At 50.3% G+C, this 70,117-nt stretch overlaps 1 protein-coding gene across 1 annotated transcript; it reads left to right on the top strand.

Moving 5' to 3' along the window:
* The first annotated feature begins 13,698 nt into the window (after window positions 1–13,698).
* Window positions 13,699–53,836, top strand: TBX5 (T-box transcription factor 5). The gene is made up of 9 exons (XM_075434756.1): window positions 13,699–13,738; window positions 16,116–16,291; window positions 17,722–17,816; window positions 20,387–20,506; window positions 21,236–21,383; window positions 23,587–23,739; window positions 33,335–33,426; window positions 44,647–44,873; window positions 53,253–53,836. Exons 1-9 carry the CDS (start codon window positions 13,699–13,701, stop codon window positions 53,834–53,836), a joined length of 1,635 nt encoding a protein of 544 aa, XP_075290871.1.
* The last annotated feature ends 16,281 nt before the right edge of the window (window positions 53,837–70,117 follow it).

Raw genomic sequence — 70,117 nt, 5'->3', positions numbered from 1 at the left:
GAAGTTGGGGCAGGGAGGACCCCAGCTAGGGACTTCCTCAGGGTCAGGTCTTAGCCCTTCAACTGCCGCGTGTGCCGTCGGTGGATCCGTCTTCCCTGCTCCGTCCCGGTGACCTTGTCTCTGCTCTGGCTGGGTGAGGAGCCTCGCCGGCCCCAGGAGGGTGGCTCGCAGGCAGCCTGGGCAGCGGCTGCTGTGTGGAAACCTGGGCTGCTCCGCTGAAAGCTGGAGGTAGAAAAACTTTGGCAAAGGGAGCGCTGCGAGCAACAGCCGTGATTCCAGCACGCCTGGCTGACCGGCAGTGATGATCCAAGGCAGGACAACTGGTTCAAGGATCCACGACTTCATGCTTCTTCCCAGTCCTGAATCTGCTCAGGGTGGACGTCCACTCTCAGGAAGCTCAGGTTGGTTTCTGAGCACGCCCAGCTCTCTGGCAGCTTGGGGATAGTGGGAGCCTTACTGCAGGCTCCCTTCTCACCCCTGGTGAGGGGGGGGAGTGCGGTCTGTGCTCAGAGCTGGGGACCAGCCCTCCCACCCGCCAGACCCCTGCCCAGCTCCTACTGGTGTGACCCACGTGAGCTCTCGCTCGTGCAGTTGTTGTTGCAAAACAGAAAACAAAATTTAGTGACAGCTCACCTGTTAAGGTTGAAGAGTCAAGTGTTGCTGAGAGAGTGTTGGTATCTAATTTTTTTTTTTAATAGGAGGGGTTTATTTTATACGTATTTGGAAGGAGCAGGTTAAAAGCTACAGTCAAAGTGAAGTTAAAATGTGCATGAAAGAAATGAAAATAGCCCAGGTTGGACCAGGTGGGGAGAAGAGGGAGTTGCACTATTTCCATTAAAAATGACATTTAAATGGAGAGCGGGATTGAAACTTCGACAGGACTGTGTACATCCCCTTCGGAGGCTGCTCCTGCAGAGCCAGGGCTACAGGGCTTTCCCTCCCGATGAGCGCTCACTAACTCCTGTCCCTTTGGGTGTGGGAAAAGTTCACTGAAAAGAGGGATCACGGGATATTTTCTGAATACTCATATCAGAATCAGCTCCTACAGACCAGCCAAACTCCTGCTGGGGATCTGATTTGGGAACTAGCTGATCCGCTCCTCTTTGCTCCTCTCTGCGAGGAAACAAACTGTTAAAGGATGTGCTCGGGTGCCGCTCCTGTTTCTGAAGATCCACGAACAGAGCGCGGAGCATTTGTCCCGACTTCCGTAAAGCTCAGTTTCTCTGTGCTTCAGCACCTACTGAGCCTCGAGGCCAGGTCTGGAGGACATTTGCTGGGATGTGGGTCCCAAATCGCTGCCTGGCGGGGCTGGGACTTTGCCTGGTCCTATGGGACCTTGCCCCACAGTCCGATGGGAAGTGAAGGAGGGTCCAATGGGATGTGAACAGCTGCTTCTCCTTCCAAAACCATTCCAGGGAAACCATACCAAAAAAAGTCATGGAAAGGCAAAAGGTATGAGCACAAGGTGAAAAATAAAAAGCCAAACTAAAAAAAATCAACACACCAAACAAACCACAAACTAAAAAACTCATCCAAAACCCCACTGACCCTCCTTTTCTCCATGATTTTGGGTGGACCCAAAGCGGATTTAAAGCGGAGACCTGTTTTGACTCGGTGGAGCGGGGCCATCTTTCCGGAGTTGCCATAGTGGGGCAGAGCCGGGTCCATCCCCGCATCCCAGGGTGGCTGAGGTGGTTGTAACCCCAACCCGTAGGACTCGGCCAGGTGGGCAGAGCCCTGGGCAGGCATTAATAACCTGGGGGAAGGTTTCTGCTGCTCTGGCCAGAACAGGCCTCGCGGTGCACCGAGCCCTGAGCCAGTCATCGGGGTCAAGCTAATGCTGACACTGAAGCCTTTGATTGTGTTTGATTCATGTGCGTACACCACTGGTAGGTCAGATGGGCCGTTAATTCCCGAGTCCCTTCCCCCTTCCCCAGGAAAAAAAAAGAAGGAAAATGAGAAATAAGTTTAGCAGGCGAATTCCCGGCTCGCTTAGAGGCGTGCGATGCGAGCTGGCTGCGAGGTCTGGGTGTTCAGAAGCGCGTTTGCTCTGTGCTTCGGTGCGGTTTTTCGGTAGCCTGGCAGCAGGAACGCGTTGGAGGGAAACAAAAATCTCAGCTGATGGGTGGAGCAGGGCTGGGGCTGGTGGCAAGATGGTCATAGCACGTTTTGGGGTGACCTGGACTTCCAGGAAAGAGAAAGGGGGTGACTCCACTGCGTTTAATCCGAGGGGCTGAATTTTTATTTAATCTCCACACTGGGTGGGTTGGAGGAGGCAGGATCGGTGCAAAACTGAGTGCATTTCCACCCGTTGCCCATCGATAGGAGAGAGCTTTCGTCCTGCTTGAAGTCATATTTGTACATGATGGGGAGGGTTTTTTCCCAGCTGATGGTGTCGCAAAAACACTTTGTTTGTGGGTGCTCTCAACCAAGACGCGGAGGGTGGTTACCAGGACTGAGCTCTGGGGACAAGACCCCTTGGTGGGCGACCCCGAGGGATGATTCCTGCAGGGGAGATGGGCAGGGAAACCTCCCCCCGAGGCCCGACCCACCCGGTGGCTGCCCTGGACGGTCCCCGGGGGCGTGCGGGGGGCCGAGCCGGCAGCTTCACCCGGGTCCGGGGATGCGGGGCTTCCCCCTCTGCCCCAGTCTGTGCGGGAGGGTGGGAGGGGGGGAAGAGATCGCGGAGGATTTGGGAACAGCCCGGCGAGCAGCAGCCGAGCGGGGTCCCGGGGCGGGGGGGGGGAGGCGACCACCCCCTTTGGAGGCTGAAAATAGCGTCCGCCGGGCCCCGGGGCTGGGAGGCTGCCGTGGGCAAATGACCAATTAGGGAATCTTTGTCAGATTCGGGAAAGCCGAGATAAGTCTCTTTTTATCAGCCTATAAAAATACCACTTTCACTTATCTGGAGCTACCTACGCCGCCCAGCTGCGGGAGCCGGGAGGGGGGAGCGGGGCCGCTCCGCAGGCAGAGGAGGGGTCAGGGATGGGCTTGACAGCGAGGGGTCTTTGGAAAACCATTTTCTGCTGCAGAAGGAGCCCTGTTCTCCCCCCCCCCCCCCCCCCCCGCTGAGCCCACCCGCTCCCCTTCCCACAGCCCGCCCGGGGCCCCTCTCCTTCCCAAAATCTTGCTTTCCCCCTCTTATTTTCCACCTTTTTTTTTTCCTGGGGATGAGCTCTTAGGGCAGCGCCGACGGCCTGAGCGGGGAAGGAAGACCCACGGGCACGGGTGGGTGCTGTGCCCAGGGGTCTGCTAGCACGGACCCACGCGGTGCAGACAAATACACCGACGTGAGTGGGTAGAAATTGGCTATTTATGCCTGTATCTTCCCGGCGTTGTATCGAAACGCTCGGATCCACGCAGCTATCCTCACCTGGAGCTGCGGCCACAGGCCTTGGGCTCCCACGTCCGTGGGGCCGGGGGTTTTCTGGACACCCGCGAGGCATCTGCGCGTCCGCAGCCGCAGGCACCTCCGCATGGACCCCCGCACGCAGAGAGGGGAGCGAGACGCGGAGGGAGTGCGAACACGCGTTCCCACCGGGGGAAGACATGCCGCACTTTGATTGTTTTCTCTGTGGTTTCCAGCCTGTTTGGGCTGTAGGAAAACGAGCAGATAGGGTGTGGAGGGGAGAGAGAAAAAAATCCCAACGCGTTAGGCAACCCAACCCGAACCAATGCTTTCTAGGTTTTTTAGGACGGTTTCAGCAGAGAGAGAAATGCGGGGAAAACTACTTTTTTTTTTTTGTTAAAATACCCCAAGCAGGTTTGCTCAGGTGGGACCTCGGGGTGGGGATGGAGTGGAAAGGCTCTCCCTCGCCCCCCCCCCAAGGTCCAGGCCCGTGGGACCCCCTCCCTGCTATTTTTTTTTTTTTAAGGCAGAACAAGCAAATTTGGCTGGCGCAGAGTTAGAGCCTTTCCGCGAAGCCCTAACCCACGGGGGGGGGGGGGGGGGGGGGGGGGAAGGGGGGTGCTAAACCTAGGCCGAAGGGGGTGGGTTTAGACCGGGGTGAAGCTGCTCCTCTTCGGCTTTGGGCAGGGGAAGGTTTGCACCAGGGTTTCTCTCGCGTCTTTTCTCTTTCGAGGAATAAACGCGCGAGTGGGGAGCAGGACTCTGCCACCGGGGCAGCCCCGGGGTGTCTGGGTGAGGGGGGGGTTAGGGCAAGGGGGACCCCCCGGGGCAGTCTCTCCGGTCGGGCCGCTGCCTTTCGCGCAGAGTCACTGGAAGGGTTTCCAAATTCTTTTCCAAATATAGCCCCGGGGCTGCCTCCTGCCTCCCCCGTCTGCCCTTCACCGCGGCCGAGGGGCAACCGCGACCCCCCCCCCCCAGCCGTGCCCGGCAGCCGAGAGGAAACCCGCCGGGGGGGGATCCCACGAAAAACACGCATGGAAGGTGCAGGTCCGAGCCCAGGTGCCTTTCACTTTCCCTGCTTTTCAAGCAGGCTTTTTGGGGAGGGAAAGGGGTATTTTGGACCCTTCCTCAAAGAGGGGACCTTCCCCGCTGCCCTGGCCCGGAGGCAGCGAGGAGAGCCAAGGATTTCTCCCCCTACCCACGCAGCCTAACCGAAACCTAGGCATTTCCACCCAAAACGCCTTGGTGGAAAGCGGGACAGGACGGGGGGGCACTGATGGGTCGGGAAGTGCCTGAAAGAAGCTCTCAGCTCCCGTGGATGGGGGACACGCAGCTTTCGGGAGACACCCTCCCCACGCCAGCATTCCCGTCCCGAGTGGAACCTGGGCTGGGGGAAGGGGGCAGAGGCCGGGGGGCTGGAAACCCCGACGGGCAGCTGGGGTGGGGGGACCCCTCCCCAACGGGCCTTCAAAGATCACTTTAACGGCGATAAATCTGATTCCCCTCCCCCCCCTTCTATTATAAAAGGCTCTGCCTGGGATGTTTTCTCCCCATCACGTTTTTATAGCAAGATCAAGGACAAACTTGTTGCCTTGTGGTGGCAGGTCCTAGGGGGGTTCTTTTTTCCCTTTTTTTTTTTTTAATTCATTTTTTTTTCTTTCTTTCCAAATGCTCTTCGGGGTAAAGCTCGGAGAAGTTTGCAGTTCCCCCGCCGCAATTAAGAGGGAAAGGGAGCGAGATCTTGATTGCTTCTGCTCGCTTCGGAGGTGGGGAAGGGGGGGGGGGAACGGGCGGGAATTGATTTTAGATTTCTCTTTTATGTCGGGTCTGGTTTCTGGTGATTAAATTTCTCTCTTATGTGGACTGAACCTAGGGATAACTGATTAATAACATGCCACTTGGCGCCAACACGGGGTCCCGAGGCCTTTAATCGGCAAGATGCACAAGAGAACAGAGAGAAACACAGAGCAGGACAAAAACCCCACCAACTATTTCAGCCTGCTGGTCTCTGCCTCGCCGGATTTCTTTTCTTTTTTTTTTTTTTTTTCTTCATCTTTTCAGTATTTCCTGCTAAACTCGTAAACTTTATTTGATTTACAGCTATTTCATGAACCTGCTTAAACTAACATGTGTTCCGTCTTGTCCGACTGAATCATAAAAAGCAATCTTGGATCCAAACGAGATTTAAAAAAAAGAAAAGAAAAGAAACGAGTTATTAATGATAGAAAAATAGGCATTGTCTTGAACGGCGGTTACTCCGGCCCCCGGAGCGGGGAGGTCGGGGGGTCCTGAGGTCGGGGAGAGGGGGGGGACACCGGGCTCGGCTCCGCAGGTACCGCCCGGGCTGTGGGCTCCGCCGAGGGAGGGTTTTGCGCCGAGATTTGATCGCTCCTTTCCCCTAAAACTAAATTATTCGTTGGAAACGAAGGATTTCCAAGCGTGCGGTACCCCAAGGTTGCTCTCTGAGGCGTTAACCCAGCGCAGGCCAACACGTCTCTCTCAAAAAAAAACCCGGTCAGGCCGGGTATAATAGATATTTTCTCAAAAATATTTTCTCAAACGCATGAAAGCCAGATTTTCTGTGCCCACGACCACTCCTCCGCCGAGATCGGGCCCGTAGCCAGCAAGAACACTTCGTATAGGTGAGACAGGTTCGAATTTAGAGCGATTTAAATAGGTGGAAACGCACGCAGAAAATCGGCTGCAACGACCCGAGTGCCAGCGCCGGCATCGGTTCGCAGCCGAGTATCCAGCCCCGCTCCTGTCGGCGTGGAAAAGCCCCCCTGGAAAGCCACCTCCAGATCGGAAGCAGCGGGAGGGGGCCGGGGCCCACGGCTCGCGGGTTTCCCCGCACACCCGTGGGTCGCTGTCCCTCCCAATCCCAGTTTTCTTCCGCGCAGGAGCCCGGAGATTCCCAGTTTGCGGCCTCGTCCAGCCCTGGCACAACGGCCGAATCTCTGCAACGTGGAAAAATCTCTTCTTTTTTCCTTTTCTCTTCCTCCTTCGGTTATTTTTTTTTTTGCGCTTAACAATTTCTGAAGACAGAAAAAAAAAAAAAGAAAACAAAAACCCACCCCCAAACCCGTCTCGGGAGCCGTTCAGGTGATCCACACAATCTGCATTTCCCCCTCGATAGCTTTGGGGACACCCGCACGAACCCGGGTTCGCGCCGTGCCCGTCTGTGGAGTGGGGCTGGGGGGGGGGAGGGGGGTGTCGCCCACCCCCACCTCCCTGGGAGCGTCTCCGGCTCCCGAAATTTGAGGGTGCCCTGTGAATAGAAAAGACGAGATGGTGGTAACGGATTTGCCGGGCTCGGCTGCGCTTTCCCTCTGCTTTATTTAGGGGAAAGAAAGGGAACGGGGGCTAGAAAATGGGGGGAAAAAAAGAAAAAAAAAAAGGCAGAAAGAAAGAGAAACGGGTCGGGAAGGAGAGAAAGGAAAATGAGTTGGAAAGAAAGGCAGGAAGAATGTCTGCGGGGACGAGGGAGCTGTGCGGAGGCCCGGGCGGCTCTCTCCCCGCTCGGGGGTCGGGGTCCCCGGGGGGAGCCGTCGAGGTGGGGGGGGGGGAAGGAAGGCACAGTTACAGGTGTCCCTTGTGCCGCCTTTTTTTCTGCGACCGACTCAAAGCCTTTCGGTTCGGGCTCCTCTCCCCACTCCACCCCCCCCCCAGCTCCCCCTTCAAGGTCACTTCAAGATCACTTTCAGGGAAAGGCGCGGGGGGCTGAAGACTTTCCCCCCCTTGCCCCCATTAGCTTTCTTCCCAGGGCGAGAGGGGAGGCCTTATCTGCTTTTATTTTCTCCTTCGGGCCGAGATAACGCCCTGATTGACACCCTGTTTGGCAAGAGCAGATTAGCCCTTCCATTCCGGCATCGATAACGCGCCCCCCCCCCCATCGGGAGCATCCCTCACCGATCGGGGGGTGGGGGGGAATCCGACGGGCACCCGGGGCCAAAAAAAAGCCCCTGAACTGGCTCCCTGAGAGGGGGGGGAGAGAGAAACGCAGCCTAATTCCCCCTCGCCCTGGGCAGCACTGTGGCCACGGGAAAATTTGGGGGGGGGGGGTTAATTCCGGGGGAGATGTCTTCAAACGGGGGAGAGAATAGATCCCTTTTGCTCCCGGGATGCTCCTAATTGGAGTTTGGGACCCTCTCGCCCCCTCCCCGCTAGGCATCTGGGAGGAAAAGGGACCCCCCCGCCCCGGGCACGCGTGGGGGGCTCGGCGGGACGCGGGGCTTTGCAGCCCTGTCGCTGCCCGGCTGCTGGCTTTGCGGTTCTTCGTCACCGTTTTAAAGCCTGGAGTTGGCCTGGGAAATTAACGGGCTGGAGGGAGAGGGGAACGCTTTTTAATTGCGAACTCTTTTTTTTATTTTTTTTTTTTCAATTTTAAATAGCCAGAAGGGCGGGAATAAAGGACCCGAAACCACAAAGTTGAAAAGAAAAATGCTGTTCACCTGTAATTACAAAAAAAAAACAAAACCAAAAACCCAAACAAAACCCAAAACAACACAAAAAGCACCCAATCTCGACCCAGGTATCTGTCCCCGAAGGGTCGTCTAAGCAACAAATTCCGGATTACTAAATGCCGGGTTTTTTAATGGAAATGCCGACACGAGGAGAACTGCGTTGGCGTTGCGCTGAGACAAGCGTCTCGCTGCTCAGCCCTAGAACCAGCGCAGTCCGTCACTGCCCCAGTAATTGAGGGAAAAAAAATAAATAAAACCAAACCCAACAAGTGAATGTACCCGAATGCTTCCAGAGCGGGTGATTATTTTAAATACTTGTTTTCTCCCAGGTGCGTATTTCGCCAAAGCGGGTGAGCCGCCAGCAAAAGGGAGTTAGAAGCAAAAGAAGAAAGAAATGGTCGGAGAAGGGAAGTAAATTACCTAAAAGTAAAAGGGGGGGGGGGGGGGGGGGGGGAATATCCCTGCTGCAGGGGAGCTAAATCTCTGGGGGAAAAAAAAGGGAAAAAAAGAGTTAGAAAGCCAAAAATCTGTTTTCCGGGCCGGGGGCGGCCAGCGGCCGTGGGCAGGGCGGCTGCGAACGCCAAAAGCTTTTTGATTCGGTTCAGGCGCCCCAAAAGGCGATTCTCAAGGGGGTGCGGGGTGGGGGGAGCGGGTTCGCCCTCGGCACTATTTCTTACTGCTGACACCTCGACCCCGCCGCAAGCCAGCACCCCCCCCCCCGCCCTCCACCTCTCCAGGGTAAAACCCGAGAGGAGAAACCTCCAGGACGAGGGACACCATCCAAAAGCAGCAAGAGGGCAGAAGGGCTGCGAGGGGCTCCGGCCATGCCGTCCCCAAAACCGGGCGTGGGGGGGGTGTCTCCCCGCGGCCTGAAGCCCCCGGGACGGGCGGCGGGGCACGGGCTATGCGGGGGCCCGATCCTGAGCTCCTGACCGCGGCGAGGAGCTGAGCGACGGTGATCGAGCCCAGGGTGGGGCGGGGGGGGCCCCGCCCAGCCACGCACCCCCACACCCACGTAGGTAAGTGCCCACGGTGTGGGTATTCGGGTCCGTGGCTGCTGATGGGTGTACAGGGTTGCAGTGCGTGCGGGAGCTTATATATATATATATTTATATATATTTTTTTTAAATAGCTATATGGAGTAGGGTGCATAGGCGGTGTACACGCATCCACCCACCCTCCCAGGTTTTGGGTGTGCGCAGATTTGCGCCCACTCGCGCTGAGCCGTGGGGGGGGGGGGTGCAGATGGAGCCCACCCAACCCCCCCGCGTCAGCCGTAGCTGGAGCGCAAATATTCACGCGTGTGCGTGACGGACGGTGCAAGGGGGGCTCGCTCTTGCGTGGGTGCTGCCGTGCGGGTCTGGGCAACGAGCCCAGCGCTTTGCGGGGTGCGCGCGCGTCTGTGCGCGTGCACGCGCACCTATATAAAGCGGCGTGTGCATTCACGCGCATCTATAGATGCACTCGCGCATTCGGTTTGAAGATACAAAATTCGCTGAAAAACTCAGAGCAAGCAGCAGGCACCGCTTGTGCGTGCGTTTGCAAACTGCGTGTCCAGACTCAGATGTATATGCACAGCTATATTTTTTATATATATTTTTTTATATATATATTTTAAATATATATATATATGTCCGCGTGCTGGTTTTCCCGCTGCTCGTCTCTCCCCGGTACCGGCCCGTGTCTGGGGCCCCGCAGCAGGACCCCGGTACTGGGCTCGGTTCGGGGCCTGGCTCCCGTCCCCCGGCTGCAGCCGCCACGGGGGGACTTCAGGGGGCACTGGGGGGGGTGAGGGGTTGCGTGGGAGAGGCTTTTATTTCTGATTCGGGGTGAGCCTTCGGCGGGAAGGTCCCATCCAGCCTGGCTCCCCGTGGAAGAAGGCGTTGCAAAATCCACCATCATCCTCCGCGGGGTTTTGCCCCCCCCCCATCCCGGTTATATGGGGGGACCCCGAGCTGAGGAGCGCGGCCGGATCCAACGCTGCACTGGGGCAAATCTCGGCAAGGGAGGGGGGTGCCCTCCCTGACCGCCCCCCTTTTTTTCCCCCCCCATCCTTTCTAGCGCTTTTCGATAAGGGCCTGGCTTCACCCGGGTGTCTGCAGAGCTTGGGGGGTGGGGGGGGAGAGCTCAGCCGGGGATAACCGGAGAAATCCAGGCAGGGTTTTGCTCGCCGGGAGGGGGGAAGGCTGCCTGCAGTCCCCTCGGCCGGAGAAGGGCCGGGGTCCCTGCCGGGCAGCACTCACCCTCCGCAGCGTCCGCTCCCGGGAACTCCTCGCTCTTCCTCAGGAGTTGCTCTTTATTTTCTCTCTCCCTTTTTCTCCTCCTCCTCTTCCTCCTCCTCTCTTTTTCTGTTGGAGCAAAACGACGGTTTAGCATCGGGGTTTTATTCTGCGAAATCTCTGCGGAGGCCGGGCAGAGCATCCCCGGATCCCTCCAGGGTGGGGGGGGAGCCGGGATGCGGGGAAGCGCCGGCGGCTCCGCTGCAGCCACTGCCTGCGCTCGGAGGGATTTGGGGGCTTTTGGGGTGGGTGGGTTTTTTTTTCCTTCCCCTGTCAATCTCATTTGGCAAATAATCGCCTCGATTTACTACTTATTTCTTTCTTTTTTTTTTTTTTTTTTTTTTTTTTTTTTTAATCAGAGCAAATAATTGGTTCCCGAAGCACCTTTGAATCTGTGCAAATAACCAGGTTATCATTTGCTATATATAGCCCGGCGTGGTTGCTTCCAGAGCCGCCTGAGCATTCGACAAGTTTCCTGCTCACTTTAATACTGTTATTTAAACAAAAAATAAAAATCGAACTGAATAACGTCCGTACCGTTGGATTAACTGGGCTGCTGCTGGTGAAGTGGGAGTCTTGCTACTGGTTTCCCCTTTTTCAGTTCCAGTGAAAAGAGAGTTTTCCTGGAGTTTCCAGCGACTCCAAGCCTGCTTGGGTGACACACACTCGTACATAACGCACCCTCCCTCACACCCGCATATATATATACACGTTGTACGTCTCGGTGTGTGAATATATGTATTTATGTGTATGTATACACACTACGCGCATCTGTACGCCGAGGCTGCACACACACGGCCTCGCTGTGTTTTGCGTTGCACCGAATGGATTTCTTTAGGGGAAAAAAAAATAACAATACAAAAAAAAAAAAATCCAGGAATCTCACTGATAGGGCTTTAAAAAGCGGAGAATCATACAAATTAACCTTCCCTTACTGCTGCAGTCAACCATGACAGAACAGGCCAGTTGCGTGGCTGGTGACGTCTCCGTGTCCTATAGGAGCAAAGCTCGTGAGATAGCAGCTATCGCCCGCAACTCTCTTTATTTTATTGGAGTATGGCTGGTAATAAACGGTAATATTTAATTTGTCGGAGACCACAAATCGCCTTCTAGCTGGAAGGCTCCTTCGCCTTGACATTGCCGTCCTAGAGAGCCTGGACTCGCCGTCCTTTTCCCAGCCGCTTTTTTTTTTTTTTTTCCCTTCCTTCTTCACCCCCATCCCCCCCCCCAACCTGCAGACGGAAATAAATTCGATTTATTTGCGCCGTTTTCAACTTGTCTTCAAGGTGTTTGAGAGCTAGTTGGGCGCTGGAGAGGTGAGTGCTTCCCCAGGCAGCGGCCGTGCTCGGGTTCGCTCTTCCAAACTTCGGAAATTTTTCGCTTTTGCCTTTCTTTCCGGCGAGGAGAGGGAAGCTCGCGGTTCTCCATCGCCAGCAGCCGCGAGAAACCTTTCCCCTCGCTGCTTTCATTTATTTATTTTGATTTATTTTTAAGAGAAACCCCTCTTCTTTCGGGGGAGCCGAACTCCTCCGGGGATGCTCCCCAGCTCCCGCGCTCGGCGGCCCTTCCCCGGCTTTCCCGCAGCACCGCCATCCCCTGCTTCATTTTTCCTCTCCCCCCATCCTTTTATTTTTCTTTTTGCCCTCCCCCCCCCCCCCCCGGTTTTGCGCCTTGCAGAGCAGCACCCGGGCGAAGGGAAGGGCTTTGACCGGGGCCGGGGTCTCCGCCGCCCGCCTTCCCCCCCTCGTTTGTTTGTGTTTGGAAGGGCTCCACGGCTCCTTTTCCTCTAAAAATAATGAAATATGGGACAAGCTTTGCTCTGTTTGTTTAAGTAGCGTTCTCTGGCTTCTCCTCTGCGGCTACAAGTGCAGTTATTTTATTATCATTTCTTGCGACGGTTTGCTGGTGGCTGCGGCTGCTGGAGGCGCGTGGAGCGGGGTTGGGAGATGCCACCCCCCCCCCCTCCCCGACAGCCTCTCCCCCCCAGACTTTTCCTCACCTCCAACTTTCAGAGGGCTCCGGCGTTACCGAGAGCTGGGGGCGCTGGGGGGTTTGCTGAAAACTCCCCCGAAACGAGAAGTAAATGAGCGAGAAGCAGAAAAGAGCGAGGGTTGGGGGGTTTTTTTTGGGGAGTGGAGCAGGAGGAGGGTAGGCAGAGCGGCTCTAAGCCGTGCCGTTTATTCCCGAGCCTTATCAAAAACCCGCCTCGCCAATCTGGTTCTCTTCAGCCCGCAGAATGCGACAGGGGGGCTGTTTACCCTGCGCTGACCTATTCAACTTTACCCTCCAAATAATACATTAAAAAAAAGGGAGCGAGAGGGAGCGGAGGAAGATGCAGATAAACCCACGCCGCTGACGGTTTGATTATTTGAGCTCTGGGGGGGCTGGAGGGGGGGGCCTGCGGCCCTCGGCCGTGGCGGCCTGGCAGCGCTGCGAGGGGTGAGGAAGAGGATGGCGAAGGGCGAGGGGAAGGATCCGGGATGCCTCCAGAAGGGGGGAGAACCCCGCAAGCACCCCGGGGTCCTCCTTCCCCTGGTTTCAGTCCCTCTCTGCCGCGTTTCACCCCCTTTTTAAATTTTTTTTGAAATTTTTCGGGTTATACCCATTTGGCGAGTTCGTTTGGGGGGGGGTGTTTCTCCCCCAGCCCCCCAATAAAAGGTCTCTGTGAGCACTAGAAAATCTAAAGCTGGGTTTAAATCCACACCTTTGAGGGCAGGGGGGCCGGGGGTGGTGAGGTTAGCGGAGCCAGGGATTTATTTAAGGGAGGGGGGGAATATTCCCAGGCACTGAATTTTCTCTTTGGTAGGGAGAGATGGATGGAGGAGGGAGGGAGGGAGCGGGGAAGGAGGTAAGGGAGAGGGGGGAGGGTTGCCGGGGAGTTTGGCGATTGTCTTTGTGCCTTGTTCTTGTTTGCCGGCCAGAAAAATAGGCTGGAAAAGGAGCTTTGGCGGGGGGGAGGAGGGGGCTGGAGGGAGGGCTGTGAGAGAGTGAGTCTCTCTGGAGCAGGATCCCAGCTGGTTGGGCAGCGGGTCCCGGCACTTGGCGAACGGAGCTGGACGAACCCACGTCACCTCCGCGCTCCTCCGCACTCCCCCGCGCAGCCCCGGCCGCAGCTCCGCGAACCTGCCCGCAGCAGCTGCCGGCCCGCCCGAAACTTTTTTTATTATTATTATTCTTTTTTTTTTTTTTTTTTCCCTCAAGGGCGTGCTGTTTTATTTTTCCTCTCTTTCGTCCTCTCTTTTTTAATTATTATTTTTTTCTTTTTTGTATTTTTAGTTGGGGAGTAGAAAGAGTAGGGTGGGGAAAGCTGCATCTTCCAGCTCAGGCTGAGAAAAGCGGTGGGGGTGGGGGCTTTATCTCGGTCTCAGGATCCTTCCCAGCGCGTCTGACAACCTGGAAGTGTTTGGAGAGAGCAGGGGAGCGAGCGAGCGAGCGAGGGAGAAGCAGGCTCGCAGGCTCGCGTTGGACAGATTTTTGTTCTTCCAGGCTGGGTTTTTCACATGCTGATCCGCAAATAAATAAATAAAAAGAAAGGAAATATGCACACGAGAAGCCTGATCCCACTGTAATTTCCATTGCAAAGGGGGATAAGACACACACACTGTAGATGCGGAGATGCATTGATTGCATGGAGCTCGACGCGCAAGGTAACGGCTCTTCCATTGCCATGTATGTCCGTCGGTGTCTGTCATCTGTGTGTGCCTGGGGGGGGGAAAGTGGCTGGTGGGGGGCATGGTTAGGCGCGAACTGGCTTTGCCGAGGAGCTGCGAGGCCTCGGGAGAGGTGGGGTGCAGGGGAAAGGCGGGGGGGGCCGCTGTCCCCAGGGCTCCCGCGGCTGGGGGGTGACCGGGGCGAAGCTGGAACAAAAGCGGAGGGTGGGTCATTTTTTTTTTTGTTCCCCTCCTTTATTTCCGCCCCCCCCCCCGCAAATGCAGTTGGTGTTACTTTAGCGAGGCGAGCTGTATTTTTCTTACGGCCACCGCGGCCTGGTTCTGTCAAGCTCCATTTCTTCTCAGCAGCTCTTTAAAGGGGAAAAAAAAAAAAAATAGAAGCCACGGATCGCCAGTTGCTCTGAGTTGTTGAGTTATTTTTTGCCGTCATTCCCCCTTCCTTTTTTATTACTATTATTATTTTTCTGTCTGCTTAATCGCGGCTCTTCGGGGAGGTTCGCTGGAGCCGGGCTGCCCTGCGCTGCCAGAGCCGGGTCCCTCTTTGTTTTAATAAAGACGCTTCATTTTTTCTCGCCCTCCCCCTTAACTTTGCCAGCTCAGGGAGGAATAATCGCTGCAAGCTGGAGGGAAATCGATTAAAAAACGGATAACCGGCTCTTCCCAAGCTGCAGCGAGAAAAAAATAACCCAACAGGCCAGAAGAGAAGAGAAAAAAAAAGGAAGAAAAAAAAAAAAAAAAAGGAGGAGGAGGGGAAGAGAAAAGCCTTAAATGGTCCCCGGAGCTGCGGCTCTGCCCCCGCGGGCCGTGCCCGGGCCCGGGGCAGCGGCTCCCGCTCCGCTCCCCTCCGTGCATTTTCCGCGCTGGTTGCGGGTTCGCCTGGTCGCTCGCTGCCCGGTCCCGGGCTGGTGCGCGGAGGGCTGGGGTGGGGGGAGAGGGAGGGAGGAAGGGGGCTTTTGCTGTGCACGATCTTTAGCTCCAGAGGGGTGGACCTGGAGTCCCTTCGCTTTTTGTCCTCTTAAATTCTGTGTACGTGTATGTATATATTACCCACCACTAGCAGGGAAGATCGTTTTCTCCCCCCTCCTCTCCACTGCCAATTTTCCTCTGCATTTAAATGAGAATTGCCTTTCCCCCCCCCCCTCTTTTTTTTTTTAAATAAAAAACGGCTTTTAAATATTGTTGCAGGGAGAAGGAGAGCTCATTTTGAAACGTTCTTGTGCACTTAAAACCGATATTGCCTCCACATGGTTCGCCTTTCAAAAATGAATCCTCTGCTTTGAAACATGGAAGAGATTTTTTTTTTCTCTAAGCTACTAAAACTCTAAACTCCTTAAGAACAAAAAAACTAACAATTAAATTGCTTTTATATATGTATATTTTTTTTAGCTTTGAAACTTTTACCATTCCTGATAGAGCCTTTAAAGCCACGTCAAAATACTGCCTTTAATACTCACCGTGGTTCCTTGCGTCAGATGTAAACGGTCTATTTTTGGGGCTCGTTTTCTCTGCTGGTGCTGTTTTACTCGAGATGTTACGGCTTAGTTCCCTCCAGCCCCCGTTCGCCAGCCTGCCTGCGCGTTACCTTGCACAGCATCTCGACCGACTGATTTATTTGCGCTTCTATATTTTAATTATCTCGCCCATCCTTTCTTTACTTGCAGCTCTCTGGGGTGGGGGGAGAAAAGGATTTGTTTCATTGGTGGGTTGGTTGAGTTTTTCTCTCCATAAGGTGCGAGAAGTTGAATTTTGTTTGAAAATTGGGTTGGGCGAGGGGCCTCACGTGTTGGTGGCGTTTGCGCTGGGAGTGGGGTGAAAGCTCCCACTTCCCCGGGAGGAAAGTGGGGGCTTCCAGCCCCCTCAGCTGCAGTGAGCCTGGGGGCTGGAGGTGTCCAAGGCTTGGGGGAGGCCTTGCCCCCCCCCTCCTTGGATCCCCGGCCTCCAAGAGTCGCTGGCATGATGAGTTGGCCAGCCCACGGCCCCCCAGTACCTCGTTCCCCGCGTCCTGCCAGACAGCCCTAAAACGCGCTGTTTACCTTTTCCGAAAGATGCATTTAATAATACCGCCTCCCCCTTCCCCTCCCTCCCTTCCACCCCACCCCCCAAATCCTATCATCCCTTGCGGGCTGCGATAATAAATAAAAGTCTTTATTTCTCCCTCTCCCAAAGTTAAAGGGCCTGGTTCCCTCCCCGGGCAGCTGGAAGTGAGTTGTGGGCGGCTCGGGTTTGTCAAGCAGCCCTGCGCTCCGGCTCGCTCCCCATTGCCTATATGTACACATATATATATATTTTATTAAACGTCAGCGTTGACTTATGTGTCTCTTATCTCTGCTCTCTCCCTGATGTGTGCCTGCAGTGGGGGATTCAGCGAAGGAAGCTCGTAACATGGCGGATAGCGAGGAAGGCTTCGGGCTCCCGACCACACCGGCGGACTCGGAGGCCAAGGAGCTCCAGGCTGAAGCCAAGCAGGACACTCAGCTGGGGGCCACCAGCAAGTCCCCCACCTCGCCCCAGGCAGCCTTCACCCAGCAGGTAAGCACCCACGCTCCTCATCCTCTCCCCCTCTCTCTTTTTTCCTTCCCCCTCCCCTCATTTCTCTGTGTTTCCACCCCCAATGTCAGCTCGGCTGGGTGGGTGCTGCTGCTCCGGGTGGTGGCAAGACATTTTAGGCCCCACGGGAGTGAAAAGTCTCACCTGATTGTGGGCCTCACCCCGCTTTTTGGTGTTCTTCGGGGTGGCGTTCGAGAGCTAAATCTGTGGCAAAGGGCACGCGTGGGTATTGGGGTGTGGCGAGGGCTGCGCGCGGAAAAGCACCCAAAACCGGCGCCCACGCGTGAGCGTGTAAACGCACACGCGAACACCCACCCATGCAGAGCTGCGTGTGCGTGTTGGCCGTCCCCGTGCTTGTTTGTATACGATGTAAACAGATATATCCAGGCGCAGGACAGCCGCCCTTGCGTGCGCACACGGCTCTGCCCTCGCCCACGCGGTGGGCCCTGCGGTGTCACGCTTGGGCACCCCCGCAGTCACCCAGAGGGCCCGGCACACCCAGGGGTGCCACCCCCCATCAGTCCTCACCCCCCCACCCCGGGTGCAGCGTGTTGCTGGGACACGAGTGGGCTCCCACGTGGGACACACAGATGGGTTGGGGTCCAGCCCCTGGCCCCAGCCGGCTCGGGGCACCCCGGGGTGGGGGGAGAAGGAGGGGAGAGGGGTTTTTCTACCCACGTCACCTTCAGCGGCTGTGGAGCCCCCCCCGGAGCCCCCCGCTTCTCCCCTGGCTGGTAAACCCTTGTGAGGAGTCCTCCCCCCTGCCATGGATGCCGCCCATGGGGGTGCAGGTAGGGGGCACGGGTACCGGGCTTTTTCCGTGGGGCTCGGGCCCACCACCCGCATTTGGATACCAATCCCCCAAAACCTTTGGCGGGGGCTTCGGCTCCATTTTCAGATGGGGGGGCTAGAGGGGAGGTGTCACTGTGTCTCCCACCCCACGGTGGCATCCGCGGTGCCAAGCGTGGGGCTTGCAGGGTCCCTCCGTGAGCAGCCCTTGCGTGGCGTGGGCTTGAGGGGGGGGGGGAGAAGAGGTGACACCCCTACGCCCCCCTCCAGCCTGCAGAAGTGGAGCCGGCGGGTGTAGATCACTCCTGGGAGGGGTGTAAATCAGCAGCGCCGAAGCGTGGAGGTGGGGGGGGGATTTCTCCCTCCCCGGGAGCCACGAGACCCCCAGGATCCTACCCCAGCCCCCCCTCCATGACCGGCACAGCCGGCCTCCGGCCTGAAATCCCATTTTCCCAGCTCACCAAAAGCGCAAGAGGCCGGATTTTCCCGGGATTGCCCCGAGCTCCGGCGCCCATCTCCCGGCCTTTTCCCTCCGAGCTTCCCGGCGGGGGTGCGCCCCCCCGCTCTCGTCACCCTCCCCCCACCCCCCGGGGCTGACGGTCTGTCCCTTCCCCCCCTCGCAGGGCATGGAGGGGATAAAAGTGTTTTTGCACGAACGGGAGCTGTGGCTGAAATTCCATGAAGTGGGGACGGAGATGATCATAACAAAGGCCGGGAGGTAAGAGGGGGACCCCCCGAGCCCCCCCCACCCTGCGTGGCCGGATCTGCCTCGTTCGCGCGTGTTTGTGGAGGGGAGGGGGGGGGTAGAATGGCTTTGGGGTGTGGGGGGGCACACGTGTCGTGGGGCTGCGTGTCCTTGGTCCCCGCTCTCCCTGAGGTTGGTCCGGTCGCTTCCCTCATGTGCAAGACCCCCCCCGACGCGTGAGTGTCCCCCAGGGCCCCGGGAGCCCTCCCCGCCAGGATGCGTTCGTGAAGAAATCGCTGCTTCTGGCTTCTTGCTCAACCCAGACCAGTTGGGTCGTTAATCCAGTTTCAGGCTTTGGGTGGTTTCCAGGCGAACGCGAGTGGCACCCAGTTGGCCAAAAATTAACCTTGCTCAGAGCGGCTCGCTGGGCGATTTCCTTATTATTATTTATTATTATTTATTATTATTATTATTAACTAAAGGATCAGCTCGGCTCTTCTGCGATTTTGCAACGCCTGACGCTGAAAATAAGATTTTTCTTATCCATGAGGCGCGAGTTGAGACGAATGTATCCAGCACACCCCCTTTAAAAGCACATGTGGTTTGAAGCTACTGTTTACGCACTGGTAGTAAAGGCTGTTTAGACGCGTAGAAAGACGTGTCCGCAAATAAACCGCAAGCGGACCCAACCGCGCCCAGATATACGTTTCTATATGTTGGTGTTTGCGTGGGTGTGTAGAAAAAAATATACAGCCTCGCAAATCCGACTTTACTGGGGCTGTGCGTAATCGATTCCATCACCGGCTGAGTAAAACCCGCTCCGAGGGCTCGCCTGCGTAGTTAAGCGCGTCCGAGGAGACTTCACTTTCTCCTTACTATTGATGTGCTGGAGGGCTGTTCAATTCGAGAGCGCCTAAACCAGTGAGACCCACTAAAACAGCCTCTCCAGTCCCATCGGCAAACTGGGGGCAGCCCGAGAGAGGCTCTTTTCGTTGTGATTTTAAATTAAAACCCACGGAGGAAGGTGGTGGGGCGGGGAAAGTCCTCCCCGAGTAGGATTAGTAACTTCAGACTGCGAGGGCACGATGAGCAACGCGGAGCCAAACTCTCCTTTCGCTCTGTCATCTGGCGTTTGTGGTGGTCTTCCAAAATTTGCCTGAGGAGGGAGGGGGGGGGGGAATAAATAATCGAGCTGGTTGTGTAAAGTTTTAGCGGATCGATGCGTCTCACGGCTCGCCTTTGCCTTGAGTTTCGCTGCTGCTGCGTTAAAATAGGTTTAAAGAAGGGTTTTGTGTCCGAGGGGACTTGGTACGGGGGGAGGGGGGGATCAAGCTCGGGGCTGGGGAGACCGAGGGACCTCCCGAAAAACCCGAGTTCACGGAGGAAAAAAAGGGAAAGAAAAAAAAACCACCCAAGCAGCGCAGGGCAGGAGACAGAAACCACCTTGCAGAGATTTCAAACAAATATCGCGGCGGGCAGAAATCCCGTCTGGAGCGCGACAGAAGAGACGTTCTCAGTGCAGGGAGGGGCTTCCTTATTTTTATATATGTATGTTTATAAAATTCTCCGTCTTTATCGTTGGAGAAGTCCACGTCAGGTGTTCTCGACCGAGTCGCAGACCATCTTTCCCGTGAAATTTACTTTCTTCTCTCTTAAAATTTTGAAGCTAAATTCCTGCTTTCTTCTTCGGTAGTTTTTTTTGTGTCCCCCCCCCTCCCCCTCCAGCTTTTTGCCACTGAATTAAGCCCCGGCCCAGACTCCCCATTGCAGAGATAAGCGCCCGAGCCTCGGAGGAGAGCGCGGTATTTTTAGAGGTGTGGGGTTTGTTTTTTTTTTTTTGTTTCTGCGTGGTTGAAGTCCAGGGATACATTTTCATCTGCTTTATTTTTAAATATTTGGAAAGCCCGAGCTAAAAGAACGGCAGTATTTTAAGTCCCTGCCTCGCAGTAATGGAAAATATTCCGAGAAGCCCCTGTCCTGAGTGCGCAGCCGAGCGGTCCCCGGCGTTTTTCAGGTGCGGTCGCCGCTGTCCCCTTCCGCGCCCACCACGGACTCGGTGCCGCACCTGAGGGCTTGCGGGGCTGCTTTCCCCGCGCACAGAACAGTTCATATACATAGGGGGGGGTTGAAACAGATGGATTTTAAATACATACATTCCTATAAATATACATATTCCTTTTTTTTTTTTTTTTTTTTTTTTTTTTTTTTTTTTTTTGGCAAATCTCCTCTCCTGCTCCAGCGGTTTCTGTGTGGGGGGAAGTAACTCGCTTCCAAAAGTTCTCACGACCAGATTTGCTCAAAGAAGGGAGACTCGAAAGCTCGGCTAAACCAAATAAAAACGCGAATAGACGAGCAGGCACAGGAGTAGGTGGATAAAGATCCCCGCCAGCCTCGTAATTATCATTCTGCCTCCGCAAATCGCCTGTTTCTCCTCAGCCGGGACCCGGCGGCACCCAACATCTCCCCCACCCCAGGGGAAAAGTGCAGCCTCCTCCGCCCCGAGCCTTTGTGAAATGACCTCCCGGCCACGAAACCACCTGGGGAAAGGTTCTTTTTCTTCGCTTTCGTGCTCAAGGTGCTCTTTCCCGTTTGCTCGTTCGCAGGCGCATGTTCCCCAGTTACAAAGTGAAGGTCACTGGGCTGAATCCAAAAACAAAGTACATACTGCTGATGGACATCGTGCCCGCGGATGACCACAGATACAAATTCGCGGATAATAAATGGTAGGCACGCGTGGGGGAGAAGGGGAGGGAGGGGAGCTCTGCCTCGGGCTGGCTGGGACTTGGCCAGACCCGGGGCGTTGGGAGATGCCCTTGGATCAGCGGCTGATCCCACTTTTTCCCCCGCGAAGGAGAGGTGTTGGGCTGCAGGGGCTTCATCGGAGCCTCCCGAGATGCTCCCACACTGCTGGGGAGAGAAATGCCTCACAAAAAGGAGGATAATCTGTCGCAATTAGCGAACGAGAACAGCAGTCCCGTTTGACCATGCGATTATTGGCTGTTGTGGAGCAGAAAATTAATTTATATTAAGGAAGGGAGTATCTCCGGGCAGGAAAGTATTTAAGGATTGGCACAGGGTCCATCTTCTGCTCCTGGCTTGGGTGCCGGCAGCTGGGGTGGGGGGAGGGAGGATGGGGTTAAAGGGGGGGGAAACAGCTAGAGCCGTCTCCGACGGGAAAGGTGCCAAGGAGCTGGGTGAATTCCCCCGCGCAGTGCCTGTAAACCCCTTCCCCCTCCCCGCACGGCGTGACCGCGCTGCCTTCGATTACCTGCGTGGGAGGGGGCGGAGGGGGAGCAGGAGCCCGCGGGAGGGACCCCACGGGGGGAGGTGGATAGGGAGCAAGAGCCCACGGGAGGGACCCCACCGGGGGGATGGGTAGGGGGCAGGAGCCCACGGGAGGGAAGGGACCCCCCCCCCCCCCGCCGAAGCTCAGGGTCCGTGTCCCCACGCAGGTCCGTGACGGGGAAGGCAGAGCCGGCCATGCCGGGGCGGCTGTACGTACACCCCGACTCCCCGGCCACTGGAGCCCACTGGATGAGGCAACTGGTTTCCTTCCAGAAGCTCAAACTGACCAACAACCACCTCGACCCCTTCGGCCACGTAAGTCCCGGGGGGTGGGAGGGGGGGGCACGGTACCCGCGGAGGGCTGCCGGGGGTCCCACAGGTGCTCAAGACCCTCTCCCACGCGTGGTGCCCCCCCACCCCTCCCACCAAGGTCGTGGCGATGTCACCCATCCCCAAATCCGTTGTGCTGCCGGGGGGTTATTTGCTTCCCTGGGAGGATGGGATGGACCCCAAGGAAAGACCCCCTCAAAAAATGGAAGCATAAACCCTAAAATCGGGTTATTTCTCAGCACTGCGTGGGAACTGATTACAGATCCCCGCGGCCTGGAGTCCGCGGGTGGGTGAAACTACTTTATGGAGTATTTAGCTACCTGGTTTTAACCTCACGGAGAGTTCTGGGGCGTTCAAATCTGCTCGCTGCCTCCGTGAATTCGGCTAACGGGTAAAATCAATCCGGCAGAAATATTCGAGGAAATAAGACCTAAAACCGTGCGGATCCCTCGATCCAAGAAGGGGAAAAAAAAAGGCAACAATAATTAAAGACAATAAAAAAAAAAATTGAAATCCCGCTAGAGCTTCTCGGACATAAAAAGGGCTTTGCTGGACCCGTGGGGCCGGGAAAGCTTGTGTGAATTCTGCAGCCAGAAACAGCCCTCCATCGAAGGTCTCCAAAGACGCGTGTTCCTCTGAGCAAATATACGTGTGCGCGTATGAACAATATATACATCTATAAAAAAATATATATATAATTACTTAAGCGGGTGTGCAAAGCCAGGTCCCGCCATCCCCTTCCAAGAGCGTAGTTTTCTCCAGTCTCATTTCAACACTTCAGTTTCTTTTTTTTTTCCCGAGTTCTGGTTTTTTTTCCCCTCCTCGTTCGTATTTTAATGATAAATCTCGTGCTGTTAAATCCCTGCCCACGCGGGCGCTAAGAAGTGAGGGGGGCTGCAGGGCAGAGAGGCCAGACGACCCCCCCCAGCCCACCCCAACAAGCCGAGCATCTTTTCACAAGCCCTCCTTTTCCCATCAGTTTGGGGGCTTAATTTCTTCTTACAATTTTATTTTAAGTTCGCCTGGAGCTGGGGGTAAAGGGGTTTGCAAGCGCTGCTTTCCAGGGATCAGAACCTCCTTCCCCCCCCCCCCCCCCCCCACGCGGGAAGCGGGAAGGGACAACGGGGACCCCGCAGCAGCGCAGCCAGAGAGGGGACACAATTCTCCCACTCCCCGGGGTGGTTTTGGGGAGCAGCCCCAGGGGGTGTGGGGGGAACAGGGCCAGACATCCCCTGCTGCCAACTGCCTGCTCTGGGGAAAAACCCCCCCAAACGAACCGAAGGCGCTGGGGGGACAGCGAGGGACTTCAGAGGAGGGGCTGCACCAGGGGTCTCTCAATTAGAGTCGCTGTAATGAAATTAAAAGCCATTAGATCGTTCACCGTTGATGTTTGCGACTTTCCTGGATGTCAAAGCAATTTGCTTAAACCCCCGGGACGGGGGAGGCGGCGGCGGGGCGCGCTGCGTCTCTCTGTCGCCAGGGTCCGGCCGTCATTATCGCGACCGAGCCGGCCCCCCGCCATCTTCGCCCGAGATTAACCCGGTACCGAGCAGGGCCCGCTTTTTATCTTCAGCACAGCGCTTCCCCCCGCCACCCTCCTCTCCCATATTCTGCGGGTGGCTGGGGGGAGGGGGGGGGGAACACTCTAAATCCCTCCAGCCGCCCGCTTCCACCACCCCGCTTTTTTTGCCCTCCTGGGGGGGGGGGGGGGGGGGGCTTGTGATGCCCGGGCCATCGTGCGGGTTTTGGGGGGCTGGAAAGGCGGAGACACCCCCCCCCCCCCCCCACCAGCGGCAGGTTTAGGATGCCAACACGTGTTGGCGGAGCCGCTCCGGACCCCCCGGGGGGGTTTGGGGGGGAACAGCAGCACAGCCCAGGGTCGGGGAGCGGAGGGGGGTACCGAGTCAGCTTTCCCAGCATCACCCGGCTCTGACGGGTGCCTTGGCTGGGGGGGGGGGGGGGTGTGTGTTTTTGAGGGTTACATCCCCCCACCTCAGCACCTAGATCAGCCCTTCTGGGCGCTCCTAAAGAGGGCGAAGATTTTGGGGAAGGGGATGCGAAGACCCGCGGGCCCCTCTCTTCCTCCTCCTCTTCCTTTCCCCATCCCCAGGTGCGTGGGGTGGGTGGGTGCGCCGCGCTGTGCCCCCTCCATTCCCACGGGGTGTCTTCTCCTTCTCCCCCTGCCCAGATCATCCTGAACTCCATGCACAAATACCAGCCCCGGCTCCACATCGTGAAAGCCGACGAGAACAACGGCTTCGGCTCCAAGAACACCGCCTTCTGCACCCACGTCTTCCCCGAGACCGCCTTCATCGCCGTCACCTCCTACCAAAACCACAAGGTGAGGGGCAGGGCCGGTCCCCCGCACCGGCAGAGCGCGTCCCCCCCGGCCCCCCCCCCCCCCCCCGCTCCTTCGGAGGCCTCGGCTCCCCCTTCCCCCTCTCCATTCCCCCCTTCCTCTTCTTTTCCCCATCCTTTCTTATTTTTCCCCTTTCTTCTTCTTTCCTTCCCTCCTCCTCCTTTCCCCCCCCCTTCTTTTTTCCCCTTCCTTCGTTTTTCCTCCCTTGTTCTTCTTCCTTCCCCCGTTCTTCTTCCTTCCCCCGTTCTTCTTCCTTCCCCCCTTCTTCCTTTTGCCACTTCTTCTTCCCTTTGCTCCTTGTTCTCTTTCCTCCCCCCCTTCTTCTTCTCTTTCCTCCCCCCCTTCTTCTTCTCTTTCCTCCCCCATCTTCTTCTTCTCTTTCCTCCCCCATCTTCTTCTCTTCCTCCCCTTCTTCTCCCCCCTCCTTTTTCCTTCTCCCCCTTTCCCCTCGCCACGCCGCCGTCCCATCTCCTCTGCTCTTCCTGGCGACACAGACAAAGCCCCTAAAGACGGGGCTCGGGGCGAGCCGGGGGGGGGAAATCAGCTCGCCGGGGCGTTTCGCTGGGAGAGGAGACGGCCGGCCGAGGAAGTCGCCGTTATCTCCTTTCCCCCCGCATCGGTCAAAGCCTCCTAATCTGGGGGAGGGAGCCCGGCTCCCCCCGCCGCGGCCCGGGCACTGATAACCCGGGCTGGCCCTGCCCGGGGAAAGGGGCTCCTGCCCCGGGCGGCCAGCGGGGAGGTGGGCGCGGGGGGCTGCGGGCTTGGCAGCCGGGAGGCTCGGGAAGGAAAGGGAGGATCTGCGCCTGCAACCGGCTCCCCGCCTGCCCGAGGATAACAAAGCAAAAAAAAAAAAAACAACCCCAAAATCCAACAACAACAACAAAAAATTAAAATTAGTTTTTTTTTGGGGTGCTGCGTGGGTTCCTGCTGCTGCCCCCCTCCGCCCGCCCACCCGGGGGGACCCTGCCGCGGGGCTGCTGCCCCTGCTCCTTCCCCTGCTCGGCTTTTGGGCTTCCCCAGACAGCGAGGAAGGAGGAGGAGGAAGGCGCAGGGCTGGGGAGGAAGGTGCAGGACTGGAGTAGTTCTCAGCAGAGGTGTTTAGAGATGCCTTGCGCTGACTCTGCCCCTCACTGCTGCCCGCAGACCCCGACAGCCTCTGTCTAGGGCAGAGCCCCACAAAAAGCCAACTTTCCTTCGGGAAAAAAGCAAATTCCTCCCCAGATCGCATAGAAAGCGATTACTACAAACTTTTCCTCATACTTACGGGCAGGTAGGATGGCTCCTTTGCGCTTGACAGAGTGAAACCAAGTGCTTATTTTTTCAAATGGAGAAAGGTCGTTTAACACCCCAGATAAATCCTAGATGCTCTCCTGGAGAGTTGAGTAGGAAGCTCCTAAACCTGTGCGAAAAGATTGCGTTGCGTTCCCTCCGTCCATCAGTTGGCTAGGGAGAGGCAGAGAGCAGAGCTAGGCTGGAGAAGAAAGAGTGCTTCACCGTAACGAGGGAGAAAAGAAAATACTTCCCTGCCCTTTAAAATAGGAGCTGTTGGCACAACCAGGACGAGCAAACTGAATCCAAATTGAGTCCTCGCCAAACTGTGCCTTAAATTATAAGTCCGCTGTGGATGCTATAAAATGAAGTTTAACTTCTGCTTGATGGATTCGGAGAAAGAATATAATATTAATAGAACTGGGAGTTAATAAAACAGGACACACTTCTTGCTTTAAAGGCATTTCCCTACAAGAAAACAGACATGAATTTAATCGCTTTCCTTTGAAGAAAAATAGGACTGTTTTATAGGAAAAAAAAAATTACCATGCAAATAAAATAAAAGCAAAGCAGAAACATGTAAGTACAGTAGTAGTTTGGGAAAACTGCCATATTAGGAGGAGCAGGAATATTTGATTGTAAATCAGCAACATCTGGTTGATAAGGAATGACATCTGCGTATCTGTCTCTGTCAAAATATACGCACTGACAAACGCACGAATCCCTACAGACACACACGCGCTCACATCCCGGCAGACACATGCACAGGCACACAGACACCACCACATATTTTACACACTCCCCTACACATTGTACATACTCTTACATCCTTCTCTCCCCCCTCCCAACAGATGCATTCCTCTTCTTGCTGAGCTGAATCGTTGGGGGAACGAAAAAAGAGTGGCTGTAGCCCCAAGATAAAGACCCAAATGAGAAAGATAGAGCTGTAAAAATAAACTAGGGAATGATCTACCCTAAATGGCATCTCCCTCCAGAGAAGGGAATAAAATCTGTAGCTTGCCCCAGTGCAGATGGAGCGTTACAACGGGGCTGCGGCGGCGCACGGCTGATGCCGTTGCGGATGTAGGCTGTGCGGAAGGGTAACATCCTTCCACTGAGTCGAGTGGCAAGTGAGGTCCTTTCCCGAGCTTGGCTTTCACAGCAGAGATATTTTCACGTTGCGGTGCAGACGGTGTTGCCCGTTGCCGTAAAGGATCGCAGTCGCACCGGTCTGCGCCTGAGTTCAAGCAGGAGGGTCTGCCTGTCCATCCCCACGTCGCTTTGTCAGTGCGCTACCAATTTTATCCCGTTTACAGCCATCTCGCGCTTCCACCCGTCACCTGCAGCACATCCTTCACGCAAACTTTTCTACCCGCACACTTACCTACACTTTGTATACACCACGTTTTACACACAGTTTGTATACACCTATGTATTTCACATATATGTATTTTACACACACACATATATACACAATCAAATTTATACCTGCATGTGCTTTAGGTTTCAAGAGCTGTGTTATAGGTGAATTATGTTACAGTACTAATTGTAGGACGTGCCCACAAATGCGTTTGAGTCTATGCTTACACGGCTTAGAGAAATACCTGCCCGATTTCAGACCCATCAATTTATTTCGATAGCACAGCTGCAGTCCCAGCATAGGGCTTGTGCTTATTTCCCCTGATACTTTAGGCAGCCTGAAAAGATATTTAAGCGTGCTGGGATCTTGCCCTCCCCAGCCCCGCTCCCCGAAAGGAGGCTTAAGCTACGCAGAAAGTTTTGGTAAAGTTTTCAGTGCGGTTGTCAGCAGCTCGGTCGACCACTTCCCCCCCTTCTCTGCAGCCATGGAAAAATACCCCAGAAATATTGAGGTGTTAAAATAGGTCACATGCACATTTCATTTCCTTGCCATTTACACAATGGGTGTTTGCAATCAGGTTGATTCCCAAATATTAACTTCCCCTGCAGTTAAGTACCATTTTGCTGTAGCTTAAATCATTGTGTTACTAGCTCGTATTTATTAGGTACTAGCTCTCTGCTTAGGACCAGGAAATGAACCCAAATAGACAGAAATAATTAAGGTTCTGCCCTCATGAGGGTTCTTTCAAAAGCAAGAATTCACAACAATTATTCTCATTAATTTTTACTACCTACTTTCCCCGTTAGCTGGACTTGGGCTTTATATTGGTTTGCCCCCCTCAGGATATCCGGTTTTATGCTGAATTTTTTTTTCCCTAAGTTATTTAACATTCTTGGTAGCCCAAATTCTTTTAAGGAAGCTTTAGCCCCAGCTGGGATGCTGTAGGCACCCAGAAATGCTGTGTGCGTTGTAGTGATGCAGGAGAACGAGTGAAGGGTATGGCTGAAGACTAATCTGATGCATTCCCAGACAGCCAGTGGGCACAGAGAAACACGCTGCGTGGGCTTTCTGAATAGGTTCCGTATAGGTTCATCCTACCTGCAGAAAGACCCCTGTAATAAGAGAGAGCTGTTAACTTGGCCAAGTCAACTGGTGCTCGATCCTGCTGTATTTTGGAGAGCTGCCTGTGTGGGTCTGCCGTGAGCACGTGGCCTTTTGCTGCTCTGCCGAAGCATCTTATAAATGCCTACAAATTTCTTCAGGGTGGGTGTCAAGAGGATGGGGCCAGACTCTTTCAGTGGTGCCCAGTGACAGGACAAGGGGCAATGGGAACAAACTGAAGCAGAGGAAGCTCCAGCTGAACACGAAGAAGAACTTCTTCCCTCTGAGGGTGACGGAGGCCTGAACAGGCTGCCCAGGGAGGTTGTGGAGTCTCCTTCTCTGGAGATATTCCAGACCCGCCTGGATGAGGTCCTGTGCAGCCTGCTGTGGGTGACCCTGCTTCGGCAGGGGGTTGGGCTGGGTGACCCACAGAGGTCCCTTCCAACCGCTACGATTCTGTGATTCTGTGATCTCGCAGGGTTGTGTAGGCATAACTGCTGCTGGAGGCAGGCAGGTCCTTGGGCTGGGGACGTTTTGCCTTGAGAGCTCAGTTGTCCTAGGCTTTGATTGCAGGTAGCCATCTCCATCACTTCAGTACAGGCCAGCAGCGTGGTGGCCTGGTTGGCATCCCATCAAGTGACTCTGTGCAGAGACTGGACCCAGTCTGGTCCCGCAAAGCAGCCCTGCAGGGCTGTCCCCCCCAGATTCTCCCTGCCCAGCCTGGGGCCATTGGCCCAGTGTCTTCCCACCTCTGTGTCAAGAAGGCAGAGCCTCTCTCCTTACTCAGGGCAGGCTCCTCTCCGAAAGGGGTTCCCCCAAGCGCTGAGAGGGACAGTGCTCTCTGGGATTAAGCGTGGGGAGGCCATGTATCTTCTCTTCTTCTCCAGGACTGGTGGCTTTTGTGCAGCCCTTGGTTGTTCGGGGGCTGCAGTGAGCTCTTCTCTCACTGACCCTCTCCAGGGCTCCTTGCATCTAGCCACATAAATGCTTAGTCTCATTCCAGTCTTTGGTGGGTGAGTGCTTCCTTCAAGAGGTCTTGTGTGCTTCACAACCTGTGTCTGAACCAGTCCTGTCTCCCTCTGCCCTTTGTCCTCAGTCTTGTCCCTGCCTCCCTGCCAGCCCCGGGACAGGGTGCTCAGCCAGCCCTGAGCCCCCGGCCCCTTTTGGTCCTTGATCCAGACCCCCTCCCCAAGCTCTGCAAAGACATTCTATCTCTCTCCAGCCTCACTTCTGCCTCCTGATCCAACTCCTTCCCACTCAGCCCAGTGCTGTGCAAGGCCTGTCTCTTCTGATCCTCTGTTCTTGTCTTCCAGTTCAGCCAACAGCCTCCTCACTGAGCCCCTCTGTCTCCCACCAGTACCTCTGACCAGCCACTGGCTCCCAGTCCCTCCCATTTCCTTCACTGGCCTTTGGGTTCAGCATCTTCTCCCATTTGCCAGCAGCCCTCCTTTCCCCCGGTCTTCACCTCAGGCTCCAAGTCCCAGCTCCCCATCCAGCTCCACTGACCCAGCCAGATGTAAGTAGTCTCAGCAGGCACCTTGTCTTAATCTGTTTCTTTCCTTCCCCTTGCTCTGGCTTTGGCTTCCTCCTCCATGCTGGCCTGGTTTCCACCTTGGGTACGTGAGAGTGCAAAAGAAAAAGGCTCTGTACTTTCAAGCCTGAAGCCCAGCCTCCCAGTTGCTCCCAGTACAGCTGGCTGCAGCAGTGGTAGGGGTGGTTATGGCTCATCTCTGCCATGGTGAGCAGGACCATGGTCACGTGCAGGGCAGGGACAGTGTGCGTCCCTGCAGCACAGGCAGGTCCATGCGTGCTCAGCTGGGGGGAATTGCCCTGACCCCTGCATCGCTAAATGGGGAGACCTACACAGTGATTTTTTTTTTTTCCCCACTCAGGCTTTTAAGTTACCCAGACAGGGCAGATTTTCTCAAGAAGAGAGCTCAGAAAGTAAGGTTCCCCTCCGGCAGAACACAAAGGCCCTGTTCCAAAATGCCCAGCCTTCAGGACAGTTTCAGAAAAACCTCCAGAAGAGCCAAGAGGGTCAAGGTGGTGGTATGTTTTCCTACAGCTGAAGTGCTCAAAAAAAAAGTGGGACCCATTCGGTTGATAGTAAAATAAGCACACAAAAAAGGAGCCCAGTGCAGCTACATGGTGTGGAACATTTCAGCCCTAACAAAGTTTTGTAATTGAGAAAAACCTGATTGTGGCAAGTGCTCTACAATAAGTAATACAAAGTGGTAGTTTTGACCCTGGCCGTAACAATATTCATGAGCCTGTAGACATACGTACCCATATAAATAAATGGGCAAAAAAGGAAAAAAGCAAAGCCAATTCCCTCAGCCTAACTAGATGCAAAGCTAAATTTTATCACGCTGGAGCTAAAGATGCCATTGGAAATGTCTCGGCAGAAGTGCTTTGTGGTCAGTTAGCCCAGAGAAAGGAATGGAGAGGAGCGGCGCCGAGCTTTCATTGGGAGCTGTCGCTTCCTGTTAAAGTGAAAATGAACCCATGGGTCAGACAAGCCCTGAAAAGTGTAAATCTGGAAGGCTTCACCCTGGAAAGCTCTCATCTCTGAAGGGTCTGCAGCAGCTTTAGAAATCAGTGGTCAGGAGCAAACTTTGCCATCAGATTCTTTCAGCAACAAATATGTACACAGGGCCCTACAGTTTTACTGAATCTGTGCTACATAATTTAGCCCTGGGCATTCTGTCTTAATGACCTTGCAGGATGCTGTATTTTTTTTATTTTTCATGATGTAATTGTCATTTGACTTTCTGACAGCTTTTTCTTACCCCCTCCCAATGAGTTACTCTCAATTAAACAGAGCTTCGTTATGGTAAAGTTGATCCAGAAGAAGGTTATTTCCACCCATTCGTTTGCTTTTCCACCTCTGAAATAGTTTGTAAGTCAGCCAAAAACTGGTCAAACAAAATATCTTCCACAGGCTGTTTTCTAAAGCAGGGATTCACCAACTTTCTCTCTATTTTCTGTTTCGTTGTGCATGGTTTTCTTAAACCTGGCTTGGACTCTCCTGGCTTGGTGTTAAGGCTGATGCCATGAGTTACCATCTAGAGAAACTTTGCTCTGAAAACTCCTGCTGCAATCCATCACCAAAGAGCTGAGACCTAATTTAAAATCTTCTGCAGTCCCCGGTTTGTAGATGCCTTCAATCTAGCAGATCCTTAATTTTAAGGAGGCTGAAGTCAGCTGTGCTTCACTCCAGGCTTTCTGCCACCAACACATATGTTAATACTGTTGCTTGCAAGAGTCTTCCCGATGAAGGCCAGGCAACTTCTCTACTCATAAAGCAATGTATTTGCAAGATCGAGGTCCCATATGATATTTTGTCAGACGTTTCGTGGGTGATTAAAGGCTTGATTCATCAAACAGGGCATTCATCTGAGGTCCTTAAATTAGGGGCTAGCGTGTGGATGGCTCCTTCTCTGGTGAATGGAGAGCGCTGGGGACCTGTGAAGGCAATGCCACCCACCTCAGAGCCCCAGCGCCCTCTGGCAGTCCCCATCTCCCTCCATTGATTCCAGCAGGAATGCTGGGAGACGAGGTTCCCAGCACAGACGCCTTGGTTAAAATGCCTTCGGTTAGGTTGGGATGAATCCGACCCTTTGTACATTTGTGTGCTGGTGCCAATACTGTAAATCCTCACTCAGTGAACGACTTCACTTATGCAAGCAAATATTGCCATTGGGTTCGGCGAGTGAGGACAACTCGTACATTTAGTGTGCTTCAGAACGCAAACTGCATAGAAACATTCAAAAAGTTGAATAATGCCTATTATTCATCGTCAAAACGCCACCACCTCTCCGGTGGAAACCAATAGGCAGTTTCTTTTCAAAATACGCAGCTGGTTGTCTAATTATTCAGGGTTTGTAATTATAAAACAGGCCCTTGTTTTGCTGCTAGGGAACAGCTCAAATGACAAACTGGACCAAATAGTTTGTTTGTTCGTCCCTCTCTTTAAATTCTGAAATGTGTGACAAAAAAAAGCAATGCCCTGTTCATGTACTAGATTGGGTCCTGCTTTGATCGGAATGCTCGTGGGGACAAGTGTAGGGGTGATGGAGTCTTTGTGTGAGATTTGGAGTTGAACTGGGCAAAAAAGGCAAATAAATAAATGGCCTTTGGAAAAAAAGTATGCTATAAGATGAGAAAATAGCAAAATAATCTGGTGGTGCAGACACCTGGCGGGGTTTGCTATTGACACTAGCTGAGCCAGATATTTCTCTTTGAATTTTGGCAAAGAAGAAGGTCCAGTTGTGTGTGCTTGACTTGGTGAACACGAAACTGTTTCTGTTCTATTGCCATTACTCTTGAGCTCTTTCCTTCCCGTTGGCCTACTTTCAGTAGGAAGGAAGGACAGTGCTTCTGTAAAATGCAGTGAGTGCGTGAAGTTCCTCCAATGGCAAACACAGGGTTGCCTCTCCTGCGAAAGTGCAAGTGGCTCTCCTGACTCCTGCTGAGGACTCAGACTGCCAGGCAGTGATGGAGAAAGAAAAGAAGGGGAAATGGTGCCTCTTCTGCTTGAATGTTAAAAATCAGGTGAAGGCTGGTATGGGACTTTGCTCAGAGACTGATCCTCTCCTCCTCCAAGGCTGGGGTTCCTTGACTGCAAACTCCAGCTGTGTGCTGGACTCTGCGGAGCTCTGTGTGGACAGATTTGTTTCATACGTGAGTGGGTTTGCGGTGGTGTTTCTGCTGAATGAGCCAGAGCTCTTGCTGCCTTTGCTTTGCCGTGCCAGCTCTGGAGCTGGTGTGAGGTTGGCACTCAACTAGGGCAGATCACACCTGATCCAGACTTAGTCCTGCTCTGCAAAACAGCAAAGCATTTGCAACGAATTTGGCGCGGCAGAGTGAGTTTGTACAAGATCAGGGGGGCATTTGAGGGTGTTGCTGGTCCACAGTTAATATTTTCTTAAAGGACAGCCCCTGGCTTGAGAAAACCTACTCACCCAAGTCCTCAGGAGAGGTATGTGAAGGAGAGGATTGCACCTCTGAGCAACAAAGTTGCTTTGGGTAAGTTCTGTACAGTAGCTGCTTGAAATGTTTAACTTAGATGTTGTAAGATGACAAAAGACAGGAGTCTGAGGGGGTTCTTGCCAGCAAACTTTAGATGCTGAAGGAAGCCAAGTAGGTGACCAAACTAGTCCCTCTTAATTCCTGCTAGAATTGACGGGGAGATAAATATTCTTCCAGGGCACGATGGCCAGAGGTGGAGTGGCCCTCCAGGTGCCTTAGGCAGTTAGTCCATGCAGTGCTTACAGGTGTGGGGCTGGTTGGGGAAGGATAGCAGATGCAGAGCACCTGGAGTACATTTAGCTGGCCTGAAATACAGAAAGGGTAAGCCTCACCTGTCTGAGAGAGAGGATCTGGGGTCTGAGAGGGGAGGTTTTGGTCATGGCTGTGCATTGATGAGGAAGTACTTCTTGGTGTCAGTGGGGCTTGTTCAGGCAGTATGACTTTCATCTTCGGTCATGCTTGGTTATCCTTGACTTTGGTAAGTGCAGCCCTTTCTGTCTCAACAGCAAAAATAAAGTAAGCAAGAAAGCAGATTTCCTCCACTGAGAAATCTTTGTGTGTGCAGTCCCATGTGTTAGTTATGGGACAAGCCTGAGAGAAGCAAGAGGTTGTTGACAGCAGATATTTTTCCAGTGGAGAGATCTAGAGGAAAGCCCATCTGGAGCGGTCAGTGCCTGAGCTGAAGGGCGACATGAGTTCCTGAAAGCTGTGTTTTCCCCTGCATCCCTACTGGCTTGGGTTTAATAAAAAATATCCCCTCTCTCCCAGGCCATGCATTGGACTTGCGATGAACCCGTTGCATTTCCTCCCTTTCAGATCACCCAGTTAAAGATTGAGAACAACCCCTTTGCGAAAGGTTTCCGCGGCAGCGACGACATGGAGCTCCACAGGATGTCCAGGATGCAGAGGTAACACGTGCCTCCGTTGTGGGAATCTGCTAAGGGCTGCTGGAGCTGCCCGGGCTTTGCTTTGCATGTCTCTTGTGGCTTGAGCTAAGCCAGGACTTAGCGGCAGTCCCTTCTCTGGCATCTGCATGTGTGTTTGATGTCAAGCTGTTGAAATATTGTCAGGATGTGGGGCCAAAATCCAGGCCTTCCCACTCGGAGGTGAATACCTTAACTGCTGGGTTACAGAGGAAGGATCTCGCTTGTGGGTTGCCCTCTTGGCCGTAGAGACCTTGTATTTCTTTCTGACACATCCCCATCCACAACAGCCTCTAGCTTTGTGCTAAACAGATGTCTCTGCGGTTACATGTGGGCTTAAACCTGTCTAAAGCAACAAGAGACTCGGACTAGCTCTGAGACGCTCTGGTCATCAGGCTACTGCAGAAGAACTGTTGGGTATTTTCTTCTCCAGGGTGACAGTGCTTTAAAGACAAAGCTCTTAGCCCTGTCTGAGAGCGGATTTGTTAAGGATACTCCGGATGCCTCTGGAGTCCTTGTTGTGCTGGTTTCTGGCTTCTGGAGGGTCTTCGGCAGGAGGGGAGTGTTTGTCTGGTTGGTTCTGGATGTGCAGAGCAGGAGTGTGGGTATGGTGGTTACAGGCTGAAGAAGGAAGGTGTTAGAAAATGGTGGGATCTCCAGGGCCAGGTGGCTGAAGAGGTCTTTTTGAGTCTCAGTTTTGGATGCAAGAACTTAAGCTGAAATTCAAGCCTAAATCCTGCTTAAAAATCCTATTCTAAGTCCTTTTCTAAATGTCAGGTTCTGCCAGTAATTAACTTCATGCCTTTCACTTCACTTGGAACTTCGTCCATGTGCCAAGGTTCTTCCTGGTGCAAATGTTTTGCAGGAACCCTGCCATACCCACGATTATACCCAAGACAGACGTAGATGCTCAGTACAGCATTTTCCATCCAGGAGGGTGGGAGCGACTCAGATCCCTTATTCTCTGGGACCAGGAGGGCTGTAGGGACCTGTGTTGTGACCTTCTGCTGGGAGGGAGCTGGCTGGAGGTGGTCGCTGCAGGCTGGAGTGCAGATACTGGTGCAGATGTGGAAGTCTTTTCTGGTTGCCGTAGTTGGTGACCTGAGCGTGGCTCTCCATAGCCATGCAAATCACACCGGCAGGCAACAAATAATGTTTGTAATCCTGCAAACGCTTGAGCTCATAACCCTACTCAAATGGGCAAATGTACTCCTGTGTACAAACATTTTCAGGCTCAGACCCAGAAAAGTCGATAAATATATGTATATATAAATAAATATTAAAAAAAATATAGAACACTTTTCCCAATCTAAATCATCTCTGTGGTCTTCTGAATGTGCCCTGTGTTCGCTGTCTGCCTGCCCTTTCCAATGACAGCACAGATCCTGGCATAATCTGTCAATATTTATTTATTTTTGGGTGCACTACCACTTGAAATAGCTTTTCTCCCCCTCCCTCCCGTGCCAGCCTCCCAACCTCTACTGGAACTTGAGTAACCATGTCCCTGCACATTTTTGCTGCTAAACTACCCTTTCATTCTAGTCAGTGGAAAGATTTGAAGGTTTATATTCATCGTGGGGTTTTTGGGAGCGGGAGGGAGGAGGTAAAACAGTGCGGGCTATTAGAAGGGCTTCATGCCATATGAAGAGCATGGCATCCAGCCATGCTGAGCTTCTGCTAAAAATTGCTTGGCATTTTTATGCGGGCCTGCGGTCATAGCCAATGATACAGTGAACATTTGGAATATATGAATATACCCGCTCAGACCTGGTAGGGATGAAGGGGTTAAAAATCCATGACACTGACTTTACAGGACAATTTCTGATGCTTGCTTCCTTAATAACTTGTCCTCTGTGCTGATAGCATGAAAATGACTGTGTACCTTTACAAAGATGTCTGGTTTTTTTTTTAAGGGAGAGCAGGATAAGATTATTACAGTAAAATAAATACCCATTGAGAGCTGAAAATATTAGGTGAATATGGGCCCACCTTTGTGGTTTTTTGTATGTATTTGAATATATACAAAAATATATATGTGAATATATGAAAACATATATAAAATAAATTACATATATACAAAATAAATTGCATGCATAAGATAAAGAACCATTCAGGACTGAGTAAGTTAGAGAAGTATGACCTACCTTTGTGGGTTTACATAGGTTTCATATTTAAATATATATTAAAAGGTAATTAAATAGATATAAAATATATATTAAAATATAAATGTATGTGTGTGAGTGCATGTGTAGCGCAGTTGTTTCCCAGCGATGGACCCACTCCCCAGCTGGCAGGTATAGGTATGTCTATCTTGGCTTCAGCGGAGTGATACCCTTGGAGAATACGGTGGGAGGTCTTTTTAGTGCTTTTTCTTCATTATAGAAAAAAAGTAGCTGGAAAAACCAACGCTTCTTTAAAACAGTGCACAGCCTTTTGTACTGGACACTGGTGACCTGACATTCCTCAGGTCGTTGATCCTCTCTTTAAGGGGTATAGCTATGGAGAGAATTAATTTTTCAAGCTGAGGATAGCCTTGGCACCTCTGATTTCTTTATTTAAAACTCAAACTTTTAATTCCCTGCATAGGGCTGTTGCAGAGAAGCATCTCCTAGCTGAAAGCAGCCCTGGGAGAAGCAAACGGCAGCAGACGAGGCCAAGAAGCCATGCTGACCCGGCCGGGTGCGTGTGCTGCCTCGGGGCATCCCGTTTTTGGGGAAAGCTGTCCCCAGTTTTGGCCAAAGCGTGTCCCTCCACTTACCCCTCTACACTCGGACGCCTCTGAGCAGCCTTGGAAGCCTGAGTGCTGGTGAAGATGTGCTTCCAGTGCTAAACCTTCAGGTCCTAATGTGTTGCATGGGGCTTCGATCAGATGGGAGTAGGGGTGTTGTTGTTGAAGATGCCACCTAGAAGCAGCATCCCCAGGCTGAGCTGGTGTCTAGGCTCCCTCTCACAAAACAGCATGACGGACACTTTCAGAGAGCAAAGCTCCTTTCCTTTGAGAGATCGCCCTGTGGATGCCAGAGTAGGTGAGGAGCCCTCCCTCTGCCTGTCTCACCTGCAGTCTCAGGCTGATTTGCGTAGCGTAGATGCCTGCCTTTCAAATAGCTAAAATTACATCAGATAAAGTCCATCCGAAGAGAAAGCTTTGTCATCTGGCAAGCTCTGGTGGTCTCCTTGCACCTTTGTCTGTCAGAGGATGGGAGAGAGACCAGTTTGCTGCGTCCAAAATGATTTCACTCACCTCAGAGCAGGTCTTGCAGTAGGCTGAAGTAGAAGTAGGTCTAGATGCCAGTGGAGACTTGGCCTGATAATTCATCCATTGAACACCTACCCTGGGCAAATTGTAGGGGCTGGGAGGAAGGAAGACAAAGCAGGGAAGAAAGCCAGCTTCCAACACCAAAAGCGAGCTCAGAGGGAGGTCTCGGATGCCTCGTTGAGGACTTTGCCCCCATCTGTTCTTGCCTCCGTGTGCTCTGGCCAAGCAAGAGCAGCAATGCGTTGGCCTCTGGGGAGAGGAGCTCTGTAGGGTGGCTGCGGATGGCTTTCTGAGTCTATCTCTCTCTGTGGCTTTCCCCTTCTCAAGGCCTCTGTGCTGATTTTTCTCCTCCTGTTTCCCAGAAGAAAAGTTAGTAAGTTTGTCCAGGTAGGAAACGTCATTCATTAATGATATTAAGCCTTTCAGCAGCACATGATTTCATTCAAAAAGAATAGCCATAAACTCCAGAGGGATCTAAATTCCAGTGAACACAGACTTCTGGTACACGTTGCTTTCCCCCCCCCATTGCCTTTCTTTCCAAGCCACATGGGACCCCTTTAGCAGTTTCTTTGACAGGGTGAGTGCTCTGGGAGAATAGGTTTTTTTAAAGTTTTCAAGTTTCTGAGCACGAAATCAAGTTTATTTCATTGATTATAAAAAAAAAAAAGAAATTAAAAAAAAAAGGGAAAACATGCTAGAGGAAAATGTGTACAGAGCTGTGAGTTGTACTGCATCTGTACCCTGCAGTCATGCTGCAATTGAAAAACATAAATCAGGTAAAAATTATGTAGTTGTGATGCTGGGAATTTTAGGCACAGTATTCCTTTTGGATCTTTTGCCCATCTGTGTTGTGAAAATCCCTTTTGCTGCTGCTTAGAACTTCTGCCTGTGCCAAGGGCAATTTGCTGCGGAGAGCAAGAGCAAAACAAGCAGCAGAAATCCACGGAGGGTGAAGCTTATGGAGAGAGATGATGAGATCTGCATTGCAGATGCCATTGTAGGACTTTGCCCCCAAAATTCCCCATGCACAAGAGTCAGTGGAGCTGTACTAACAAACCGTAGCTATTGGGTGATTTGGCGGGTTGTATGCAAGTCGTAGCTTTTAGGGTTCTTTTTATTTTTTCAATCGGTGACTGCCAAAAACAGCAGGGGGGGAGAAATGTTTGTGAGTCTGGGGTTAGAACACTGTTAAAGAGCGATTCTGTTAAACCCTTTAACCAATTTTTGCTAGTCATCTGCAACTCCCATTGTCTTCAGCGGTTATTATGGGTGCTGAAGAGCTTCTGGAAGTCTCAGGCCCTAGTTACTGTCCATTCAAATTAACGCAATTTAGTCCTTGAAGCTTCTTATTGGGAAAGCTTTTGAGAGGAAAGATTGTGTGAAAGGGTGGCTCCTAGCTCCCTTGATGGGTATTCTGGGCCCTTTCAAAGTGAGACAAAGATCCAGAATGAGCTGCTTGACAAAGAAGAGTGGCAGTGTAGTCGCACTTTATGTATACATTTTCTCCGTCAAAGATCATGAGCCATAGTTTGCTGCCTTTGGCATTAATCCACAGTAATCTTCCTGGCTCCAAAGGAATTATTCCGAAGATTTTCTGGTGTAATCGAGAACAGAAACTGGGCCAGACACAAAGGACATAAAATCAGCACCATGATTCAGAGCTGACATAATGGAGAAGAAGGTACATTTTTCGGGTGCCAGTAGAATAAATGGATGAGCCTCTAGGCCCCAAATGGGATGTCTACCCTGGCATGCTAACATCATGTTGGACTGATAGACACCGGTCTTACTAATGCAAGTAGATCTCGGTCCACTGCAAACGACCTTGCTATTCTTGTGTCTTCTCATTGCATCTTTACATCCACTTTCATTTCCCGTGTTCTGTCACTGAAATCTCCCAAGAGCCACATGCTGTCTGAAACATTTTCAGTGTGAGACTTAGAGTTATAAAATCTGTTGGAGAGATGATGCTTTCCTCCAGCAAACGTCCCCAAGGAAATTTTCCTGGTCAAAGCCCCAGTGGAAACTGTAGGCTTGAACTATATTCTATAGAATTTTATGGAATTCAGATGAAATCTAAAATAAGGCTCTACAGACTTCACTGGAGGGTATTCACAGCTCTTTTAAAGTGAGAAAGTCAGCGTGAGAAATATAGGATAGCTGTAGTTTCCTCCATTGCCCCTTCTTTGGGGCATCTGCCCAGCAGGACCCAATCTGCAGAAGCTCAGCCCGGCATGAAGGGATGTTGATGCTGTCCCTGTTGGCCAACATCCATTCTCCATCTTGTCTTGTGTTCCCCTTACTCCAACATGAAGAGTTGTATTTGTCTGCAGGAATCTAGCTTTTTATTTGCCTGATAATGATAACTCTAGATCTCTATCTCATTATTTTCACTGCTGGTTCTTGCGTTTGTTGCAGTGATCTCTTTTGGCTGCACTGCTCAGATGAGCAGTGGAAGCACTAGTTGGTAACATGCCATGCACGCCCCCCAGACCAGGGTTACTGGACCCCTTCACATTCTGGCAAGAAGGTCAGGACATTTGATACATTAGTTGAGAATGTGGCTGTGAACAGCCTCCCATATTTCTCAGCAAACGTTTTGACTTCTATTTCTAGACATCCAGTCTAGGGTATTTTCTTCTGTGCGGCTGGCCTGCAGCCCCCATGCAGAGAGAGCTCATATTTGATCTGAGGGTAAGACTGAAAGAAATACTCCATAGTTCCTCTCCTACCAAGTGCTTTCCTGCTGTAGTTTATCCACTTCAGACTCTCCAGACAGTCTCTTGAGAGTGGTTCAATTTTATTTCAATATGCTGGAAATAAGCTGAAATGAATGCACACTGACAATTGTTTTCTGGTTTATTTTTTTCCTGGGAGATGGTATATTTATTCCAGCCACTTTTTTTCTTTTCCTCTTTCTATATCTGTTATGGCTGACTTCCATTTCTTTCCCACTCTTGAGTCTCAGCAGGAAGGACAACAATTGGTGGCCTGGGAAATATAAACCCAAATGCCTCTGACTTCTATTTGTGCATCTGGATCCGGGGTCTGATTCTGCACCACTGTATCCAGGGTTGTTGGGTGGGTGGAGAGGACAGAACCGATAGGTTGGCAAACATTTGTCCTTTTGTAGTGACTGACCAAGGAGGAGTTAAAATCTCTGGACAATTTGGAAAGAGTGGAGGGGAATCAGTGGGTTTGGCCACTGATATACCTTTGGTCAGATTTTAGACTACAAATTGCCATTGTGAACAAGATCTAGAGAGTGCCCTGCTCAGGGGTTTCAAAGGATGCTGTAAGAACATGGCAGCAGCTAACCACGTGGAAATCTTCTTCTGTATCATGCCTCATCTTGACCTTGAACAGATACCAGTATGATCCTTGGGAGCTGACATTTAGTAAGTCTTTTGAAGCCTTGTTACCATGAGCTACAGCAGCTCTGGAGACCCTTGGTATCTAATGCTTTGTTGCAGAAATATCAGAAGCATCTTCTAAAATAATTTGCTTAGGACCAGTAGGGGTTGAATGCTTCCGCACAGAAGTTTCCTCGTTATAAAGTATGGATCTTCAAAGAGTTTTTTAACAAGGTTGTTGTCTGGCAGCTGCATTTACTATGCATTGGCTGTTACATTAGGAAACTTCAAGTCTGCATATGAAAAAACATGGAAAATTATTACTCTCTTACAGAGTAGTGATAAGCAAGAAAGTGGACTTGTTGTCACTCTGTGAAGGTCTATATTTATAATTTTTCCACAGTTTTTATTAGCTTGCAGAGGCCAACAAGGTTTCCAGCTCTGAGATTTCAAAACCTTCTTGAGTTTGCTCCTTTTAATTCTTTGCTAGATGTGAATTTGTGGCGTAAGTGATCTTATGGAGCTTGTGAGTCTGTCATGGTGAGGACGTCACTTGGCCAGGGAAGGGGGAAGATGTCAAGAGAGAAAATGAGACCGAGTTTTCTAATTCCACCTGACAGAGGTCTGATTAGGGTGGAAGTGCTCGGGAAATGCAGGAAGGATTCACTTGTAGAGCCTGATCTGTGGGGTTGGGGTTATAGGATGAACTCTAAAGAGGAATGCGTGTGCTGTTAGGAAGTGATTATGCAGAACCGGTGTTCGATCCTATGCGTCTGGGAAAAGAATCTAGCCAGGTGGGGCTTAAGAATGGAGTCCAGACTTTGGGACCGAGTGCCTTCACTATAGACTTGGACCTCATCCCTGATTCCTTCCCCCAAGCTTTAATGAAAATCAAAGTAACATTACCTCCTGCTGGCCCTTTAGCTGGAAGCCTGGTGGTGCAGAGACTGTACAGCGCCTTGTGCAATGCTGCTCTCCTCTTCCTCCCTGTCCTTCTCTGCTATTGTAATACACCAACTACAGTAACTGAATATTCATCATTAGCCTCCAACAGACTTTAAATAGACCAGTGACAGCTTCCTTCCTTGTAAATTCTTTCCACAACCAACTTTTTTCATTTCTTCTAATTTTACAATTTTTAATGCAAAAAAAATGTAGCCCATTAACACTCCCATGTAAAGCTAACTCGCATTCTGGCCCAGAAACAAGTCTCTTCCTTGCTGTATGGACAATTTCCTATATTGCCTGTGTGAGTCAAGCATTAATGCTTTTTTCCCCTTCCTACTTTGCTAGCATTTTTTTGGACAGCAAAATTTCTGGACGCGACAGTGGTGAACAAAGCCTTTCATGTCATTAAACTGCGGCCCAGGATTGCAGCCACCTAGGGTGAGAATAGTGACTTTTGGGTGCTAAAAAAAAAGACTCTGATACATTTTTAAAGACCAAAGGACAAATTAAAATGGTATCTGTGCACACTGCATATTGAGTGGGCTCAGGAAACAGTATAAATGTTTCAAGATGGCCGTTGCTTCACAAGGTACCAAAGATATCTCTTTACTACAGCTCAGCTCCTGTAAGGAAGAAAAACACAGAAATACAGAGATAACTGCCTTTGTGTATAGAAAAATGGCAAAGTGAAAGAAAGAATATTTTAGATACTTAGTTAGAAAATACTTTCCTTCCTCTCCCTCCTCAAATAGTTGATTTTTTGGCAAAAATAACACCCGACATGTTTTGACTGAAATGGAAATATTTCAGTCTGGAAAGAAGTCATTGCGATACCTCCTGGGAACTGCTGTTTGGAAACTTGGTATCTCTGACCTGTTCCCTCTCCAGTGCAGCTCTCTGCTTCTGCCGTGTCTCCTGCAGAACACCAAGGTCCTCTCTTATGGCCATGGAGACTGTTGTGTCCCCTGGGAAATTCAATTTGAAAGGAATTATGTTGCCAGTGCACAACGGCAGGGTGGGATCCTGACACCAGCTATGCTGGCATTCAGGGTAAAATATTGCTGTTTCAGGCGTACATCTCCCTTATGGAAAGGAAATTATTTTTGTCAAGAGAAAACAATCATGTTGTTATATTTTCCCCTTCTTGGCTCTCCATTGAGACAGTGTTGATTTAGGTGAAATGTATCTGGGATGGAGATGGCTTTTTAGTGTTTGTGTGGTGGTTCGCACAGTGAGGGTCCGAAGTTGATGGGTTCCCTGTGAGCTACTGTGAGAGTTTACTGTAAGAAATCCCCAAGATGATCTAATCCGATGTCCCAAAGAGGCTTCCAATTCTTCCCCCACTGAAGCAGGGAGGAAGTGTGACAGCAGTTGTCTCTAAATCCCCAACAAAAGCCACAGAGAACATGGAGTGGTATGATGTCATGGTATTTCCCTCCCTCCTCCTCCACCGTAGCTTACAAGTACCTCACTGAAAGAAAAAAAAGAGGCTCTGTCATTTCTTGGGGGAATGGGCATTGGTGGTGTTTGGGCTGAGGAAGAAGGAACCAGCCCATCCATGCAGCAGCCTCTCATTAGGGAGGAGAACTAAGGGCAAGGTCCATGTGTCACCTCCCTGTGGATTGTCTCCTTGGAAGGGAAATGTAGTGGGGATGTAGCTTTGGGGTGTCATGCTGGTACTATTTCTATGAGGAAGATCTCTGTGTGAAGCTGGAGCATGAGCAGGCAGCTCAAAACCATGAGCTGGTAAGGCTGGGAAATTCCCTAGAATCTAGAAGATTTGAAGGTCACCCATCAGGTTTGAAGGCCATATCTCTTGACCTTCCTGCAAAACCACTAAAGCTGCCTTCCAGCAAGAGCTCCTGGGGTGCAAATGCTAGTGCTGGGTGTCCACAGGCAAAGAGGTCCTCTGAACCTGTGCAACCTGCTCTAGGTGACCCTGCTTTGGCAGGAGAGCTGGACTAGATGATCCACAAGGGTCGCTTCCAACCCCTACAATTCTGTGATTCTGTGAAGTTCACCACATACCCTGGCATCCCTTGCTGTCTTGTGTACCTGAGGGGTAAGTCTCTGCTTCGTCCCAGTCCATCTCTCTTATTCCTTGTGTAAAACCTGGACCTCAGTTCTGTGAAAAATTTGCCTGGTCAGCCAGCCCAAGTGAGTGGGAAGCTGTGCTCCTGCTGGCCCTGCGGGGAGGAGCTGCTGAGCTTCCAGGGGAAGAAACCCCACCTTTGGAATGGGCTCTCCTTGGCAAGCCACCAGTGCCCGGGGTTTGGAAAGCTTTTGTGGCACAATGAAAGACACATTTATTTGGTTTTGAGCTCCTGGGTGAGTTTCCCCTCCATTACAGCTTGGTTGTTGATATTTCTGGCAGCCACCACAGCAGTGGTTTGGATGAAAGCTCCCTGCTGTGAGTAGGTTTATATAATTGGTGGTGTTAAATTTTGCAAATAAGTTCTGAGTTGCTACAGTGCTAGGTCTTCTCTAAGGGGCGTGATCAGAGATTCAGGGTTCCTCCTTCACATCACATGGCCAGATGGGTCTGTTGATGGGATCTAAGGATCTGTCCTTGCTCCAGCATAATGATTTTGGGCAGGTGAGTGGGATACCTCAAAGTCAGCTTGGTCCAACGGTTATAGCCTCAAAGAAGAAAGATTGTGTTGGAACCTTGGCTCTGGTTCATGGCTGCTCTGAGCCTGGTGGCACTTTGCAAGGTGCTGCCGTACTACCTGATCTTTATGCATTTTAGCAAGTCCCTGGGTTCAGCGAGCACTCAGCTGTCTTGGAGATATCCCAGGAGCAGTCTTGAACCTCACCTGAAGTCTCTGAGACCCCCTACTTGGCTTCAGTTCACCTCCTTGCAGAGCAGGAAGAATCTTGTCCAGTCAAGTTGCTCAAGTGCTTGGAGAAATGTCTCCAAAACATGCCGTAGTATCTTGTAGGAGAGGGGTTTTCCAGCCAGTGTTGTCAAAGCATTCCTGCTTCAAACCAGATTTCAGAGCAAGGGAACAAGCCAGACTTTCCATCAGTGCTCACCCTCCCAGCCTGGCTCTGCTGAGGCGTGTGGCTGTGGCGTGCATCAGGTCTTGGTGATTTATTTATTTCTCTTTTCTGAGTGCTCTGGAGTGAAGCTTGTTCTCTGGCCCAGGGATCCCCCATCCAGGACAACCAGGCTGGCAGACCTGAGGGAAAAGGAATGGGGACAATTACCATAAGGGGAAAAAGTAGACCTAAATATTTAATCCATCTCCAAGTCAGCTTGGCAGAAATAAGATTTTTATTTACACGTGTTTGCACATCCACATGTACAGTGTACATAGTATATAATTTATAAATGCTATTATAACACATAAATCTTGTCAATTTTGCTATAACTGCTTATATCTATCTTACCTGTGGGTGTAAAATAGCAGTTGTGGTGGAAGAGGCATGAATCTAAAGGGAAAGATACTAAAAGGAAAGCGAAATAGAAGAGTGCTGCACGGATAAAGTGTGATGGGGCAGCAGTCTCCTGGGAGGGATGTCTCTGTTTCCCTGAAAGTCTAAACAAACACCATGACACTAATGTGCTGCCTTCATTTAATAATGCACTGATCTATTTATTAATTGATTGCTTTTCTGCCTTGTTCTTTTTTCCTTTGCTTTTAGTAAAGAGTACCCGGTTGTTCCCAGGAGCACAGTGAGACAAAAAGTGTCCTCGAATCACAGCCCCTTCAGTGGTGAGACCAGGGTCCTTTCTGCCTCCTCCAACCTGGGCTCCCAGTACCAGTGCGAGAACGGGGTGTCGAGCACCTCCCAGGACCTGCTACCGCCTGCCAACCCCTACCCAATCTCCCAGGAGCACAGCCAGATCTACCACTGCACCAAGAGAAAAGGTCAGACCTGGGCTGCTCCCCCCTCGGTGCTTCCCCCTTCCGAACGCGACTGTCAGCGTTGTTTTCTGATGTTTCCCCTTGCTTGCAGGCTGGACAGCCCCAGCCTGCTTTACGGTGACAGTCAAGGCTGAGGAAGGGATGATGCTTTATGGTGACACTTGAGATGGAGTGAGGGATGAGGGCTGTGAATCAGAGATGGGCAGCTCATCTCACCGGTGGTAGCCTAAAACTCTATCTCTGCTGCTGGGCTGGGAGCGAGCTGTGTGGAGGGGTGGCAGTACCGTTCACCCGCGTTGAATCCACATTCAGTAAGATAGCTGGTGCCAGAGATAAAGATGACTTATCTGTCTCCATAGCCCCCCAGACAGGGTTAATCTCCAAGTGGAGATACCTTGACAGCTTGGATTTTGCACAGTTTTCAACTAAGAGTCTCACAGTTGGGAGACTGTTGTCTGTACGCAGAAAGCAATTCCACTTCAATGCTCGGTCTAATGAACGGGGCGTGGGATTGAAAATCATGATATCCATGTTCGTTCCCCTCTGGTGTGACTGACTTGCTTTGAGAGAGCTTCAGGGATCAAACTGTGAGGGCTTTACACTGACTGCTGAGCTCGCTCTGGCATGAAGAGCCCCATGATATCGATGGGGTAATTGTTCTTGGGCAGGAGCGAGTGGTTTGCAGTCTCTCCCCTCCTCTCCTAAAGCAATTGGAACGCTTAGATGCAGAAACACTTGCAGGACTCGGATAGCAAAAGCCTTAGATCAGCTTCACCCCAGACACTCAGAAGAAACTAGGGAGTTTCCAGGGCTGAACTCAACCCTGTGGGGTGGACAGGAGATGGTTACTGCCTACCCCCTGTTCCCCTTCCTCAGAATTTAGTCTACATTGCAGGGGAAAACCTAACAGGAGTCAGCATGCACCATGGCATTTGAATGCACCAGGAATTTCTCCAGCCTGGTAGCCTCTCCCACAGCAGATCTCTTCCTGTCTCCCCGTACAGTCCTATCAGTCAGCCACATGTCATTATTTTTAGTAACGTAACCCCTGGGGTGCTGGGATGTGCAGTGTAGACACACGGTCTAAGGTAGAGCTGGGGAGTGCTGGCAGACGAGGTAGGAGGGCAGTGGAAATATCTCGCATCCTTGGTGAATCCCATGTATGTTGTAAGGGCGCGTTTGTGGCGTATAAGTATATATGGAAAATAAAAAAAGTTGATAAATCTTAATATTTTCCTGATATGAGTTTAAGCCAAGCATTGAAAAACAGAGGCATCATTTTCTGACCGCTCCAGCTGACCGGGTGACTCCTGTGCTCACACAGAGTCTATCAAAGCAGTGACTAGAAACGATGATGCTAGACTTGAGCTAGCTGTAGGGTAGGGAGTAAGGAGTTGCAGTGGACTCCCAGAGTGTCCCCTAAGGTCAGACGTGCGTTGTGTTTGCTACCTTGCTACCACCACGCTGGTGTGGGACTGTGGATGTGAGGCTTTAGGACACAGATGGGTTGCTGCAAAGCCCTGCTGTTGGTGATGGAAAGGCAGGTCCCGTTTGCCCTCAGCGTCCTTCAGCCTGCGATCCGTCCTTGGTGCTCCTTTGCCCTGGGAGCTGAGCTTTCACCGCACCTCTTCCCCTTTGCAAAAACTAACCAAAACAGGCTGGCCCAAATGGCAACAAACCCTTTGGACAATCTCTGACTGCTGTGTGTCCCCGCACTGCAGGGCAATTCATCATTCACCTCCACATTGTAGGGTGATAAGGAATCAACAGAGGTTTCCTTCCAGTTTTGGGATTCCCGTTAAGTGGTGTCTCCATGGGTGGTTTCCCTCAATCCCCCAATTATCTCACTTCCTCTTATTGTCACAAAAGAGACGACTATCTGCCCCGTAATAAGCTCCCCGGCCCCTTTTGGCCTGCGTGGCCCTTTCGAAAGTGCAGGAGACTGGCAAAGCGAGTCCTTGTCTGTACGGCTGATGGCCCCTCATTATCTCTACGATGGCTTGAGTGGCACAAGCAGTTAAGGGCCTTTTATCAAAGCCGCCAAATGCTTTAATCAAAGAGAAGCAATGTCCTGTCTGATACCACCAGCTTCTTCCAGGAGCCTGGGTCTCTGCTTTCCCTCCTTATGCCTTTTTCCCCCTCCCCATGCATCTAGTAAATCGAAAACAGCCACCAGGGCTTAAAGAAAAGAAACACAAAGTTAATGGAAAACAGAGAGCCAACATAATCTGCCAAGCAGCTCTTTGCAAAGTGAAATTAATTAAAAAAAAAAAGTCAGTGGAGATGAGCAATTCCCTTCAGATAAATCAGAATGTGATACAGGGTTTCATCTCAAACTCAGACTGAGCGTGGCACTTTCTTTCAGGACTGAGCAAGGATTTTTCTTGAACTTGGGGAAAATAACATTATCTGCAATATTCTTCTTTTTCTTCCTTTTACAGCTTCTCATTTCCAAGTGAAACATTAAGCTTTCCCTCACAGCTCTCCTGCTTTCTTATTTTAATCTTTTTCTGCATAACTTTTAACAAGCCTCACTGTCTCAGAAAAAACGAAAGCAAAAGCGTGCTCACTGCTAATGCACCTCTGTCTGTTTTTTGGACTGTAAGTTCTGTCGATTTCATTGGATCATCAGCTCCCCAAACATGGACTCCTCCTCAGTCAGTTTAGGTTTTATCTCAAGCGGATTATTTCCTTTTCTCAAGGCTGAGGTTGTGGATAAGCGCTCACAGGGGCAGAGGGCAATTTGACTGGGTTTGAGACCAGCTGGTGTCTGTATCTTCTGTAACAAATACCACCACTGTTTTCCAAGATAGTCTCTCAGACAGGGCTCCTTCCAGCTTTGACATCTCATGATGCTTCTATGTATCCTTTTCAATCAGGAGGTCAAGTCTTGGTTTAGCCTCGGTTAAGAATAGGTCTGTATTCAGGGAACTCAAAGGCACCTTATTCAACTTCTACTTCCTTGGTGACCTAAGACAAAGATTTAGGTCTGTGGTTGACAGTGTTGTTCTTAGCTGTCAAGTCAAGATGGATTCGCTCTGGAGATCTGATACGGAGTTACATTAGAGGAGAGCAGCAGGGCGGCGAAGTTATGTTATCTCTGAAGGCTCCTTTGTTTCAGGGAGCTGATCTTCTTCTTGGTGAGGATGGAAGCGAGGACACATCCCAGAGCCCCAGATCTGACAATTCCTCGTGCGTGGGTGGGAGCACAGGGTCGCAGCATTGGGAATGACCCCAGCGTGCTGCAACAGGGTTGTTGGTCCAGGCGCCTTCTGAACACGCTGAAGGCTGGGGAATGGCAGTCCTCAAGGTGAGAATCATCCTTCATTGTATCCCAGCTCCACACTGAGATTGTTTCTGGTATTTCATAAAGAGAATCGTCTTGAGTCAATGGATTAACTCCATTCCTGTACTCTACCATGGAGAGGTCTTAGTTCTTGATGTGGATTTTTAGGCTGCAAAGAACGGTTAGAGCTTTGCCTTTTTTCCCTAATAGTTCTCCACCTCTCCCTGTCCCATTGTTGTGCTTGGAGAAGCCCAAAAGGACTTACCAGCAGGCAGCTTATTTTCTTTCATTTTAGCCCCACGTCCCAATTAGGGCATTGGGGCTTGTTTTCCCTTGTGCTATCCTCTCCCTCAGACATTCCCTGAACTAAAAAGCCATCACTCTAAACCTCTGCTCCCTCCCAGCCTTACACAATCTCAACCACTTGGCAGATTTCTGGGATGCTTGTGATGCTGAACAGGAGGCGACTGGAACAGCCTCTCCCTGGGGAGGTTATAAAAGTTGTCATGTTGGCAATCTGAGGGAGAAGAGGGATGTGGCAGAATCCACTGGCTCCAACCAGCGAGGACCGTATCCTTCAGTCACCTAGCTTTGACATGACCCGGCCTGTTGGGAAGAATATATCTTTCATCTCCTTCCTGCTCTGCTGAGGTCAGTGGAGATGCAGCAATGCCTTTCCTCTTCTCCACAGGAACAGGCACTGTTAGGGTGGATAGACCTCTTCGTGGATTGAACTGATTTCTCCCTCATCCCATTCAGCTTTTCTTTCACTCGAAGAATCTGTAGGACAGAAGTCAGGTATGGGATGTCCTCTGGGAGGACATGCTGCTCGTCCTACTGATGTCAGGAGATGCTATGATTTGGCCAAGGCTTGAGCTATGCTGCAGCTGGAGGTGTTTGCAGCTTGGGTTCTTGCAGTGGAGCCTACAGCAAGGTGGCTGCTGGGGCACTGAGGGTGAAGAAGATCCTGCCTGCACAGTGGGGAGATATTCGGGGAGCTGGTGTGCACCCAGCTTTTGCTGTGCAGCCACGTTGCTTGTGGCACTGTAGTTTCAGTGGCTTCATATAAGCATCCTGCTCTTCTATCTGGAGGTGCCTCCTGTGCCCCTGAAGGCAGTGCTGGCAAGTCCCTGCCTCTGGAAGAGGTTCCAGCTTTTGCTGTTGGATTGTCTCTGTCCCCCAACCCTTTCTGTTATGTTCCCCTCCAATGCAACACAGCCATATTGCAAACTGTGTGATTGCTGAAATAACTAGCGTGTCTTAGGTTTCATGTCCTAGGATGTATGTCTTCTTTGCCCTGTAGGGATGTCTATTTTGATCAAATCTACCTTTTTCTTCTCTTTTTTGACAACCCTTTTTAGTCTTGAATGCTGGTACTATCTATCCAGGCTCATGTTGTATTCATGCTAGAAACTAGACTTGATAAATCAACCGTGTTAGTGATAATTACCCACTGTGTCTCTCTCACAAAGTAGGGATGAACCTACTTTAATGCTGTGGAAGTGTGGGTGAACTTTAAAAAATGAAACAGTTTGGTTCCTTTCTTCATTGTCTTCTGTCCCAGGGGCTGATTGTCATGAATTGGAAAGGAGCTCTCCTGATTTACACCAGGGAAAGAGATGGGCCCAGTGCACCCTGAAGTCCAGAGATGTTACATGTTTGCATTTCATTCTGAATGGCTCTGATCTTGGAATTGGGAAAATTCCATTTAAAAAGCCATTTGTGTGGTATTTACAACCCAGCTGGAAGTAGTAAATACCGGAAATCTTGGAACTGCTTATGCTCTCGCTCAAGCTCCTTCATTAGATAGATCATCAAATTCCTTGTGAGGGAGCCAGTTTCCACCCCATTCTGCAGGCTCCATTTTCCTTGGATTCGCTTAGGAGCAGCTTCTCCCAAGTGCTGGCACCTTCCCTTGCTTGGCAGAACCTTTTGCTTTTTGAGGTTTGAGCAGTATCGAGGGGCAGGTCACAAGAGCTGATCGTCACCCTTGGCTTCCAAGAATCGCAATGAAAGTTGAGGCTGGTCAGCACCCAGAGGTGCCTAGTACCTCCTAGGGCTCAGTGGCAACAGGAAAAGGACAATGAAGTGCTATCAGGGAACCAACATCATGAATCAAACCCAGAGCAGACCAGGCAGTTATCTCCCATGTCCCACTAATGCTGAGTAGGCAAGAGGACCTTCAGGAAGAGGATTATGGACTTGAGATGGACTGTCCAGACTCCAGAGCAGGCGGCAATGAGTTTAAACTGCAGCTTTCAGCATTGTGCAAGATCTCTGTTTGACTTGTCCTCCTTTTGGCATTCTCATACTTGAAGGCATCCCCCTTCCACCCCCAGATCTGCTCCACACACCATGGGGATGGGTTTCATCTGCTCTGTGCTGGCTCTGGTCTCCTCTGTGAGCCGTGGTGGGACAATGCCAGATGAGACTAGAGAGCCCGGACCAGTGTAAATTCATCAGCTGGCACCAGCTGAGGAACTCTGGTCTGCGTCATCCCACCTGATGATGAAGATGGACTGTTCTCTTTCCTCTCCAGCACTTTGAGGTTACATAGATGGGAAAATCACCAGGAAGAGGGGCCAGAGGGCAGGCAGAAGCTGTTAGGGGAAGTTGTAATCCTTCATTAGCAACAATGTCCTCTTTGGAGATGGGTAGGGTGTCCTTACAGATCTTAAAATCTGGAGTGATGGTGCCCTTTCTGCATATGACGTCAGTGAGCCTGGCTCTAGAGAGGCCAGCAGAGCAATTGCGAGAGCTTACAGAAGAAGAGATGGAGCCTATAGGGTTTCCACTGAAGTTCTGGTTGTTTTTGTTTTTTTCCCTTCACCTGTGATGGGTTCTGGAAGCGGATCCATGACGCTGCAGCTCTGCCTGGCTGGGCTGTGGCAGGCAGTGAAACGGCTGGGCTAAATGGAAAAATCAGCAACCTCAGGTTGTAAGTCAGGCCCATTTTTACAGAACGGAAAAACAGAGTTTGACTGTTTTGTGTTGTATATTTAAAAATAATAAAAATAAAATAAACAGTCAAACCCCAAGCCAATGATTTCTAATGCCAGCAGAGTAATGCGGTTGAATGCTGAAAACTTTATTAGCAGAACAATGCTTCATTTTACAAGACATTGTTTTTCCACACTAGTGTTCTTATTACTCAGTGGTGGGTTAGGGATCCAAAACTTTTCGGCTGTCTGTAAAAACTAGAGCTCAGGCTGTCCTTCCAGACTTACCTCCTGTGATAGACCCGTGCTCAGGAGGGAGCTTAGACCCGTGCTTCCAGCTTTTGTCTTTCAGGGAAATGCATCCTCTTCACCGCTCCTGTATAAAATGAAGCTGATTACGATTAAGGAGACTGATAGACTTTAGCATCTCTCTGCTCACTGTCTCAGCTGTTTTAGAGATGTGATTGCATTGCTCGCTTATCCCATCCTACTTTCTGTGCTGATTTGGGAGAAGGCAGAAGAGGAGGAGAACTTGATCATCAGGGCTCTGCATTGCTGGAACTAAGGAGCCAGGTTTTGCTGTTGTCAGGTAGAAAGCATGGAATAGGACTGTGGCTTTTCAGCTGAATTTGTGGGCAGCTGCTATTGTAAACTCGGAGGACAGCAAGGGGAAGGTCCCCATGGTGTGTACCTCCCTACCTGAGGTTTTCTGGGGCTGGTGGGCCGAGCAGCAGTTGTTCCAGCTGGACTTGGTAGACACCCAGTGGGAGTAGTGCGTTATTTTACAAGCAGGGTGGGTGCAGCTTCCAGGAGAGAGTACATGGCTGTTTGTAGCAATAAGGGCATGTGTGTGTGTTTACAAGAAACAAGAGGTGCCTGCGCTGCCCGTCTGCACCTCTTTCGGGGGAGACGCGGGCGTTCGCCTTGGAGCAGCCCAGCAGCAGCACCCATGTCTTGGCAAGCGCTTGTTTGGGGGAAGATGCTTTTAGTCCTCTTTTTGTGGAACGGGGTTGGTTTTTTTCCTTTGTATTTTGGGGGTGAAAACAATTGCAGCTCAAAATATGTTAGTTGAGAAAATTTGAAAAGGGTCGTTTCTGGCAGTGTTCTTTCAAATTTTACCCCTGTTGAAAGGGTGCAGCCAAGAGGGCTCTAAGTGAAGTGGGAGGCTTTTCTGCCTGCACCAGGAACCCTGCTCCTGAAGCAGCAGCGAAGCTGATCCGGGTCAGAACAAGCTCCTGTTCCCTTGCCTCGCTGTGCTTAAAATCTCTTGGTGAAGTGCTTGTCCCTGGGAACTTTGCCATCCATTCCAGCAGAGCTGGATTTCACTTGATGACCCTGCAAATGAATAAATAAGTGCATATTGACTTATTCATTTTGCTTCACCCTAGAGATTTCACCTAAATTGTTTATCTCCTTCCCTCTGTTGGCCTGGGATGCTGCAGGAAACAAAGGGCTCTGCAAGCTGCGCCTGGTTGTTTCTAGCTGTGAAATTTATTTTTCTTTTTTGTTATGCTTGGCTCCAGCAGGCAGCCCTGTGTGGACTGATGTGCCCAGCTCCCCTGGCACAGCGAAAGACCAGGGCTGTAAAACTCCAAATCTGATTGTCTCAGCTGTGCCATCGCTGATGCTGTCCCGGGGGGATTTTTATTGTGATCTCCACTTTCGTCTTGTTTATCATGAAAATATATAATTCTAAAGGCTTTTAGTTAACAGTATCAGCTCTGAGCTGCTCGGTTGGGAGTGGGGACCTCTGTTAGGTGCACTCTATCCACAGGCAGATGTTACTCCTCTGGTCAAAGCGCTGGCAGCAGAAAGGAGAGGAGGAGCTTGGTGGTGCATGGGTGTGCATGGGGTATCACCAAGCAAGCTAAGCCTCAAGATCCCTCCAGTGTCTTCTCATCTTGATTTCCCTCCCTGGGCTCCTAGCTAATCCCTTCCCCAGTCCAGCAGACAGGGCCAAATGCAAGACTTGGTTCCAGCGGGATTGATTGAGATAGATTCCAAGGAAGGGGATCTGGATTTGCACTGACATAACTGAGAGAAGTGTCTGGATCAGCTCTGTGCAGACTGTGTCCTTGGTAAAACGAGGATTGTGGAGAGTGAGGTTCAGCTGAGGGCATAATATTGTTCGCTACCAGGAGTTTTCTCTCCCAACAGATGAGGAATGTTCCACCACCGAGCATCCCTACAAGAAGCCCTACATGGAAACGTCTCCGGCAGAAGAGGATCCTTTCTACAGGTCCAGTTACCCCCAGCAGCAGGGACTGAACACTTCATACAGGACTGAATCAGCCCAGCGCCAAGCATGTATGTATGCCAGCTCCGCTCCCCCCACGGACCCCGTGCCCAGCCTGGAAGACATCAGCTGTAACACGTGGCCAAGTGTGCCATCCTACAGCAGTTGCACAGTGTCTGCCATGCAGCCGATGGACAGGTTACCCTACCAGCATTTCTCTGCCCACTTCACCTCGGGGCCGCTGATGCCCCGGCTCAGCAGCGTGGCCAACCACACCTCTCCCCAAATAGGAGATACCCATAGCATGTTTCAGCACCAAACCTCGGTTTCTCACCAACCCATCGTCCGGCAGTGTGGACCTCAAACCGGCATCCAGTCCCCCCCCAGCAGCTTACAGCCTGCAGAGTTCCTCTATTCCCATGGCGTGCCTCGAACCCTTTCGCCCCACCAGTACCACTCGGTCCACGGCGTGGGCATGGTGCCAGAGTGGAGTGAGAACAGCTAACAAGGCGGTCAGGAAAGCGCGAGAGCGTTAGCTGTGGAAAAAAAGATAAAAATGGGAAAAGAGAAAGGAAAAAAAAATACCCTGTCGATAATAAAAGCGAAAGTATTTTGCAAGACTCCTTTAACTGAATGTTCACTGACAGCACTTGAGAGGGACGGACACTGATTGAAACCGCAGATGAAATAGTCATCGGCCTCGGCGTGACTCGCCCCCCCTTTTTTCTTTTGAAACAAAAGAAAACTCAACAGATCGGCACACTTCTCCCCCGCCACGGTCCCCACCCAGTTTGTGTTGCTGCCACCACCAGCTCCGTGCCCTCGTGTCCCCCCCCTCCCCGTCCTCCTGTTCTTTTTGTTCGCCAAGGGACACGAAGCTTCTGCTGCCTTTCTCAACACGGTCAGAGTGCTGGAACGAAAACAACTAGGATGTTACCTTTTTTTTTTTTGTGGTGTTGATGTTGACAATGTTATATAATAAATAATAATATATATTTTTTTCTTTCAATTTTCTCCAAAAAAGACACCGGCCCTTTTTACCAACGGTGGATTTTGGAGTGGTGTTTTTCTCTTTTTTTTTTTTTTTTTTAAATTAGTATTATTGTTGTTACTTTTCAACAGAAAGAATTATTATGAACCCACAAAGAAGAAAAGCAGGTACCTACCTCCCCCAGAGCGGAACTGCTCTCTGTAGGGTGCTGTGTTTTCTGACAAAAGCCCCAAAACACCTCTCCGCAGGAACCAGCCCTGTAAACTCATCTCCTTTCCCACTTGTGTGGAATTCTCTTGCTCTTCCTTCCTTCCTTCCCATCTCCCGGTCTTTCCTGGTCCATCAGCTGTCTCTGACGGAAGCGCGGGGTATCTTTCAACCTTGAAAGCATCCACAGCTTGTCTTCTGCCGAATTTTTACCGACATGTGGCAAGCGAGGCTCTGAGCCAGCTGGGGGGGGGAGGAGAGGGGGGTGAGGATGCAGGCAACGAAAGGAAAAAGTTTGCTCATAAAAATGACACTGACACTTCTTTGCAATCCCAGACTTTCGTTTTGTTGGGCGTTCTTCCTCTTCCTCTCAAAAATAAAAAAAAAAAGAAAAAGGGGTACTGGTCTGGGTGTGTTAAGTGAGATGTTAAGTAAATGTGTTTAAAAGGAGCAGCAAAAGACCACGAGAGGCTGGGAGTGGGGGAGACAAGAAGAGAAGAAAAAGCAAATGTGTGTAAGTAAAAATGTCCACTGCAGAATTTTTCAGGTGTAAAATTTCCTGATACTATTTATTTATATGTGGGAGTGCAAAGAACTCAAAGTTTGTCACAGAGCCAGCAGAGCAGCTGATTCAAAGTGGTTAAAATTTTTATTGAAATGGAAGTTTGCTTTCTTTTGTTCTTTTTTTTTCCCTCCAAGCTGTGCACACTCTATATAATTTACATATATTTTTAATTAAACTTAATTTTAATTAACACAAGAGGTACACCTATGCATCAGAAACCAAGAATGTGGGTGTGAATGTGTGGCAATGCCAGTATGGGCGTGGGAGGGATGACGGACAGGTATCCAACGCCGTGTAGCTAAGAAGAATATAATAATCCCTACCTAGCTACACTTTCCTATTCTTGTGTGCCAATTTATGTTTAATAAATACCATGTGCTCTGAAGTGCAAGGGACCTGCCCACCTTTTTTTTTTTTTGGGTTTTGGGGTGGTTTTTTATTTATTTGTTTGTTTCTTTCTTCCTGATGCCCACGAGTTTGGTTCCTATTTATTTCTGGTGTACCAGAGGAGATTCGCCGTCCCGATGGGGAAGGCTGTTAGGCAGTGATGAGCTGAGCTTGAGTCTGCTGTGTCTGGGGCTGCATGTTTCTCCGCTATGAAACCGTCCAGGTCCCCCAGGTCTTTCCCACCCAACCCATTCCCAAGGGAGATGCTCTCCTGGGGTCGCTTTCCTGTCGAGGCAGATTTAGAAGCGACCTTGGGAATCCAGAAGGGTGCTGGGGTGCTGGGGAGGTGGAGCTCCCCCTGTTCCCACGTGGATGGGGTTGGTGGGGGACTTCCGTCCTGAGGGAGGTGTGGGGCCGTGTCCCAGCCTCAGCGAAGGAGGGGAGGATGCTGGATGCTTTGCGGAATGGGAACAAGATGGGGAAGTCAGCTCCAGAGAAATAAAGAGACTGTATTCGAGAAGACCAGCAGAAAGGTCTCCTCTGTGTGGCTGGTGAGTCATGGCCACCTCAGGGAGCAGCATGGCCAGGTCCTGGGACTGAACCGAGGAGGTGTCTCCAGATTGCCACACCAGCAGCAGCTCATCGGGCTGCAGTAGTGGCATTGCCAACATGTGGCCAGCAGTCTCAGCGGCCTCCGGTGCACCAGAGATCTAGGGGCACTTCGCAAAGGCACAGAAAGTGAGTAGGATTAGTAAAACCCCTCCTCAGGATGCTCCCACCTAGCTGTCCCGTGTCAGGTGGGACCTGGGGGATGATGTCTGCTGCGGTTATCCCAGGGCTGGCTACAGCACAGCTTCCTTCCTTTGGCTGTCTCTGCTTTTACTGTTTCTACTTGCAACAACAGAGTTCCATAAATGTTGGGTTAGACACGGTCAAAACACGATGCTGTGCTACTCTGGGGGCTTGCTCTGGGTATCGGCCACTTCTGCGGGCAGAAGGAGACAAAGGCACCATGTAACCATTCTGTGGGCATGGCTGCGACCTCAAGTTATACGCAAAGTTTTTTTGTCTTCGTGGAGCCCCCCCCAGGAATTACTCGAATGTTGCCTTGCTCAGTAAATCACATGCTGTTCCTTCAGAATATGCAGTTGTCCAAGATTAATGACTGAGTAAATTGCATTTTGAGGTAAGGAATAAAAAATTACACTGTATTTAGCTGCCAATTACTTTGTACTTTCCAGGCTTCGTTATCCCACTGCTAATCATGTAATCATCTTATCCCTATACGGTAATTTACATGTAATTAAATGGCCAGTGGTTACTCTGTAAGTAAAGAGGTCTTACCAGAAATGTGTGCCAGGCATCTCAAAGAGTGTTAAGGAAACTACACCCACATGATAAATTAATTCTTAAGCTTTGGAAGGAAAGCCTCCAGCTTTCAACTCGACTAATTTCCTCTGAGCTTCTCATGTTGTTTTTTTGGGTCCCCAGGGAAATGCCGAGGCTCTTTGGTAGAGTCTGTGATGCCATGATGGGCTCTGATTGCTGGGTTTTGGCTGCTGAAAAGCCAGGTACCTCCCCAAGGATGCAGCCTTGTGAAGCCGCATTGGCATGATGAGCAAGGAGGCCATCAGTGGCAGAAGGATGGATCTGTCACACCAGCAAAATCTGGGATGGAGGCAAAGGTGGGTGGGAGGATGCGATATAGTCTTCTCCTCCTCTTCTGGAAGAGTTCACTACTGGCTATTGCTTCAATATGGCATTTCTGGGCTTTAGCCTTGATGGAGCCCAGTTGTGCATAACGAGCACAGCCTGCTCTTCCACTTGAATGAGCTGGAATGTGAGGAGTCAGGTAAGATGTGAAAGGAAAAGGTGACTTGTTCAAAGGCCCATGGTGACTCCCAGTCTGGATATGGATATGCCTAGTCGATGTTGAGCCTTGAGAAACAGCTTGTACTTCTTCCCAACTCACCAACTGGCTGCTTGGTCCAAACCAGTACTGGGAGCTGCCAAGGAGAAGGGTGTTCTCTCCCTTTGGTTGTAATTTTATATTACAAAATGCTTGAAGTGGTTTCCTTCACTTCTTTTCTTTCAGATTTCTTCCTCAGCAGAGTATGATGCTGACAATAACAAAAAAAAACAAAAAAAGGGAAAAAATTACATAGGAATTACTGTAATTGAAAGAATGACAAAAAAGAGGTTGCAAAATTCACCCTATTCAGAGCTAAACTGGCAATTCATCCATCAGAGGCCTCGAAAGTTGAGGAATACCATCCCAGCTTGGTACAAGGACCAAGCATGGCCACCACCAGCCTTTCCCTTCTTGCCTACAGGCCCTGGGAGCCATAAGAAAATCCTCAGGGTTGCCTGGTGCCTTCCCAGCACCATAGGCACCACTGAAGGTGCTGGGGGGTGGGCTGGACCCGGGGTGCTTCTGCCATGGGCCTGGGGACAGGGATGGTGGAAGAGTCCTATTTCCCGGGAAGAGGTTGGGAGCGTGAATCATCTCCCTAACCAAGGAGAGAGCTTGGGCACCGAGGAGAGACCTGCAAAGCTGGCAAGGGAGGAGGGCTGGTGTGGCGGGTGGAGAAGGCGATGGCGGCCCACCACCCTCCTTGTGGGCAGGGAATGCTCCTCACCGGAAACCTCTCCCTTTTGGTGACAGCCTTGGAGCAAGCTCATTGCTCTGGCAGCGCAGAAAGTAGCCATGAAACATCACCGGGCAGAAGAAAAACAGGGCTTTATATATGAACCATAATAAATAAGTGCCAGCTGTGCAATTCCTCCAAGCAGGGAAGGAGAGAAAGAAACCCAACCTCTGCTAAAAACATCTTTTAAAGAGCAAATGTGAATTCCCAGGCTGTGGTCAAAATGTTGTTTTTTCAGCTGCCTTCCTGGGCTAAAATGCTCCCTGCAGCTACCGTGGCTCGTACCTGGGGAGGCTGCAGATGCCCTGAGCAGTCTCACAGAGAGCTCTTTGTTTGCCCCTATCAGCTCGCCTCCACATTTCATGCTCCAACAGCCGGGATGCTGGCTGGTTTTGGGAGGTGGCTTTTCCCCGCCGTGGTACCTGCAGGGATCAGCAGCTCCCAAACCTGCACTGGTGAGTCGGGACAAGGATGCTTGCGAGGGGCAGAGTCAGCCCTTGGCTGCTCAGTGCCGCTCCAGGCTGCGCTCCCAGGGCAGAGCCATCCTCCCTCCCCGCTTCCCAGGGCAGAAAACTGCCTTTGTGCCTCGAGGGCTGAGGGGAAAAAAATATCCCAAAGCTTCAGAATTCTTGCTCATAAATCCAGCCCACAATATCATAGATTTTACAGTGCTGCCAACTCTGACAATTTTATGATGGGTCTCATGCGATTTGAAAAAGTGTGGGGTTTTGTTTTTTTTGTTTTTTTTTCTCTTAAAGTTTCCAGTTCCTGGAGTCCTGTGATTATATGAGACTCTCAAGGGATTCTGTCCCCCTCCCCCATTTTTTCCTGCTTTGTTGGGTTTCAGGATACGTAATAAAGTCGGAAATTTTACTGGAAAGTGAGACAGAGAAAAGAAATGACTTGTCTGGAGGTGGGGCTAGAACTCATCACCAGACCAAAAAAATTTTGCCTTTTTTTTTCTTTTAGTTCTCTCTGGAAAAGAGAATGCCTGTGCTGATTATTTTTGTTTGAGTAATAAAAATTTCAAACTTTTAAGTGAATGGAAAATGTTCAGTGGAATAAATTCCCACTCCCAAAAAGGAGAAATATTTTGTTTACTTTTAGAAGATTCTACTCTTTTGAAATTTCAGAGGATATTTTTCAACCTGAAATCATTTCAGAGTGAAATACTGACGCATTTCACTTGGAACCCACCACTCCCGGCAACTCTGATGTCTTCTGCTTCCTTTGGTTGGTTGAAACAAACTCTACAGCTTCGGCTGCTGGTTCTGACTGTGCTCTGCTGTGGCTTTGCAGGCTTTACCCTGCACCTGGGAGGACTCAGTTACAGTAAAGTATAGTTAGAAGTCAACTAGTGTCTGTCATGGTTCCCCTATGAGATAAATAAATTAATTTTGGTGTGATGGCTCCTACTGGCTATCGGAAGCGCTGGTGGTGGGGCAATGCTTCTTCTTTGAGCATCCTGGCCAGCTGTGCTGTTCGCATCACCCCTCTCCTAGGAATACCTGGGCAATGCCCCTTGCTGCCCATCAGCAGAGAATCCTGAAGGGTCTGCAGCTGCCCTGAGTTAGGTAGCAGCTGCTGGAGGTGCTCCCCAAGGCTTCTAACCAGCACCATTTCCACCTGGATGAGCCCTCCCACCACAGGGATTAAAGGCAGAGAGAAGACCAGGGCTGGGCTTTGTCTTGGAGGCTCTGCATCGGCAGCTCTTAAGGATGCTGTCAGCTCAGCAGCACTGCTGCTGTAAGGAGCACGTTTAACCACAAGTAAGTAAAAAGAAAAAAATAGTGGGGATGTGACACAGAGACGGAAATGGGTTCCTGTGGATGGGTTTCTGTGTAACCTGTGCAGTGCTGTCTCTTGGGGTGTACAATGTGCTACAAGCTGGGTGGGGGTGTGTGTGTTGGCCTCTGCTGAAGACCTAACAAATGACTTGTAGCCTGCCTCAAGGCAAAAAATGTTGCATGAATTATGAACAGAAAGTGCAGCCCTAAATTGAAGGGAGGCAGGGGCAAAAACCTTCTGCATAGCATAGTGGGGCCTTTAACAGTAAGGGACTAAGGACTCTGGCAGTACTTATATCCAGAAATGCTAGTGTTGAGATGCTTTTGTTGTACAAGGCTGAACAAGTTTATTTTTATTATTATGATGGTAATATACTGCTGCTCTTCCTCTGCTTTGTGTGGTCTGGCATGTGAAGAACACGGTTACTAATGCGTGTCTGTGTCACTCTGGGGCTTTGTGCTGTTGCGATATCCCCGTTGCTGGCTCCAAGGATCCCAAAGTCATCAATATTTCACTTCAGCTTTTATTTAGACCTGGGCTATGAATCAGAACTTTGTTGGCCATGGGGTTTTCAGGGGAACATTCTCATCAAAAGGTAATGAGGTGGTCATGATTTCCTCTTTTTCTGCTCTTGATGTCTGGACTACTAAGACATCCTCTATGATCATGTCCCTGGACCTGCTGGCTATGTTTCTGCCCCTACAGCCTAGGGTGCAGCTGGTCCTTGCTGAACAAGCACATGTCTTCCTCCTCTTCAACTTGTTCACCAGGATCCCCAGGTTCTTTCCTGCAAAGCTTCTTTCTAGCCCTAGCCTGTTCTGTTGTGTGGGGTTGTCCATGTCAGAAGCAGGGCTTTGCCTTTGAACTTCATGAGGCTGCTGCCATCCCACTTCTCCAGCTTGTTGGGAACCCTCTAAGTAGCAGCTCTGCCTTCCAGGATATTGGCTGCTCCTCCAGTTTGGTATCATCCGTGAACCTGGTGAGAGTGTGCTCAGCCCCAGTATCCTATTAATATATGAAGATATTAAAAAAGTGCCAGTACTGAGCCTTGAGGGATGTTGCTAGTAGCCAGACACCAGCTGGACTTCTTACTGGTAATGATCACCCTTTGCACCTGGTGGTCCAGCCTATTGAACACCCACATTTTTGTCTACTTTTCCAGTCCTTACTTCATCAATTTGGACTTGGAGAACACTATGGGAGACTGTCAAAGGCAGTTGCAGGTCCTGAAGTTTATCAGAAACTTAGGCTGGGGGGGGTTCCCCAACATTTTCCATCTCAAGATCACTGTTAACATGAGGATGTCTGCGTGCACCTTCTTTGTCAGAGCTTTTAAGTAGAAACACTGTAGCCAGCTAAAACACAGGATGGTTTTTGTGGGCCAATTATCTGAGGAAAGCAAGCCTAGATGAAGCTTGGTTGAAAAACTAGGTTAGCATGATGTATTTGCTGCTGTTCAAGTAGTGTTGGCTACCCTGCCCGAGCCTGGCGTTTGGCGTGCCCAGGCAGGGGAGGAAAGGTGATTCCGGAGTCAGAGAGCTTTTAATTTAAGGCAGAGGGTCAATGGACCACGGATGGTCCACGATGCTGTAAGCAGTCTGGAGCTGGTCAGTGAGTTATGAGAGAGTGTGCCTGTGCACAGACACTTTAACAGCCTCACTGAGTGACAGGCACCAATATTGCTGTTGGGTCAATGCCAGTCAAGGTGGTGATGACAAACCCAGCTTGGCAGTGACTGCAGCACTTGCCTGCGTGGGGAGCAAATAATAAAACTCCGTTTTGGTTCATTTTCAAGTGTCCTACACTGAGATTGTGTAGCCAGGGACGGAGGCAATGCTGCATAGCCAGGGTCACGGGTCACAGATGAGGCCACCTTGCACTCCTGGGTGACCTTCAAAGCCTCCAAAACCACTTCAGTCCAATCGTGGTATTTAATTTCCTTCGCAATGTGGATAAATGCTTTTTTTTTTTGTGGGTGTATTTAACCAGCACCAAAACACTGCTTAGGCTTGAATGACATCACTTTCTTAGTTTACAAAGAAATAATTGTACTTTTCCCTCCGTTTTTAAACAAATTACCTGAAACAATAAAGTATGTTTCTACGTAAAGCATCTCTTAGAACAGGAAACGTCAAAGCTGCTTAAGCTTTGACATGTAACATTGCTGTTGGGATGGGAGGTGGGCTCCCCTGTTCAAGAAAGATGAGGAGCTACTGGAGAGAGTCCAGCGGAGGGCTACGAGGATGAGGAGGGGACTGGAGCATCTCTCCTATGAGGAGAGGCTGAGGGAGCTGGGCTTGTTCAGCCTGGAGAAGGCTGAGAAGGGACCTTAGAAATGCTTATAAATATCTTCAGGGTGGGTGTCAGGGGGACGGGGCCAGACTCTTTCCAGTGGTGCCCAGTGACAGGACAAGGGGCAATGGGCACAAACTGAAGCAGAGGAAGTTCTGTCTGAACATGAGGAAGAACTTCTTCCCTCTGAGGGTGATGGAGCCTTGGCCCAGGCTGGCCAGGGAGGTTGTGGATTCTCCTTCTCTGGAGATATTCCAGCCCTGCCTGGACGCGGTGCTGTGCAGCCTGCTGTAGGTGACCCTGCTTCAGCAGGGGGGTTGGGCTAGATGACCCGCAGAGATGGGGGTCCCTTCCAACCCCGAACATTCTGTGATTCTGTGATTCGTAGCAGTTGCTGAATCCTTTTGTAAGGGCAACTTGATGTAAATACTACTTTTTTGTTTTTTATTTGTTGAAAAAAGACAATTCTCATGTCATGCCACTCCACCATCCCAAAATGTTACTCAGCTCTAATCAGTATTCAAAAGAAAAATGAAACATGGAGAAGTCACGACTAGGAACCAGAAGGGCCACCTCATTTGTGGCTGTGCTGTAACATTAAAAAAAAAAAAAAAAAAAGGAAAACCAAACAAAAACTCTACTCTTATTTTCCTAATGCCTGTGTTCCAGACCTCATGGTTAAGTCTGTGCCAACATCTGAAGACTCTTGCCTGTAAGGAAGTGAGCTCTTGGTCTGAGCAGGATTATCACCATCCCAGGGTATTGCTGATCCTTAAATGGGATCATTTTTAATCCTGGTGTGCTTGGATTTTACTCGTATTTACACAGCTGTCAATAAAGTATGGGAAAGCTGTCTATGATATGTCCGTTCTCATCTGATTGTGGCAGCTTTTAGGACATTTTTCACAACTAGCTCCATTATTTATGGATGGGGCAAGAACCCCCTCGGTCCGTTAGCTGGGTCCAGTCTGTAGCATTGTCTCCTGTTCCTGCCGGCTAGCAGACGGCGGCTGCTCTTTCCAGGAGTGTGACTTCCCAGAGCAGGAGAGGTGGCCCTATGCCCGAGAGGTCCAGCTGGCTGAGATGTAACAGTAGCTATATATAACCTAAATTGGGACTGAGTCTGAAGCCAATTCTGGAGGCTTGGTGAGCCAGGAAATCTGACAGGTACTATTTCAAAAGTGAATTAGTTTGAAAAACTCTTCAAACTCAATGTCTTCTTACTGAGGACCCTCAACAATATTCAACCTGAATTTTTAAAATTCTGTCTCTTTGCAGAAAGCAGTTGAATTCCTCTCATGAAGGTGAAAATCTCCCAAGAGACAGATGCAGTGATTTGATTAGGCTCATTTCTTTAGGAAATTAAGCTACAACATACTCTGTGGACCATCTAGCCCCCAACCAAAAGACTTTATCAATCAGTCTGTCTGCAGCAGGGCTGCTGTTGGGATTATGGTAGGAATATTCTTGTAGACAGGTTACATGTGTACCCATGCAGGGTTAGGCTGGAAAAAAGATCTTGTGGTTTTTTTCACGTTTCTGCCATCCTGATGAATCTCAGTGTAGTGGAACTGTACTAATTGAATCCTGTGCTGCTGGGAGTCTGTTGTCCTGCAGGACAGATGAGTGGGATAACAGGGGGATAACTTAAATGCATGTTAATGATAATAGGGAGTGCAGTCATTGCCAAGACCTGGCTTGTGGAACTTGGTGCCTGTACTGCTTGGGATTCAATCCAAGGACATGAGAATTGCCTGGAGAAGAGGGATTAAATGATAGGACAAAAAGAGTAAAGTGGCAAAACCAGGAAACCCATCCCCTGCCCCAGACTCTAGCAAAAGATGAGAAAACGCTGCTTAATTCTCACACTTTGGAGTGACCCAGCAGCCGGCAGTGCCGGCAGGGCAATGCTCCCTTGTACCTCAACCCTTCCAAAGTGCCTAGTGCTACTCTTAGTGGCAAGCAAGCAGCTTCTTGGTGACGCAGCCCTGAGCTGTCCTCTGCTCCTGTCGCTTGTGCCAGTGCTGAAGGGCCTCTTTATTAGTGTCATTGATGACCACGACCTTTCCGTTCAGCCTCTGCTAGAATTCACAACGCTCTCCCTTGCTGGGGAGGAATTGGGCTGGGAGACCTGGCAGTGCTTCCTCCCCATCCATCTCCTGGCTTTAGGTGGGATGGAAAAATCTTCAGGCTACCCGCTTCCATTTCTTGAAGCGAAGGAGATGAGGGGAAATGGAGGGAACCCCCTTACATTGCTGTAATTTTTGAGACATAAAAGCTTTTCTTTGAGAGCAAATCCTTTTTTTTTTTTCTCCCCTTTTTCCTCCTCGTGGCATTAGGGCTCAAGAAATTCCTCAGAAAATAATTTGTCAAGGCCCTGACTGATCAAAGACGTATATAAAAGGACCCTTTTTTTTAAAGGGGAAAAAAATCCCCCTTCGAGCTCAGAATGAATTGGCAATTCATTTACCAACTGTCAGATAAAGTAGCTCAATCCCTATCACGTCTTTAGCTGGAGCTGTGGCCAGAAGGAAGCAATTCTCGGCCCACTGTGCTTACATGTTTGGGGTATGTTAGTGATTAGGGTATTCCTGCCTGGGGGATGCAGAAAGATATGACTCAGATTCGCAAAAGAGCCATAAATCTCCCTCCTTTTATTCAAAATGTGTGTTTTATAGCCATTTCCTGGCCAATTTCTACCTCGAATAAATATGTAACATATCTCTGTGTGTATAGTTTTTTAGGCCCAAACGTTCGGCTCGCTCTCAGGAGTGAACTATCTGCTCAGGATAAGTTTGAACGTGGTTCTCTGCTGTTCTTTCATTCCCAGAAAAATCCTTCATTGAGCCTTAACTGGCTGAGTGGTGGCCTGGTGGCACCTGCTCCTGGTTTTGTTCATCTGTGGTGGGGTGACCTGGAAAGGTTCTGGGGGAAGATATGAGCCAAAGGACCCCAGAAGGTCATCCAGGCCCCAAGCCAGGATCAATTAGATAGAAAATGGGAATTTTTGGTCAAAAGGCTTGGGTAGGATTTTGGTAATCCTAGCCATGAGCCAGCCCTCACACCGCGCTAGATTTGAATGTCAGCAGCAAATGAAGCTCAAAAGCTCAGTAGGTGCTCTGCTAACATCCATGACTGGGCTGATGGAGCTGGGCTTACTGTGGTGTTGGAGCCCACTTGTCTCTGCAGCTGAAATCGCATCTAATTCCCAACTTCTAGGTGAAGGTATACCTCCAGCCCATGGTACCTGTGGCATCGTTCATGCAGCTTTCCCCTCCTTAGCTTTCCACCATACATCCCTTCCAACCAGCTACTTGTCTCCCAGTTTACTGCTCCCACAAACTCTTTTTCCACCCCTGTTTCCCGAGTGTCATCTCTGTCTGGGTGATATAGAAAGGACAATGAGGATCTGAAGGAAAAGGTATGAGGAGATGGATCGCAGTGCAGGAGAAAGTAAAGGCAGGAATATTTCTCTGTTCTCAGGTCCCCATCATAGGCTGTGCAAGTAGAAATGCCCAGTGTCTTTTAATTGTGTTATCTTTTGGCATTTCTTTTAATCATGTTACCATTTTGGCTGTAATTCTTCATTGGAATGAGCTGAAGTGGCTGAGAAGAGGTCACCAGGAAGAGGATGAATCATTTGTTCTTCTCCATCTTTAGCTGAAGGAGGAGTCCAGGAAGAAGGAAGAGCAACAGGAACAACTCTGCTCTTGGAGAGTAGTATCACTAAGCTTTCCACCAGTGTCCTGCTCCTCTAAGTCATGCAGAAGGCTGATTCCCCTCAGTAAAACAACAGGAAAACCCATCCTCTTTGCAAGGAAATCAGTAAAAGTTTGGGGTCTGGCATTGCTGGTATTTTATTTTTAGCTCTTCCTTCTAATCCTTTAAGCCTGTAGTTCCTTTCTGGTTCCTTTTCCCTTAAACCAGGAGCTGCAATCATTTGGCCCTGATTCAAAGTCTCAAAGCCAAAGGCAAACCTCCAGATCCCATGCCAGAGAAGTCTGGTAGGGCCCTAAGGTTTATCTTGTAGAGGACTCATTCTGAAAGCTGCTGAAGTTGGTGGGAATCTTACCGCTAACCCTGAGGAGCTTTTTTTACCATGCTCTTAAACATATCCAAAGTATCTGGCAGTATCCTGAGTGTACAAGTTATTTAAAAAGAACAAGTGTGGTTGCAGGAAACAGCCTTGAAACATTTCCTAAACTCTGGTCCAAGATTAGAATTGATCTCATATGCAAAATCAACGTGATACCTTGAATAAAAGATAAACCAAGAAAGGCATAGCAGAGCAATGTCCAGGGGATCACGGAAATATCTTCTGAAGGTAGATAGCAGAGGGCAAAATCAACTACTGGAGTGAAATATGCGTATCTACATGTGCGTTGGACCCTCTTCAAGAGAAAGGTACTGTCAGGCTGCACTTTCTCTGCTGCTATTCGCTGCTTCTCAGTGATCTCTTTTGGATGAATGTGGGCTTCTTATTTTAGACCCTTTCATGAGGTATTCTCACCATATGAATAGTCCTGTGACTGCCAGTGTCAGAAGACATTTATTCCCTTGAATGATTCACCTCTTTACTATTACTACTACCTCTGCACTGGGCACTACTGTTTCTGGTGTTATTTATTGGCAGAGGAAATTACTTCTGGGGAACTCCCAAGTGCTAGGGTTATTTATTTTGATTTCAGATCAAGAAACTGTAGATCTGAAACCCTACAGACAAGTGTCTTTCATCTCTGGCTGCAGCTTTTAACTTCATTTCATTTGTTTTTCTTTTTTTCTTTTCTTCCCCCCATGATATCTCCATTTAAGGCCCACTCATGTAAACATTTAGAAGCACGTGATGATTTTAACAATGATTCATCCTATTAAAGTCAAAGTGGCTACTCACAGGATAGTTTCCAGAACTAGGCAATAGATATAAAAAGGGCAGGAACCATGACTTTTCTGTGCTATCTCAAGTGGCTAACACTTCAGGCACAACAGGCTCCTTTTCTGAGGAGCTGGCCTGCTTCTGACCGTATATTAAAGCTGCTTAGAAATATGATTTTCCCCCCCCCCCCCCACCCCCCTGGAAATTCTTTGTGTTCAAACATCCCAGATAGGCTCAGGTTGTTGGAACAACCCAAGGCTTTTAAGCAGCTCTATCGATGGTTCAGAGCAGTGGTCTCATGTAAATGGTCCTGGGAAAAGGAGAATGGGGTGTGACTTTCTAGGCATGGCAAGCTTCTATTATCATCCAGAAAAAAAAAAAATGTCAAGTTTAGACATGCCAATTGTTCATTTTTTGACCCAAACAGAGGGCTTCAGGGCAGTAACAGAGAGAGACCAATTTGAAAACATTTTTCTCCCTAATTTGTGACACTTGCAGTACTTTACCCAGCCCCAAAACGCAGCCAGTGGATGACCCGCAGTGGGATGCGTCTGGTCCCCAGCTCGGCACAGACGTTTGGGAAGACGCTCGCATGCACCTTGGAAGCAGCAGCTCCCGACTGCATGGGGACAACGTGCTGCCCTGGAGAAGGCACTTAGCTCTCTGGGCTGCGCTCAAGTACTTCAAATACCACCATGAAGCGGTCTGTGTACCCAGAGCAGCTCTGTGCCTCCTGGTCTGGGAACCCCCGTTCTGGCTGGGAGCGGCAGGTTAAACCAGCTCTGTGCTGCTGCAGGCACACCGACAGCGATGTCCCTGCCTGGTGGTCTCACACAGAACATCCCACCACTGCCAGGGTTCTCCAGGATCTTGACAGGAGGTAGGGAAAACCAGGTGGGATAGAGAAGGAGCAGCCCTGAACTGATTCTTAGCTGCTGTTTGTGAAAGATTATCAAAGCTATCTCAGAAGTTTTTTCTGTTTTTTGACACCTCCATGTGTATTTAGGAAGCGAACCTCAGAGGGAAATCCTCTGGGGACACATGGGACACCTATGTGGTCTTTCGTAAGCAGATGTTACCTTCTCTGCCCATACCCTCAGCTGGCTGGATGTCAGCCAGCTCCACACTAGAAGACATGTGGCTCTGTTGGCATGGGGCTCAGCCTGAGCTGTTACCAAAAATAGCAATTAAAAATGCATTCAATGCTTTTAAAAATGATTTTTTTAGAAATGAAAAGTAGTACAGGTTTTACTAGCAAGCAGCATGTTTTTCATGCAAGATTTAGATGAAAGCCATAAAAAAAAAGTTGTCCAAAACCGAAGCTATGGCAAAATTCATCTTTTTCATTACAGGATGATTCAATGCAGAGAAATGTTTCACTTTTTTAATGATTTATCAACTGTTTTCAAATATATCAGGCAATTTAAGTTAAAAATTACCATTCTGTTGAAAAATCACATTTTCTCTTGAAAAAAGTGTTTCAAGAGAAAAAGCTTTCTCTCAGTGGCAGGGAAGGGCTCTTGGAGATATGTAACTTCGTGCTGTGGTAGTAGGGAAAAGGAATGAAGTGGGCTGATTTTTTTATATATATAAAAAGATATTTGTAAGGTGCCTATAAAATATTTTTGATCTGCTTGATTGGTGGGCAACTGAACACTGAGGCAGAGATCCCCATGTAATATCCTGTGAGAGATATGACCTCATCAGATATTTGAAGAAGGTATCTATGGACCACTGAGATTTCTGCAAAAAGGAAAGTGGCAGAAGGATGTTACCAGGGAGGAAACACAAAAGCCAAAGACGCTGAGCATGGCCAGGCAGTTGCTTTAGGGGGAGGGAAGAAAAAAAAAAAGAGTTGCCAGGAAAAGCCTCAAGATGATTGTGGTGAGGTTGAGTGAGGGAACACCTGGGGAAGATTGATTAAGAGATGGCCAATGTGTGTGTGTGATTTATGAGGAGTGGTCCTGGCTTTAGTAGGAGTTCTTCAGAGATATTGCTGCCATGGCTCAGGACAAAAAAACTCCTAGATGCAATATAGTTACTGGATTGTCAAACATCACTTGATAAGGTTCCACAAGTGAGATTATTAGTTTAGCAAGGGAGAAACAGAATATGAGGTTGAATAGGCTGTAGGGCAGACATTTATTTTAAGAAACTGTAATTCTCTCTATGCATCCATGTATATATGTGTGTGTGTGCATATTTCTCCATCTGTCTGTCTGTCCTACTAGCTATTTACTCAGCTAACACCAGTCACTCCTGCTCCTCTTTCCCGGCAGCTGGGAGCAATTCGGTCTGTTGGAGGGATGGCTGCTTCAGCTGGGAGAAGATTATTTCAGGGACTCCCAGGATGCCCCTTTGGACTTGAGTTTTCTCACGCAGGGACTGTTCTCCTGTGTGTTGGCTGATGGAGCTGAAGTCAGGGGGATGGTGTTTTGCCACACAGCACCTGGTGAGTAGCCCTCTGGGTGGTGGGCATGTTGGCTGGGAATCATGCAGCAAGGTTGGGTACAACCTGGGGGCCTGTACCCCAGTGAGTGTGAGTTCAGTGCCTCTCTCCTCTAGTCCAATGTGTCTTTGTAGGTCTACCCCTGTGACCATCCAGGCTGGCTCCCCTTGGAATAAATGTAGTGGCAGAAATCATGTTGGAAATGAAAGGAAATACAGCTGGGCCCTACTCTGATCCAATCTCTGCTTCTTTCCATCTCTTGAGGGGCTTCTACTCCCTCCTTTTTCTTTTCTACTGCCATTATTTTGATCAGCTGTCTGTCTAGAGTCTCTGAAAAGTTTCCCAATGCAGGAGTGAGCATTAAGCCCGCTGGCACCAGCCCTTCCCTTTGAATGTAAGCCACAGAGCCCCCAGGAAATGATGGCCACAAGTGGAAAACCATGGCTCTGATAAATCCATCCCTTCTCTTTCCAGTGTTCAACAGTCTGTGCAAGGCACTGAAGCCACCATTTTAAGATCTAATGAATAACCAGACTGTGTCTGAAAGCTGGCTAAATGAATACACAGTGTTTTCCAGCTGGATAAA

Source organism: Opisthocomus hoazin, chromosome 13 (assembly GCF_030867145.1).
Source record: "Opisthocomus hoazin isolate bOpiHoa1 chromosome 13, bOpiHoa1.hap1, whole genome shotgun sequence".
Classification (NCBI taxonomy): Eukaryota; Metazoa; Chordata; class Aves; order Opisthocomiformes; family Opisthocomidae; genus Opisthocomus; species Opisthocomus hoazin.
The sequence above is the reverse complement of the archived record's forward strand: the minus strand, read 5'-3'. Positions and strand labels throughout refer to the sequence as shown.

What these genes read in the sequence shown, in the direction of transcription:
- TBX5 (XM_075434756.1), top strand. Translation starts at nt 13,699, where the DNA reads ATGCGGAGATGCATTGATTGCATGGAGCTCGACGCGCAAG. An exon ending in CATGGAGCTCGACGCGCAAG is followed by an intron (nt 13,739 to 16,115) that starts GTAACGGCTCTT and finishes GTGTGCCTGCAG; the next exon opens with TGGGGGATTCAGCGAAGGAA. An exon ending in ACCTCGACCCCTTCGGCCAC is followed by an intron (nt 21,384 to 23,586) that starts GTAAGTCCCGGG and finishes CCCCCTGCCCAG; the next exon opens with ATCATCCTGAACTCCATGCA.